General features: G+C 40.5%; 2 protein-coding genes across 3 annotated transcripts; one reads left to right on the plus strand and one right to left on the minus strand.

Annotated features, from left to right (window-relative positions):
- The first annotated feature begins 1262 nt into the window (after positions 1–1262).
- Positions 1263–14943, plus strand: LOC135932475 (tropomyosin alpha-3 chain-like). The gene is made up of 9 exons (XM_065469962.1): positions 1263–1376; positions 1650–1775; positions 8631–8764; positions 10997–11114; positions 11294–11364; positions 11543–11618; positions 11840–11902; positions 12103–12172; positions 14861–14943. Exons 1-9 carry the CDS (start codon positions 1263–1265, stop codon positions 14941–14943), a joined length of 855 nt encoding a protein of 284 aa, XP_065326034.1.
- Positions 14944–30264: 15321 nt separating this feature from the next.
- lrrc3b (leucine rich repeat containing 3B) lies at positions 30265–47767 on the minus strand. 2 transcript variants are annotated; one of them, XM_065469969.1, is made up of 3 exons: positions 47680–47740; positions 42742–42830; positions 30265–31424 (listed from the first exon to the last, which is right to left on the minus strand). In XM_065469969.1, the coding sequence occupies exon 3, from the start codon at positions 31276–31278 to the stop codon at positions 30496–30498; it is 783 nt and encodes a 260-aa protein (XP_065326041.1). In that variant the 5' UTR covers positions 31279–31424; positions 42742–42830; positions 47680–47740; the 3' UTR covers positions 30265–30495. The 2 variants fall into 2 exon arrangements, with proteins under 2 accessions (XP_065326041.1, XP_065326039.1); XM_065469967.1 differs by lacking the exon at positions 42742–42830 and having other exon boundaries at positions 47680–47767.
- Positions 47768–65529: the final 17762 nt, after the last annotated feature.

The raw sequence follows: 65529 nt of genomic DNA on the forward strand, positions 1-65529 counted from the left end.
TGGAATACTGTTTGGGCCTTTTGCTTTTGCTTTCTGGGGGTTGATGCACGGCAGTGTGCTCGCCACATCTTCACCAGACATACTGATTGGTTAACTCAGCTGGTGAGACAGCGATTCTGGAGCTGGAGGAGGAGATTCATAGAAGGCAAAGGAGCCAGTAGGCTCTGTGAAGGGTAACTGAGGGACACTCAGCATCTCACTTACTATAGTCAGTGATGCACTGAAGAATGGCAATAGAGTGGTTGTTGACTTTGCATTTAAGGACTTCATATATTCAACATGACTAATTAAAAGTTCTCATCTAAATATAATTTAGACTTGCAGTTTTTATATATCCTTAAGGATATTCAGTCTATTAGCATGAATCACATTGAAATGAAAGCAAGTATTCATGTTTTCTCCCGGAGAGCCACCTGGAAAGGTTTTTGGTAGGGAAAAGTTAGTTTTGTCTTTCATTTTCTCTTTTGGAAACTTTAATGTTTCTACACTGAAGGAAAAAAATACAAAATGAAATGAATAAGCTCCAAACTAGCTCCATTTTAGCCATGAACAGGCCAGCTCGGGGCTATAACAACACACCTCCTTTTATTTTGGTGAACAGTAAACAGCATGCACTCGGATGATGGAGGATGTAAAGTGGTGAGCTGTGGGAGTGAGATATGGAAAGGAGTGGTCATGTTGTTCGTAGTGTCATTGTGTCTACTGACCTGAAGGATCCCACGTCTTCAGCTGTTTCAGGTCTTACACTATGAAGGATACTTCAGCCTGTATACAGCAGCTGTTTCCTGTGCCTGCTGCTTTGCAAAACAACCTCAACCCCAGTTCTACCATTTCAAGCTGTTCGTGTCATTTCTTAAACATGAACATTTCTGTTGTCAGTGATGCTTTGCTGTGTTTCATGACGGTGTCTTGGTACTACTCTTTCTCCCTCTATGCTTTACATGTGTGTGCATGGAAGGACAGACAACAGTCCTGAAAACACATTTCATTTCTGTTTTTTTCCTTCCTTCTTCACAGCTACATGATAAGCTGAAAGAGCAGATCAAAGATATTCTGAGGTGCTTGTGTGTAATATGGAGGTTCACTTTCCAGCTAATCTGTAGAGTACAGTTGTGTGTGATTTTGGGGGAGTGTCTCCTTGTCTGTCATATAAATAGTCTGCTGCTTTGTTAGAGTTGGTCTCTCTTCCAGTTTGCCAGTCTCAGGTCCTGACCAATTAGTTTCGATTTTTTACAGGAAAACGCTATTACACATCAACAAAAATGGAGGCCATCAAGAAGAAAATGCTTATGCTGAAGTTGGACAAGGAAAATGCGCTGGATCAGGCGGAACAGGCTGAAACAGACAGAAAAGCAGCTGAAGACAGAAGCAAGCAGGTAGGTGACACAGTGCAAATCACATGAAGTGGACTCATCAGTCTGGTGGTTTATATGAGCTTAGTGTGTGGTGTAGTTTAGCATCTTGTACCAATGAGAACGATGAATGAAAACAGGAAAGAGTTCTTCACTGGGTTACAGCTGAAAGACCCAGTTATGTTTTATCTGTGGTTTTGGTGGATGGTAGTCGAACAAGGACCTGAGTCTGCTGCTGAGGAAAGTCTGTCCAAAAATGTAAAATCTAACTCTGTGTTTCGTGTCCCACGCTATCAGCATGAAGACGAGCTTCTACAAATGCAAAAGAAGCTGAAAGCAACAGAAGATGAGCTTGATAAATACTCCGAGGCCTTAAAAGATGCTCAGGAGAAGCTTGAAGTTGCTGATAAGAAAGCTGCTGATGTGAGTAAAACAAATTCACAGTGGTGTGTTTGGTGCATTTCATAATTCCACATTATTGATAACTGACCAACCATTACATTCTGAAAATACAGAAGAAATATCAACGCGTCTCTTCCACAAAACAAACAGATTAGCAGGGTGCTGACGTGGATGTGACTCTTTGGGAGATGATGATTTTTTTTCCCTATTTTATGACTGGGAAGGCCAAGACACTGTAATACATAATACAGTGCTCTCTCAGTGGTGGCATTGTGTCTCACACAGCATGAACTGATGGTCAGTGTAAACCAAGCCAGTTTGAGTTCCTGTTTCAGCCTTGCATTCCATTCTCATCATGCCCTGTGCTTACTTCTCACAGCTGTTGGGGGGATTCAGAGCCCTTTTTAACTCTGATGTCAACCACCCAACCTTGGCAGTGAGATTAACAATTGTTCAAGTCCATTTTAGGTACCCATGCCTCCCAGATCACAGTAACTGACGACCTTTATTTAATGGATGTAGCCTAATTTAGGCTCATTCACTGTGGCTCACAGCACAATAAGAACTAGACTATCATAAACCAATGGGCTATTGTACTCACCTTTTTCCATCTGTTTTACTTTAATACTTCAGCTCGTGCTACTCCTACAATGTTTAGTTCTCAAAGGTGTCCAAATGGTTCTCTTTCACACACTGACTTTGAGAATTTAAACTAGCGTCAGATTCACAGGACAGGCTCTCTGTCAGACATCGCTGGACAGTGAAATACAAATGCAGGCCATAAGAGGCTGAAAGGAGAGGGGAACAAATGGAAAACAAACAGATGATATGACAAAATAACTTTTTATACACACACTCAGGGGTGGTTAGAAATGAGACACCACTGAGGAAAGTCAGACACGGATTAAACTACAGAAAAGAGGGTGGGGCAGATAATCATAGACAAGGAAAGACAAGACAAGAGTAGAAGGTCAGACATGAGGAAAGTAATGTTCAAAGGGAGGAAGCAGAATTAACCAAAAACCCATAAATAACACAGAAACTGACTAAATATAAACAGAGACAGAAGAGGAAATGGGGGGATTTCTTCTGAGAGAAGCGATAGTTATTTCTATTTCTCCGTATTTTTGTTTATTTGTTTTATGTTATCCATACAAATAAGTGTTCAAACCCTCTTTTGGACAGATGTCTAATGTTATGATCAGAAAGTCATTGGTGCCCACAGGTGAGGCGGTGGAGTCCTTTTGTTTAATGGCTGACCCCGGGGGATTTCTGAAAGAGTAGACCAGAAATCCAGTCCAGCCAGCTGAGCCAGTTGAGCCAGTCGAGCCATGCCATTAATTACAGAAACTCAGTCCATTAATTTAGCTCATAGGTAGAGTCCGTATGTTTCTGGACAGTGGCACACTTTTTGTAATTTTGCCTGCATACAGCACCACACTGGATTTTAAATCAAGCGATCAAAGTCATTTTCAAAAATCCTTTCTTCAAAAAATATCGCAGTTACATCGGATGAGAATCGTACAAAAACATAGATATATTTATACATATATTTAAAATATTCCAGGAAAAAGGGAATATTATTTATCTGTCCAATGGATAGTACTAATGTCTTTAAAGACAATATCACTATTAATCATTCTTTAGCTCTCATTTTCCAGAGTGTTGATTATGGACATGATTTACCAAAATAAATCTCTTTTCCTATCCATCAGCACTCCTTCAAATAAACCATAGCTTAAAGATTTTAGTTTGCTGTCAATGATAAAACCTGTTGTTCTGTAGCAGTCTAACAATAAATGTTCAAAGGCTCCACCTTCATCGTGGTTCAGCATAGGACCTTTTCTTATAGTAATTTAATCTTTCTATATTCTCTTGATTCATAATTATCACCATGACCTCATCAGCACAAGCCATGGCTGCCATTCTGTATGAATCACAGATATTATTACAGACCACTGGACACGCTCAACCTGAGGATCTATCTCGTTTTGCTGTGCGGCACAGACCAGAGACTCGATCTTCCAGGTGATAGATCCAACGATGAGGCTGGGAGGATTGGTTCACTCTCTTTGGGGGGAGAGACCATCTGCATTGGTGCTCCACGAGTCTGGGAGGTAGAAGTTTGTATAGTTAAACTGGGCAACCAAAAAAAGACCACCTGGCTTGGAGTGAGTTTGATCATTTTGCTGGTTCTTGTGGTCATCCAAACAACAAAGAGATGTTCAGCTTCCTCTTCAAGTGCCTCCATTCTTCCAGCGCCAGCTTCACCACCAGCAGTTCTCACCTCCCCATGTTGTAATTGTGCTTTGTGGGTGACAGCTGATGAGCAAAGAAAGCCAAGGGGTGCATTTTATCAGCAACTCTCTGGGATAACACTGCATCTACCCCAGAATCCAAAGTGTCAACCTCCTCAATGAAATAGAGTGTGTTGAGCAAGAATAGGCGCAGAGGCGAGCAGATGCTTAAGATGGTCGAAGGTTTCCCAGGCTGTGACATTCCACTAGAAAGGTGTCTTAAGTCAGACTTTGCTATTGTTCCCGATAAACCAGTGACAGAAGTTGGAAAAACCTAAAAAGTAGACACTGTAGATGTTTCCTGGATATGGGAACTACCACTGCTTGCACTTTCACCGCATTCAACTATCTTTTGGAGCAGAATGTCCTGATCTGAAGTGAGGCCACAAAGAACTCACTCATGTTCTCCCCACTGTTGTCATTGGATGGTGATTGCATCCTGGTGCCAATCAGTGTCTGAGCCCATTGTGGTCAGATTGTTATGTCATAAAACCAGCAGAAAGACGGACCCACTCACAGATCACTGAGAAAACATCATGACTCAGTGTTTCTGTGTTTCTGAGTTCTCATTTGGTATTGTTTAGTTTCCTTGTTCTTCCCAGTTTAATCATTTGTATTTCTAGTTCTGAATTTTTAGTTCCCCTTCGTGCCCTGGTTGTCTTGGTCTCGTCTGTGTTCTCCCCAGCCTGTCATGTCTGTCGCCCTCTCCATCTTCTCAGTCTGTCTTGTTCCCATGTCTGTTTCGTCCTCTGTCCCAGTGTTTGTATATCTTAGTCTGCGTCTTAGTATGTTTCCTGTTTTATTTTGGCAGTCTCTCATCCTGTGTTCAGTGTGTTCAGTTTTGCTTCCTCCCTTCCCGTTAGTCTGATTATTTCCTGCTGTGTTCCCTCCTGTTTCCCATCCTCTCATTATCCTGTGTGTATTTAAGGCCTCAGTCTCCCTCTGCCCACTGGTGTGTCGTCCACTGGCTGTGTTTCTCAATGCTCCATGTTCTCCTCACTACTCGTTCCCAGTTTTCAGTGTTTAGTTTTTGTGTGTACAGAGATAAAGCTGCCTCTTCCAGTTTACCCTCTTCATGTTTGAGTCCTGTAACTGGGTCCCACCTCTGCCTGGGTCCCACTCTTGACAGACATAGCTAAGCATTTTGCAATCTGGCGCCATCTGTTACAGCTGAAATATCTTAGGTATCGAAAAGCAGAAATGAGGTTTTCTTGGCAGTGGTCATTTTTGCAAAACCAAAAAAACTCAAAAGTACACAATGCTGTACACAACAGTACTCCAGTGCATAATGTATCTGTGCGTGAACAAGTCAGTTAGGCAGAAAGTAGCGTTTCATGATGGAAACTGCCTTCAAGCTCTTGAGCTCTGCAGGAAATGTAGTTTTATCGAGGTGGATTTTTTGGTAGCAAGACAGAAAAGACAGAATTCCTGCTAATGTTGTTCAAATGTGAATCGTATTTCTGGTTCAGCAAATTTTGTTGTTGCATGATGAAACTGGCAGCTGTGGAATCTGTGAGATCTGTGCATTCAGCAGAGACACTGTTTGTGTACATGCCATCTTGTGAACGGGGGAATCTGCATTTTGTGTTTACATCTTTTCACTTATACCTGCTCTTTAATTGGTTAAAGAGTTATTCTAGCCATTTTATTTTGCCCTTTCAATGCTTGTAAACCTTGGTATATTTTAGAAATGGGTCTAATTCCTGAAATAGATTTTTATGCCATTAGGAAAACATTCAAAACACCCGACACAGCTCCTTCAAGATCTTTCTGTTAAATATACTTTCAATCTTATGTTTAATTTGTAAAAATCTACAGAAGTCTTTATTTGTCAGTCCTTTTTCTTTCAAATCTTCAAAACCTTTTTAATTGGTCCCATTAAGTAAATCAAAATATTTAACCAAACCCATATCTTTCCATTTCTTAAATCAAGTATTCGTGTGATATCCACTGTATGAGTCTATAGGGCTCCTGGTCTGGTTCTGTCTGACCACATTAAACGAAGTCCGAGGACATGTTTGTATGCAGGGACTGGATTCATTAAGGTGTGTGGAGAGGCTTCTATCGCCTATTATTGCCTGAAACCGAATATGACTTGATATTTGGCATTCCATTTCCTTCCACTGTGCCGTGCAGACCAGGTTACATGTGTCCACTACATTGCCAGTTTCCTCCACCTTAACATGCCACCCTGTGTTCCTTCCTCTTCTTGAAGCATGTGTTGACCAGTCATTTCCATCCTTGTGCTGAAATCACTTCCTCATCACCCGTGTTCCCATGTCTGTTAAAGTTGACACCAGTTACCACTCATTACCACTATATTCAACTTTTCTGACTGTGGAGCACACACATTAACATTCACCTATTTGATGTACAGCTTTGAACTAATGCTCCGGTCTGACAGACTCTTCACCTGAACAGAACTATTCATATACACTTCCTTCAAAATGACCCATAATCGAGTTCTCTCTCTAGAACAGTTTGAATCCACCTCCAATGCTACTGGCCTCATCACTTCGACCTGGTCTCTTGTACACACAATATATCTGTTTTCCTTTTCTTCATAATATCTCCCTTTATGAGCCATAGTCCATACGGACTCCTTACTCTCCTCCACGTTCCTGCATTTCTGTCTTTCTCGATGCCTCCTAACTCACCTTCCCTTCTGAGTCTTCCTTTGTCTACGGCCAACAGTAGCACCCTGTTTTTGCCCTAACACCTCAACCATTTCTGCAGCATTCCAGCAATCAAGTATGTATCATAGATAGGGCTGCCACAAACGATTATTTTGATAGTCGACTAGTCACCGATTATTTTTGTGATTAGTCGACTAATCAGATCATCATCCATTGACCGTAAAACGTACAGCTTATTGCACCAGCAGCATCTGCTCTTATATAACTATCATTAGCTTACAGCTTTAAGTGTTTAAGGTATGTGCTAACTAAAAATAAAGACAAGATGATAGTTTATTACATTTTAATGAAATTTGCAGATTGTTTCGGTAAAGTTTAATAAACTCCTTGTTATCTAAAATACAACGGGACACCGGAGTAAATTCTCGAGCATCTCACACTTCTGATAATCAGTTGTCTGCTTGACGTTTATTCAGCTGTGTAAAAACTATAACTTTAATCTCAGCCAAACCGATTTACTCAGGAACAAATAAAACACTGAAAAAAGCCAAACAATAACATTTTTAAGTTATCTAAGTGACTCATATATCATGTTTAACCTGAGTAGCGAAAGACAGCGGTGGGTTTGAAAACAATTTGCCGGGAGTCCGGTGTTCTCAGCGGCTCTAGTGAGCCTTGAACCCCGGCTCGCTATCGAGCTGGTGGCTAACAGACGTCTCCGAAAACGTCGGAGCGCTTTTGAAAATATGTGGTGTCTTGATAAACTGAGCAGATATTTGAAGTTTACACAGCTACATTCTCGCCTGAAAATATGTTAAACGTTTATTTTGTGACCCAGAAAGAATAATAAGATATTAAAACTAACTAGCTGCCGCCATTGTTGGAAACAAGGCCGCGCTATGAATTCTGGGACACAGTTTCTTCTTCTTCTGGGTTTAACGGCAGCTGGCATCCTTGTACATGCAGTGCTGCCATCTTCGGTTTCATTCCGTTATTACACTCTTAAATCCTACTACTTATTCCTGCGTCTTTTGGGATCTTACAAAGCTTCAAACGAGGCGTCGACTATTAAATTAGTCGTCGACGACTTTGATAGTCGACGTAATCGTGACTAGTCGACCAATCGTGGCAGCCCTAATCATAGAGTGGCCAGACCAGAGCCACTCCTCAGTAAAAGTAAGTTGGAGTTTTCCAAAAGGCATCCGAAGCACTCTCAGACCATGAGAAACAAAATTCCCTGCTCTGATGAAACAAAGACTTAGCTCTTTGGCCTGAATGCCAAGCATGATGTCTGGAGGACATCAGGCACCGCTCATCACCTGGCCAATGCCATCGCCAGGTGAAGCATGATGGTGGCAACCTGCTCCAAACTGCTCTGGACCTCGGAGGTCATCTTTCAACAGGACAAAGACCCTAAGCACACAGTCAAGATAACAAAGGAGTCACTTTAGGATTACTCTGTGAATGTCCTTATGTGACCTAGCCAGAGCCAAGACTTGATTTAAGACCTGTTAAATCTAATATTTGTTAATATATGTTTAAAGAAAAAAAAGAAAAGAAAAGAATTTCAAGCAAAGGGTTTTTCATGTTGTCATTATGGAACACTGTATGTGGAATTTTGAAAATGAATTTAATCCATTTTGGAATAATGGTGTAATATGACAAAATGTGGGAAAAGAGAGAATACATGCACCGTATCATGATAAGTTTCTGGCTGAGTACATCATCCTAACTCACTGAAAACCAAAAGTGAATTTTTAAAAAAAAAGGATATTTGAAGAGATTCTTTGGAACAGCTTTGTCCACATCCACATTATATTATCCATTTCTTTGGAATAACATGCAATACGCTGCTATCAGGAAATGCTGCTTTTACTGTGTTAGACATGTGCAGCATATGTAACAGACTGTTTTTCTAATTAATCTGCTCCTCGTATTCTCAGGCAGAAGCAGAAGTGGCTTCCCTCAACAGACGTATCCAGCTCGTAGAGGAGGAGTTGGACCGCGCTCAAGAGAGGCTGGCAACAGCTCTGCAAAAACTGGAAGAAGCTGAGAAGGCTGCTGATGAGAGCGAGAGGTGACTCTGCTGTGACCTATTATTTTTATTGTTCTTCTACGATGAGTCAAGCGTTATAGGAACAGCTTGAATGTCAGTGACCACACTTTTCCCGTTGGACGGTTCATGAACATACTGTGCTAGAACCACACGAAAAAGACCCAGAATTGAAAATGTATCTTAATATATCGGTAAAAAACTCCACAGATGTTGAATAGCTACTTAGTGCAGATATGGAAGCAGATGGAAAATTAAACTGCAAGCGAGCTCTTTGTACTGGCTGATCAGACTTTATACAAAACAGGCGCAAGGAACTAAACAGGAAACCTAAACTGGGGGTACACTAGAAACCAGGAACACTTGGAGGTCATCAGACCCATGACTGGAACAACAGGAACATAAGAGACACTGACAGAGTGTATACATAAGAGAAGTGGAGATGCATAGAAACACAGCTGGAGCAAACTAGACAAACGTTACAGGGGAAACAAAAGTGAACACAATGCACATGAGACAAGGACTACCAAAATAAAACAGGAAACACCACACCGAGCGAGAGAGCGAGGGACATGACGGGCTGGGGAGAACACACAGACGAGACCAAGACAACAAAATGGAACAAGTAACTAGAAATGCAAATGATTAAACTAGGAAGGAAAAGGAAAAGCTACATACATGTGACTAGAAAGAAGTTACATAACAAACTTAGAAATAGCGTGAGGACCCACATCACAAAGACCAAACAAACAAATATCAACCTTGACGAGTCCAACAGAAAACAGGGATCCTTACAATTGGACAATCTGTGTAACCTCTGTAAGGTCAAGGTATCGCCTCGTGCTACTGGTACTTACACCAACACCAGCCAAATGCAAAACTATCTGAAAGTTTAATTGAGTTGGTGCTATACTCAGTTTTTTTTAATTGTGTATTATTGCACAGTCTATTATTAGCTTCCTCCCAGTCATATGTAAGGCAGCAGCGAAGCAGGGAGCCAAGTTACAACCTAAACATCTAAACAGAGGTTATTAATACCACGTTCTTTTATTTAGCTGACAAATTTTCAAAATTAACTGTTCTATGCATTAAATCCTATCTGCCCCATAGAAAACACTGTGTAGCTACTGGTGACAGGTCACTGTGTGGCAGCACCATGGCAGGTCCATGTATCCTAAGTGAGGCTCTTGATTACATATTTGATCATCACTCTGGTGAGGAGGAGAGGCCAGGAAACTGACAGTGAGGATGGATCAGAGGAGGAAGCGTCAGAAGCTGAAGATGGCACGGAATATAATCCAGATAAAGAGGAATGATGATGACGATGATGGCCATCGAATCCTGCTTTGAACTGTTCCTGATTAATCAAACATGACCAATGTGTAGCGGCACCAGTTTTACAAAGACAACTGGTAGAAAGGCATCACAGCATACATGGGTCTTCTGATTTTCATCGGAGTGAACAGATCCAGAAGCAGATCTACCAGCAGTTTGAGGGATGCAGAGTGTGGTTGGACAATTTTTCCAGGCCACAGTGTAACTCTGGAAATTTTACATGTTGTTATGGGCGATTCGCTTTGACAGCCACAATACTATTCAGAGTCATCATCAGCAAGACAAACTGGCAGTGATTAGAGGTTTGTGACGAGTGTGTGGAATAGCAGCCGCTCATCACTCATGTCCAAGTCCAAACATCACAGTGTCTGGTCACTGGTAGGGGACGCTGCCCTTTCAAAAAGTATATGCCAAGCAAGCAGTCCAAACATGGCATAAAGATATGTCAGAAGTGCAGTTTTGGGATAATTTCCTAGTCACACAAATAAAACATTCCCCGTCACTTTTGGCCAGGACCACAACAGGTGTTGCTTTATGTGACTATAAAAGATTTTAAATGGTTTAAAAACAAATGTTCTTAATGTTGTAACTCATCCAAAGTAGCCTGCGATAAACAGTAGACTGTGTTTCATCTGATCATTTCTTATAGTCAAAATAATCCAGAAGTATTGTTTTTTCAGATTAATGACACATACAAAAACTGTAATGCTCACAAGAACGTGAGCTGATTACAAAAATCCAACACAACAAATAGTGATAATATATCTATTATTATAGTTTCTATAAAGAGTGCTAATGGAACAGCCACTTTTGATCGGGAACACAGAATTGTTTTACATGAAATGAACGAAGCATGAGGGTTAAAAATGTTTAGCAGTGTATTTGTATTGTCAGAAAGTAAGGAATGGTTTGTCTGCACAGAGGTATGAAGGTCATTGAGAACAGAGCTCTGAAAGATGAAGAGAAGATGGAGCTCCAGGAGATTCAGCTAAAGGAAGCTAAACACATCGCAGAGGAGGCTGACCGCAAATACGAGGAGGTGAGTTTTTTTGTTCTTGTCTATTGCAGTCCGCTGTAGTGATGCACTTTCTTTAGGAACCAAAGACATTTGAAAGGAGCTGGTAACTGTATGTACCTCTGTGTTGTTGTTATTACAATAATACTGAAAAATAGCAAATCCACGATGCAGGATCTTAAACTCTCACACTTTCTACTCAGGTTGCTCGTAAACTGGTGATTGTAGAAGGAGAGTTAGAGCGTACAGAGGAGAGGGCAGAGCTGGCTGAGGCGTGAGTACATATATGGTGTTATCTACCCCATGTTTTAGGTTTTTTTTGAAGGACAGAAGCAATTATTTCCTAGGAGCACTGCTTCAAGTGTTTACACGTTTTTTTACATATCATGGCAAACGTTTAAACTGTGAGTTTTCCGCACCAACCTGTTTTTGTCTTCTAAAAACTCTAAAAGTAAATGTGCTGAGCTGGAGGATGAACTGAAGAATGTCACCAATAACCTAAAGTCCCTGGAGGCCCAGGCTGAGAAGGTAAGGAAAGGCCAGAGACACTGAAAGTAAACATATAATCAAAACGTGACTCAGACAAATTCCTGGAACGTTCCTTTTTACATATAACAATAAAGAAGCTGACACAGTACACTCGGGAGGTTTAGACTCAAACCAAGTATCTCCTTGCCCCGCTGTGACACTTCACCATCCTGCAGACATAGCAGACATCTCCCTCTGAATAATCTTCTGCTTCAACACAGTACTCGCAAAAGGAGGACAAGTATGAGGAAGAAATTAAGATCCTAACTGACAAACTGAAAGAGGTGAGCAAGAAAGAAAAATGACCTGTAGATATTCTAAATGCTGGATTTATTAATCATTTTATTTATCTATTTAAAATATTTTCTACATTTAAATGAGTGCTGCGCTCTAAATGTTTTGATGCTTTGAGAGGTCAACATACTGCTGCATTTCTGTTACTTCTTCAACTTCGTTGTCTGATCAAAAGTTGTTGCTTTAACAGGCCGAGACGCGAGCTGAGTTTGCTGAGAGATCTGTGGCCAAGCTGGAGAAGACAATTGATGATCTGGAAGGTAAAACACTCATTTCTCAACAAAATTCACCCTTTAATTACCGTATTTTTCAGACCATAAGGTGCACCGGATTATAACGCGCACTAAGCGAAACAAAACAGTCAAATAAGTCACACTTTACTCAACTTATTCTTCTTGCTTCCTCTGCTTCCGTACCATTGATTCATTAATGTGAATTCTCTGCAGCTGCTCTATTCCCATGTTGTTGCAGTATATTAATGACTAACCTCGTATTGTGGATGGATTATCTCAGTTGTTCTCCTGACTGAAGTTTGGTCCGTTTACAGCATCCTGCCATGCGATTGCATTTGTCCCTGACCATCGGGAACCCTCACATTAACTTTTATCGAGTGGAAAAAAGTTAGCGTTCATCCTCCAGCTTCACTGTGTTTATGTTATGCTAACATAGCTGTGTTGCTAGCCAACACATAGCACATCATTATATACCAGCTAGCCCAACTTCAGTAACCCTACAAACGTCACTGCTGTTTAGTTTTCTGTCTTCATTTATGTTGGAAGTGATAGCAGAGCTGTACGTTTGAATTTTTCAGAAATCTCTCAGTCAGAACATGCTATATCATGTTTAGGTGTAAACTAGCAAGCTAACTTCCTGCTAACTTCTAACTCCGTTAAATGTAATAGATTCTGTTTTCATGGATGCCTGGATGTTAAACTTAATTGTTACACCTGGTAAAGCAGCAACACTGATCATTTTATTAAAGATGAAAGAATTTAGACAGTTTTTAACTCTCAGTGATGCCGCAGTGTTCGTTTGACTTTGGGACCTGAAGCTTACCAAAGTCGTACTAAAATATTTTTTGACAGATTTTTGCGCGCCGTGTACCACATAAAATCGGTTCGAGGTCAGTAAACACAACCAGAATTCATACATAAGGCGCACCGGATTGTAAGGCACACTGTTGATTTTTGAGAAAATTAAAGGTTTTTAAGTGCGCCTTAGAGTGTGGAAAATACGGTATACAGAAAATTCAGAAATTGTCCCCCCAAAACACAGATTTATGCATTTTTTGTGCCTAATGTTGTTTTCACATTCACATAAACTATAAATTTGGGGATGTTTGACATGGTAAAGTGTAATGTCAAAACATCTACCAACATAACAGTGGTTGCAGCAGGCCAGTTCTTTGAGACGCAAAGTTCAGCAGAGGAATTGAGCTTTACATCATTGTTCCTGATGTCAGTCTGAACTGTTACTCTCTTAGCTGAATGGCTCCCTTTAGTTACTGTTTCATGTTTGACTTCCACAGAAACAAATAAGGGAAAATGTTATTTACACAGTAGCAAAATAAAGACAAAAATAAAACAGAGTGTAAACTTGAAGGGAGAAGAAAAAGGAAAAGTGGATGAAGCAAAACAGATAGAGAGCCAGAAAACAAGACTCAGTACACACATATATATACACTGTTGGGAAGGTTACTTTTAAAATGTATTCCATTACAGAATACCGAATACATGCCCCAAAATGTATTCTGTAACGTATTCCGTTACGTTACTCAATGAGAGTAACGTATTCTGAATACTTTGGATTACTTAATATATTATCATGCTGTTTACAACTACATGAATGTACTATTGCTGTGATTTATTACTATTACTGAAGGTCCGCGGCTCCGAACCGTAGTAAAGGGACCTCTGGCTAATACGTCGGGTCCGTGTCGGGCTCGTAGCTGAAAACTAGCTTTACTTTGTTGTCTGGATCAACTTTGCTAGCAGAGACAGAGAGAGGCGTTGAAAGGCTGCTCCAACGGAACTTATTGTTTCGGAGGAAAACACGAACACAGTGTACAGTCGAGTCTTAATAGCTTACTTACAAATGGGCTCGTCAGGCACTCTTCTTGGCTGCAGTGGTTATTATTATATTTACATGCTTCCAGCTCCCGTTTTTGCTCCGTGACAGCTCGGACTTTTCCTTTCTCTCCCTCTCTCGCTCACAGACACATAACGTGTATGGCAGTCCATTCTCCCTGCAGCACGGACTACACTGCCCATGAGGCTACATGCTTTAGGGCTATGCCTGTAGCATTCTGCCTATTAGCTTAGCACAACAACAACAGCAATAAAGCGCTCTCTCACCCAGGAAACACGCAGAGAGAGAGCGCGTCGCCCTGTAACCATGGCAACCGTAACGCTGCCGCCTGGAACAACAGAGCGTAGCTGTCAAACAAACCCAAACAGTCCTGACCCGCGACAATATGAAACAGGAAAGTACCGCCGTGTAATCCATTTATTTCAACAAAGTAACTGTATTCTGAATACCACCTTTTTAAACGGTAACTGTAACGGAATACAGTTACTCATATTTTGTATTCTAAATACGTAACGGCGGTACATGTATTCCGTTACTCCCCAACACTGTGTATATATATATATATATATATATATATATATATATATATATATATATATATATATATATATATATATGGGAGGATGTCTCCAGTAAGTTCGGTTGTGATGAAGAGTCCAAGACAGTGAGCAGCACTAACACAGAAAACAATGCTACTCTTATTAACTGGACTCTTCTATTTAAGAAAGAACTGCTTAGTTAATTTTTTTATAACTCAGTATTTCACTGTGAATGTTTCTGCAGATCAGTTTCAGCCTCTTTGTTCAAACTGTCTGTTTTCTTTCTTCATTTTTGTCTCTTGTCTGTGTTTATACCCACAGATGAACTTTATGCACAAAAGCTCAAGTACAAAGCCATCAGTGAGGAACTGGACCATGCCCTTAATGACATGACCTCTATGTAAGTGTGACAGCACATGGATGACCAAGAGAGTCTTGCACATTGAAATCAACCACTTTGTGATTTAATAATGAATTGTGCCATAAAATATGCATTAGTAAATTGATTTCAGAGCATCAGGCTGTCCATTTTACTGCATTAATTTAAAAAAAAATGCTTTAGAAAATAACAAAAATCTTAATTTTTGTTAAATTGGGTTTTTAATTGAGTGTTTAATCTTTTTTTTTTCTAAATAAACAACTAAACATTAAAGAGTTTGATAGTGTTTTGCCACCCAGAATAAGTGCACTGTAAGCTTTAAGGTCATTGAGATACTGATGTTCTTCTTACTGTTGATAGACAAACAGTGGGTACAGAATTCAGACACTATTGAAGGCTGATGCTGATATGCTTGTTTTGGGACCTCAAAGATGATGCTGAAAACACACTAAAGGTTTAAACCAGGGGTCAGCAACCTTTAAGACCCAAAGAGCCATTTGGAGCCGGTTTCCATGCAAAAGAAAACACTGGGAGCCACAAATACTTTCTGACATCTAAAATGAAGATAACACTGTATATATTGTTTTTTACCTTTATGCTTTGTGTGAACAACTGAGGTGTGTTGCTTATGAAATCCATGAAGTGCTACAGAGAAAATTACATTTTATTTATGTAATTAACACATTTTGAACTCTTAAAGAAATATAACCAAAGGAAAGACACCCAGCTGAACTAAAATGATCCATGTAGCAAACAAAAACTGTTGTGAGCTCCACCCTTATATCGCCTTTGGGCTTTTGGAGCTTTGACCTGACTTTTAAAAAATAATTGGAAAAAAAAGCACTATGCTGCTGAAAAATGAAAAATAGATATTTGCAAAATTCTGCCTAAATATGTATTTTACCTGGTTAATGTGTGGGGCGGGGCGTGGTCTGCAGCGCCGCTGCAGGGGAGGCGGACGCACCTGAGCGGCACCCGCAATCACGCCTCGCCGCCTTAACGTCTGTGCCATCTATGCTGTTGTGTTGGTGTGTGTCGGGCTGTGAGCTGAAAAGCTACAGCCGGCTGTATGCGTACAGCAACCGTGTGTGAAAAGTGGTCAATAAGGAGATGCTGAAAAGCGTGTTCATGCAAACATCGTCGGGTCTGCCGTGGTACAATGGGACTTCTGCTCCTGAACCTCTGAACCCCCTGAACAGCAGGACTGTAAGCTGCTGTCTGTGAGGCGTGAGCAGTGTTTGTTTTTAACATAGTTCACGGTGGAGCTGCTGACATAATGTGGATCCGAGGATCCATAACTGGCCTACCTGGGGTTGAAAGTCTCGATAAATGCACGGCGTTTCGGCGGGTACATCGGCTTCCGCGAGTGTGACGCTTATTTTGAGCGATGAAAAAATAATAAAATATAATTTTATTTTTATATTTCAATATCACAATAATCTTCCAATTTAGAAGTACAAGTTATAAAGAACTAACATAAATAAAATACACTTCAGCTAAATACTTCTTTATTACTAATTTATTTTCCCAAACCACGCGGAGCCGCACTATAAGGACTAAAGAGCCGCAGGCTGCCGACCCCTGGTTTAAACTGACTACAATACTTGCTGACGCTGTAACGAGGGGCATTGTACTCATTGTATAAGAAACGAGTGTCTGAATCTAGACTTTAGATAGGTGTTGCTATGGATTTGCAAAGGCCATAAAGGAAACATTAAACATGAGGATTTGTTTGTAGTCTTTCCGTACGGAGTCAAATATCTTGTCAGCAAATTGAGCACCGCTGTTAAAGCTGACGCTGACGGATTCATCAGTGAGCTCTTTTGTCGTGGCCACCATGTTATCTGTAAATAGACCTGCTTGTAAAACATATTGAATGGCCTGTCTATGTTGCACTTGTGTTGCCTGCATTACTAAGATGTTATTTCAGATATAAATGCACTTACTGTCTTTTGCTTCTGTTGTTTTCAGCTAAATGTTCAGAATCTCCACCATCCTTCCAGGTTGTGACCTTTTCTCCTGCTGACCATTACTCTCAACTCTGCGTCTGTGATCGCCTACCTGTATTTACAGTATTCCCACTAAATCCTCGAAATTTGCTCCTGTGCAGTTAGCCTCTTATGATTCAGTTGTCCATGGATAATTGTTTGTGCTCTTAAATGTTGTCTTGTTTTGCTCTTCATTGTGCTTCTGTATCAATTCTGTGCTGTATCCCTGTTTAAGGAAACATCTCTGGGTTACGTCATCTGTATTCATGGTTTATTTTCTTAGTTTGAAGTTATTAATATTTGTCTTGCAATTTCGATGGGAGTACTGCAGTGTTCAGTCCCTAATGAATGCTTTCAGGATTTTCTTGTCTCAGGAATTCAGGGAAATTTGGTGATGAAAACCACATCTGGATAGAAATATCACCCACCTATATATATAAACATATATATATACTTATAGATTTTCCTGAATTGTGAATTACAAAGTATTATGATTGTAAAGCCTTGGTGAAAGTATGTCTCATGTTCATTTGTCTGTCAGCAAAGTAATTTGAACAGTTTTGGAATTTGGTGGAGACGTGGAGCACAGGCAAAAAAATAAAACCATTTACATTTTGTTGCAAATCTGGATCTCTTTGTTGGAAATTACATGAAAGCAGAGATTTGCTGGACTGGTGTTTTAAACTTTTTGAAAATATAAATGAGTAGGGGTATCTAGAGCATTCTGCAGTCGCTGGTCTGTGCATTAAATATCTAATTTCTGGAACAACAGAACAAACAAACAAAAGCTGTTGAAGACACCGAAAACATGACTTGTCATTAAATCATATGGTTAAATATTAAAGGTGAAATGCTGTCGATGCTGTGTTCTGCCCTGGTGCTTAACATGGAAAATTTACATTAATTTTACTCTCCGTTTGTGCACACTGCACATCGATGATACCCTGCAAAGCATTGTGAGATGTAAGAGCTACAGACTTTTCTAAAGAAATGTACCTGTTGCCAATTTTTGGAGCTAAATGTGAAAAGCAGCACTGCCTCATTGTGCCTGTTGACACTTTTACTGGAAACATGGACTTACCTGGGATCCCCCTGCCTGCCCACTCTCCTCCTCCAAGAGACACCATGATGTTCAACAGCTGTAATCAACCCTTAACGATTGCTGCCTTTAACCACCTCTCTCCCTACCCACAGATCCCAAAGCCCCCAGGCCTGGTACAGTAATCTGTCACACTGGGCCAATGCATTTGTGGGCTGACGGGTCAATATTATTATGTTTTTCTTTGTCAATATAATTCGACAGGCTGAAAGCGAGCTTAAAGGGCTGCTGCACACCGTCCCTACCAGCACTGAGAGCAGCATATTCATCCATTTTCATTACCGACTATTTGAGCGCCTTGAGACAACTGCTGTTAGGATTTGGTGCTATGTAAATAAAATTGAATTTAATGTAATTGAACTGACACTGGATTGCACAATCAAATTTACTAATGCAACAGGCCCCTTCCCTTAGCTTTCCTTTGAACTCACACACCTTATAGAAGAGTTTTATGTGGATGGAGTGGATAAAACTGAACAAACAAAAGTAAAAAGATAGAAAAGCTAAGAGAGATATATTAAGAAATAGTTCTTTTTATATATGTGTCGAATTAACTGGCATGTTAAGAGCTGCACTGTCAACTAGTAACGAGCTCTCACAGTCACAAGAGGCTGCTCTTTCTAACATTAGCTGTGCAGAATTGCAGGAGGAGGGACAGCAACAGAGTGAGGAATAGAGAACAGAGACTGTGATTCCAAAATCAGATGTGGGGGTAGAAGTACGAAGGTAGATTCAAATAAAAGGAATAGCTACTCTGACCATGAACCACTCTAAAGTGAACCACTCACGCTAAAGTGGAGCCTTTAATTGGCACTCATGCTGATCTGCCTGAGGTATTGCCCCCCCTCTTTCCAGTGTTCATAGAGCCTCAGGATGAGTGTAGGTGAAGACCTGCGTGCATTGTAAGGAGAAATAGGAAGACATGATGGACACAGTGAGGAAAGACTGTGACCCTTCAAACACATGAAACAGGTTTTTGAGTTTTCTAACTATGCTGAGCAAGGGTAAGAATCTGACTTTTAAATTAAATTAAATGAAAACTTTGTCTGGGTTTATGGTTGATAAACAAGCTGGAGTGGAAGATTGCTGCTAATCCTCCTCAGAATGTGCGTCAAAAAATAAATAAATTTAAACTTAAGTCAGTTTTATTTTATTTAGGGACTGTAAAATGATCATGTAGTGGTTTGCATAAGAAAGAAGAAAACAAATGGATCAAGATCAGCATCGGAATCTTCTTTATTTGGCCACGTTTGTGCACACAAACAAGGAATTTCACTCCTGATGGAATGAGATGAAGATTAAGATGAAATAAATAGGTCCGGGGAAATAAAAATGGGGGAAATGCAAAAGAAAAATAATAAAAAAATAAATAAATACAAACAAATATTTAGGATTTAACAGTTAGTAAGGTGATAAATGTAAAAAGTAAAAAGATAATGGGGAAAGTTCCTTTAAAAGTGCCCACCAGCAAAGGACAGCTTAAAGACCTTTTAATAATGGCCCTATAATAACGACTCAGTAAACACAAATTCAATAACCATTCTAAATTTCCCTGCTTGCAACAGAAGTGAATCAAATGTTTCTTTTAAACATTGTGGCACAATTGTGGCCAGAGGTGGGAAGCAGTGTTGGTCAAGTTACTTGAAAAAAGTAATCAGTAACTAATTACTGATTACTTCCCCAAAAAAGTAATCCCGTTACTTTACTGATTACTTGTTTTCAAAAGTAATTAATTACTTAGTTACTTTTTAAAAACACGATTTACAACCTGAATAGGTGATAAAGCGATAGATCTTTCAGACCAATTCTACTTTTTCTGCATAATCCATCATACAAAATGTAATCAAATGGAAACGTCTCTTTTTAAAACTTTAAACTTTAAATCTTTTAACTTTATGCATCAAGCAAAAACTTAATTATATGCAACATTCTCTGACTGGAAGAAATTTGTTTAACATTTAAACCTATTTCCAGCACATAAAATAAAATAGGTTTTTGTGTTTACACTCACTCTTTCAAATAGATGCAAGTAAAACAATAAATAAAATCAAAGACTAGCGGTCCTGTTGCTCTGTTTTCACCTATAAAGCAGGAGTGGGGTAGGCGGAGGTTTGCCCTGGTGCAGGTGTGCCGCAGCGGTCAGTTGAAGAATCCGCGAGTTTCTCTGGGAATTTCCCATTACGTCGTAGCGCACTCGGTGCTTGCTTCGAAGTTTAGGGGGTTTTTTCACTGTAAAAAGAAGTTTTCTTCCCACGCACAACGGACGCTAATGTTTTTGTCACTTTTTATGGAATCAAACTCAAAATAAGGTCAGTACTTCCACGCTTTAAATGCTGCACGCTCATACTCTCTCCCAGGGCTGGACTGGGACAAAAAATGGGCCCGGGCATTTTGACTAGAGACCGGCCCACCAGGTATTAAAACCATAAAGCCTTTGAATGAAAACACAAGCTGTTGTGACAGTGATGTACACTGTCTTGTTGGTATATGTATGATTTCTATACATTTTACGTCAGATAAAAACTTTGTTCGCAAGATTCAGATAATTATTTAATAAAAGCTAGATATTTTAAATGAGAATAAGAAAGAAAAGTATTTCTTTGTGCCCCCTTTCCCTGTTAATGCCCTACCTGGCCCCCTGGCAAAACTTTGCTAGACCCGCCCCTGCACAGTTACCAGCTGTCAGCTACTTAGAAAAGGATCCTGGTGTTATTTGTCTCTCAGAAACAGTTCATAACTTCCCTTCAACTCATTCATGTCACCTAAAAGGTAAACCTGTTTCTCCATCACCTGTTCAGCTCTGATGATTCAGTAAGGACATCTCCTGGTTTCATCTTCATGTTTCCCTCTCACCACATATCCAAACCATCATCATGACCAGCAGCTTTACAGCTGTGGCTCCAGCAAACATCAGCTACTAGAAATTAATATTAAATAAATTCTAACAACAGCTGATCAAGCTTAAACGTGCTGCTGTTGTTTAGCACCACATCCGCTGGTTTCCTCTTTCTGGAGCAAAGTGGGCGATAAACAAACAAGAGAGAAAAGCCGATCAGCTGATCATTGATCAGTTTCATGATTGAAGTAGAAACAGGAGAGAGAGGGGAGAGAATGAGGGGAGAAGAAACAGCTGCAGCGTAAAGACAGAATAAATCCAGCTTTGTGTCTTTTTCCATTCTAGCTGAAGTCCGGGACAAACTGTGTTCCTTTTCACCTCAACACGAAACACGTAATATTTTCTCTGAATACGAGACGATTCCGTTTTTAAAGGAGCCGTTGGCAACTCTACTAACTAACCTTATGAATAAAATAAAGTTCACTATCAGTAACATCACAGCACCCACCCAGCTGTATAGAAACTCCGTCATGCTAGCTAGTACGCAGTACGAGTTATTGTTACTGACTGTAAAAAGTCAGCACAATGAAAATAAACTGCACCTAAACTTGGATTATTTCTGACCCAGATAGACTGCAGGTCATAACTTCTTACCTGAAGCTCAGTTCACACTCGGACCGGCGGCTGCCTCGGGTCTCTCCTCCTCCTGCCTCCCCTTTCCTTCATCCACCTGCTGGCCTCTGTGGAAGCTCCGCCACAGCCACCACCAAACAACTGAGTTATTTTTACACATCGGCCAAAAAAAATAAAATAAGTCATCAGCCCACTGGGCAAATGCCCGGTATGCCCGATGGCCAGTCCAGCTATGCTCTCTCCCGCACTCGATATATTGTCCATCGTTGATCTGCACACAGCTGTTGTCACGAACGTCGCACTCGCTTACGTCACTGTCATGAGACATTCTCGCAAAAAATCACGGTTTCAGACAAAGAAGTTGAATTACTACTTCAAATCTTACTGGAGTATATTTTTAAACATAAGAATCTGTACTTCTGCTTAAGTCAATAATATCTGTATTTTTGCCAACTCTGATTGTGGCAATCCTTTAATTTATATGCTATGTTCAGAAGCCTTTGTAAGAATCTGGTCTTGGTTTTTACATGTGAAATAAATTAATAATTATGTTGCAAAACTAACATATTTTGTCACAATTTGCAATTAAAAAGTAATCTGAGCACAATAACACTTTTATATCCAATACTCCTAAAATACACTTTTAGGAATGTTGAATTTCAAATATTAATATTTAATCCACTTTCTTCAAAGAAAAACTTTAGCATTCCCTTTTTCCTCGTTTTTGGCCTACAAATTTTTCCTAATTCCAAACATTGCCGTTTTATTTTTCAAGTGTTGGCTATCTAATGCTTGATTTAAGCTTCTGCAGACATCGATGCTGGCTATTTTCAACTTGTTCTCACTCTCAAAGCGTAACATTTTACGCTAGGTGACGAATCGTCGGTATATTACGCTTCCGGGAACCCAACACGTCCCTATGCAGCGATCCCTCGTTTATTGCAGGAGTTACGTTCTAAAAATAACCCGCGATAGGTGAAATCTGCGAAGTAGCCAACTTTATTTTTTACAATTATTATAGATATTTTAAGGTGGTAAAACCCCTCACTACACACGTTATACACTTTTCTCAGACAGACATGAACATTTTCACATGTTTCTCTCTTGTTTAAACTCTCTTAAAGTTCAAACCTTCGTAGAAAAATAAGGCCAGTATTATAGAATGAAACCAAAGATCAAACCCTGTTTTCAGGTCCAGAACCTGGGAATAGAGCAGCTGCCAGAGAATTCAACATTACTGAATCAATGGTACAGAAGTAGAGGAAGCAAGATGTTTGAGTTATCTGACTGCTTTTATTTTCGCTTAATGTGCCTTATAATCCGAAAAATACTATACTATACTATAGGGCTTTGGAGTTGGCGTAACGCCGCAATGTATTGTGGGAGCGCGGCGCCATATATCCGGGCCACGAATCAAAATAAACACACTGTGTTGGAAGGACGGTTGCTAGAAACATGCTTAAAAGCAGTTTAAAAGAAAAAGGACGTTATAGAGACAGATTGCGTCCGGATGAAAAGAGACGGTACTTGCAGAAAATAGCATGCATTAGAAATGTGGACCCGTATGAAATAACGGCAGTGGAGTAGAAACCCCGGAGACCAACCGCTATTGACGTAGCCTGACATATTTTCGTATATAAACATTCAGATTAGTGCAGTAGAAATTCATGAGGGGAAATTACAGTGAGAACATGTGGAGGCTGTTAGATGGATAACATAGTGAGTTCAGTGCATTGATGTGACATTGTCCTGAATGATTTAGTTATTCTGTATGGTTAAAGAAATTGCAATGATTTATTGTTTATTATAAATAATCCTAATTATACATCTTGCTTCCGTGTTTATGTCCTGTGTTACTAAAAATACATTTTATTGTAGTTTTATACATTGATTAATGACCTGCAGAATCTCCTTATCATATTAAGTGATTCATAATTGTCACTTAAAGGCAAACTTTATGCTTTCTCCATCTTGATAGTGATTACATCCTTGCATTACATACTTTAGGTTCATTTTTTGCTGGCAGATTAAAAAACAAACAGGCAGATTTAGAATATAACATGCAGCGTTTTATAGATAAATACATAAAAAGATAGAAAATTACATGTATGTGCTAACTTTCTAAACACTTTGTTACATTTATGATAAATGGATTTGAAAGTAGATAAAACACATTTATGTCGGCCTTGGCTCATTAAAGTTCTTGTCTTTAAATGAACTTTGTCTGTGTGTGTTTCAGGTACTGCACTCTCAAAGACTGAATGAACCAGCATTGCAGCCATGGGTCACTGTGAGCATCACAGGGAAGGTTGAAGCCGCCCACTGCACCTGTATGGCCGGAGTCGTGGAGACCTGCAGGCATGTCGCTGATCTTCTGTTTAATGTAGAAGCAACAGTGTTGATCTGTGGCACAAGGACTGTTACAGATGAACCTGCATACTGGGTTTTGCTGGGTAATATGACCAAGATACAGCCAGAGGTTGGCTATAAGATAGACTTCTACTCTTCAGCTGCCCAAAAAAGGCTCTTGATCAAAACATAAACAGACCATCCTTAGTGACAGGTAAAAGAAGCCGTCCTCAAAAAAGAAAAATCCCTCCCTCTACTGTGGAGGAGTTGTCACCGTTACTGGATACACTGCTGGAACACAGTAAAGCTGTGGGTTGTGGGAATGAACCATCATTTTTTTTTATCTAGGGGTCTAAATTTATGCCTGTAGTGCACTGCCATGTAAATAATTTGCATTTCCTGAATATGTACTGACTGAGTACCACTGTTCAAAAGTTGAATAAAGAAACAAACTAATTTTTGCCTTTTTTTTTAAAAAAAATTAAAACCACTTTAAAGAAAGTGACATCAGTTACAGTGTAGAATCCATGTCATTTATAGTTTACAAATGACAAAATGTTTACACAAAATCATGACAGCGTTTACATGATATCACCCACTACTAACACTACTTAATTTACTGTGTCTTTTGAAAAATTACTGCTACATATACAGCACAAGACCTTTAAGAATATTTAACAGGAGCAAGTTTCATTTTTCCTGGTTTTACTACCACACTGTTCACCAAACGCAGCAAACCTTCACCATCTTATCCAGAAGGGTCACCTCTTCATCCTCACATGGAAGAAGTAATCTGATTGGCATGCTGGTATGTAGCATGTAGTTTGAAGCAGGGATTTCGGAGTGCCCCCTGTGTAGCGTTGGAACTCAGTCACGATGTGTTTCATCCATTTCATAGGCTGGTTTGCTGCAATAATACCAAATAATTAGCGACTCTATAAATAGAAGGTAGTTCTGCAAAATCACTCAGTAGGATGTTTGTTCTAATTTGCTATGACCTCAGAGCGCATTGAAAATAAAACTAATAGGCTATAAAGAGTAATATGAACTTATTTAGAACTTACCGGAATGAAAATGTCTGGAGCACACTAACAGATATCTGTGGATGGTAGAGAACTGGATATCAGCTCATCTCACAGCTGCTATCCAGGCTAGGCGCCTTCTTTTGGTAACATCCGCTACGTGAGCTGCCTCATGTTGCTTCCAGGTGGGGAAAGAATGAAAAGATAAACCATTTTCAAGCTTATTCCCTTGCCGGTCGTGCGATCTAACATTACAACCGACCACGCAGCAAGTACTAACTGGTGTTATCCGTGTGCTTTCGCTCCTCTTTCGCTAGCGCTTTGTTCGGCCCAGAACTGGGCCAGAACTGTGTTAATTCTACCTCCGTGTGCCCAGGTTACTATCCGGGGTTTGTGTCTGCCACCTGCCTGTCCTCTTGCCTGCTCGGATCTCTAAGTGCACCATCTGTCCTCATCCCTGCCTCCACGGACTCGCTCCCCCTCTTCTGAGCCCCACGGTCCGGCTCTGATCGTAAGCCAAATTACTATAGCCCTGTTTAGTAATGTCCCTCAATCCAACTGCTCACTAGTCATTTTCTCCCCTTTCTGTTGCAGCCTCCCACGGTCCTGATTACGGCTTCCCTGTGTAATTTGTCTTCCCGGTTTCCTTCAGTTCTGCGATTTTGCTTCCTTGGTTGTTCCAGGTCACCTTTTGTTAAAACAATAAAATCTGCACATGCTCGCATTAAGCGTATTGAGTCTGCTTTTGGATCCTGCTTGTGTGCATGAACAGCGGTTCATGACAATAGGAGGTTAGGATTAGGGGACCGTCGTTCTACTGGATTTCATCCATAACCCGGCACGTAGCATAGGAACACTGAAAGTCACCCTTCGCGTTCCTATGGAACACCTTGGGACGTGACAAATTGTCGGTATATTACGCCTCAAGAGTGAGAACGGTCTGCTATTTTAACTGAAACATGCAACCTAAAGTCTCTCTCAATCTTTCTTAGAATGTTATATATTTGCTGCAGATTACCATTTGAGAAAAATTGTCTCTTTGACATAATGATAATCATTATCATACACCTACAGTTTACTACCCTACTAACTTTGAACTTGTTGGCTAAACAGACAAGAGTTATCTGTTTAGCCAAAGGTAATCCATCACTCACTGGCAAATGCTGCGAAAAAAAACATACCATGAACCATTACATACCTTTTTTATTTTATTTTCTGTATTTCATGCCACAACTATGAAAGTCAATGCTAACATGGTGTGTTAGTCTATTACACACTGCTCTTGTTGTGCAAGATCTGCAATATGGTATACTATATTTCATATATCGTATGGTTGATTCTGCTTTTTCTAGCTAGCACAAATCCACTAAACAGTAATAATCCTAAACTCTGAAAGTCCAAGCAAAGAGATGGAAAAAGAAGACATAAAAAGAAAAGAACTGTAAGAGAAATATTCAGGCACTTAGAAAAACTCTCAAATCCTTGGCTACACTTTGCTTCATGACATTGTACATGTATTTCACAGACTGATCCTGATCCCATCTTGTGGAGTAGGATATTGTCTTTTGAAGACAAGACCAACAAATTAAAGGGTTTTCAGGTATTTCACAAAACATCCACATTGCTATTTACATGTGATCCTAGCACTCAATAGCTACATATTCTCACGTCGTATTCCCTAAGTCAATTTTATAACCGCTACTGTACAACATGAATTGAACATTCAGATTCAGAGAAAATACATCACTTGTTTGCAGGACAACTTAAAAGTATTGTTTTGTGGAGAGAATATAATTTCTTGTACTTGTACTCCATATGTATCTTTTTTATCAGTACTGGTTTTCCATCTGGTTTCCATTAGCCTTCAATGCTAATGTGTTTCAATTAGCACAAAGTTATAAAACAAAAACAGAATCATCAGAATAATTTTTCTCCTCAGCCACTGATGGGAACGTTATCGTATACTGTTACAGAAGAACAGTGATTAAGGTCAATTGTGTGTGTGTGTGTGTGTGTGTGTGTGTGTGGCCTATTACAAAGGAATGCAATGCAGAGATAATTCTGAGACTGAAGGAAAGTAACACCACCAACAATTAGAGTCAACTGCAACTGACATTTAGTATTGTGCCTCCCTTTGCTCAGTACAGACATACAAAGATTTACTCTGATTGACAACAGCTAGGTATAACAACAGCAATAAACAAAGATGCCACAAACTGAAGGAACAAATGCACAGTACAATATAGCAACCTGTAGTCATAGCATGTTTTTGACTTTCTAGGGAAAGAAGAAGCAGGAATTTGCCAATGGATAGTCTAGTTGTTATCATTTGATCAACGTATGATCAGTAATATTCTGGAGGGAAACCTGGAACTCTTGTCTGATCTCTTCATGGCACCTTTGGCATGATTATAACCTGGAAAATGTAAAAACTTGAAGGACTTGAAGGACTGCATCCTCTAGAAAGGCCAAAGCCAGAGTTTATGTTCATGATTAGAGTAATAAAAAACAGAAATAATGATTTATAGAGGGCTTGGGATAGGAGTGAAGAGTAGAGTCAGTTAACCTTCCGCTAACCCAGCTGCTTTCTATACTGAAGCTGAATGCAAGCAAACGTAGATCTTCCACGTCTTTTTTTGTGTAGAGATCTTGGTTTGGTACAAATTCCTTCCGAGTTCCTTACAGTTCCTGGATAAAATGACGGGATTGTTCCATCAGGATGTACTGGAAGAAATCCTAAGCTGTTAATTTGGTTGACTTCTGACTCTATGACTCAAACTTTGTCTCATGATTGAGTACTTCCACGAATAAAAGAAACTTCTACAGGGTCCATGGCCAAAGTCCCTCATATGTTGGTGTTACTTATCATATCCTACCCCTCAACATTAAGGGTTTTCAATTAAACTGCATTACCAAGCACATTACGTTTCCTGCTGTGGTAGCACTGAAGGCAAGAGTTCATATTCAAAACCAAATCCTACACTGGATGTTATTACTTCCAGCCAACTATGCCAAGTTTGTTGATATTTTAAGATCTACTTCTAACCATTATTATGCTAAAATATGAATCAAACGTCTTGAAACATTTGTTTAAAATCAGAAATATGTGTATAAATTCATAATGAACAACTCCAAAACTGAGAGAGATTATTATGAATCCTGTTCTTAACAAGACCTCGAGCCCACTGATTGTGTCCTCCAGATTGTATAAAAAACAAGAAAGCTCTTTGAAAGTTGCAATATGATGTCAGGACACATTTAAATTTCACACATTTCACATTTTCAGACAGCCTCTGTAGGAGGACATTCAAACATACATATGTTTCTGCCAAGCATAGCGTGATGTGGATGTGATGGTCAATTTTCAACTTTGGGAAGTTCAATTATTGGCTGGATACAACCACACTCTGCAGCTTTCAAAGCCCCTGAAAATGCTTTTATTTCAAACAACCACTTACTTAAAAGGTATCAAGCTAAGAAAAACGTCAGTCATGATTTAACAGTGTAAGAACCTAATGACGTTTGCTGGGATGTTTGATCACTCAAATCTAATCAGACCTTGATGAAGCAGATTAACAGCATTCCACTTTAAATATTCAAAATATTTAAATGAAACACTGACATCATTATAGATTGATTATTTACATATTTGAAGTTTTCAGTGGTTTTACTCTTTAATCAATAAATTTGCAATTTGTGAAAACACACACACACACACGGACATACCACAGATAGCTCCATCCTGTACAGGAGCTTAGTTTGTGCATTTTAAGCTGAAGTGATTTAGTTTAGTTTAGTGATTTAGAATGTTTGATAAAAGACAATGAAGTTTTTAATGTTGCCATACACAGAAACACCATGGAATATCTAATTGCTGCAGTGATAGTACAGACTGACACGAACACATTCGATCCAACACAAACACATTTGGAAAAAAAGTAAATTCAAGACTTTGGACATATTTGCAGAAATGGATCATATTCATATTCCAAATTATCTTACTTTGGACTTTGACGTTTCTATGATAGCTTACCAAACAAACAAATGGACCTTCCCATTATCTGCAACCAGATAATGCCTAAATCAACAAGCACATTGCAAATGCAAAACATCAGATTTAGTGGTATTAAGCATGGTGTCTGACTATATGTTGGACAAGTCAGTGTTTGGTGGTTTTTATTATTGTAGGGTCTTTACCTTACAATATAAAGCGCATTGTGGCAACTGTTATTGTGGTTTGGTGCAATATAAGGAAAACTGAACTGAACTGGCTGCCAGGAGAACGGTGCTTGTCTGACTGCATTGTGCCAAGTGTAAAGTTTAGTGGAGGGGGGACTATGGTGTGCTATTGTTTTTCAGGAGCTGGGCTCTGCCCCTTAGCCCCAGTGAAACGAACTCTTAATGTTTCTGCATAACAAGATGTTTAGGATAGATTCTTGCTCACTTTGTGGTAACAGTTTGGGGATGTTCCCTACATTTTCCAACATGTCTGTGCATCAATGCACAAAGCAAGCTCCCTAAAAACATGGATGAGAGCATTTGGTGTGGAAGAACTTGACTGGTCTGCACAGAATCCTGACCTCAACTCAACAGAACACCTTTGGGATGAAACAGAACAGAGACTGTGAGCTAGGCCCTCTCGTCCAGCATCACTGTATGAGCTAACCAAAGCACTTTTTGAAAAATCTGAAAAAATTCTCATAAACACACTCCCAAACCTCGTGGAAAGCCTTCCCAGAAGAGTTGAAGCTGTTATAGCTGCAACATGTGGGCCGACATCACATTAAACTCTATGGAATAAAAATGGGATGTCACTCAAGTTCATGTGCTTGTGAAAGTGAACCAGTAATTTTAGCAATATGGTGTATTTTAATAGCACTTTCTGGCTTTTAAACGCCTTGTTTTTTTTAGATTATTTGATTTTTAGCTATGTTGTTATGGTACCACATATGACTTTACAGGCTTTTAATGTAATGCCTCAATGCCTGACCTGTGCAGTTTATCATGGCAGCACATCGCTAAAACCATAATAAAATAGCTTGTTATAACAAGATACTTTTATGACATAAAAACGTATTATTTGTGCAATTACTTTGTCTACACAAAGGGGGTAGTTTTAAAAATGGTTAGTAAGCTTTTCATAATAAACTTGTAAATAAAATTAAAAAGCCACATTATTGGCTACATTTAATGCAATATCCCAATTATAACCCTACATTTGAAAAGACCTTGTTGTATTGTAGCTACAAAAACCTAAAATTTAAGATTGTCAGCGATCTAGACAGATAGATATATCAACAGATAGACGCCAAATTAAATAGACAAATGGGAAAAACAGTGTGTCATGTTTTACAAATAATTTAGCTTTTTTCAGATGTTCCACTGCTTCTACAAAAGTCATTACCATTTAAATATTTAAACCTGAGATTCTAATTTTTCAAGACTTTCTTTGTACTGTAAAAACCAAAATGTTGGTGCGGCCTTCCTCCTGTCTTCTTAGTCATGAGCAAACCCTATCAAAGACAGACAATCAAAATACATTTTGATGCTCATATTACATAAAAGTTTGGTATAGTAAATGCTATAAATGTAAATAAACATTTTGGTGTTCACCGGGTTTCTGCTGAACACAGTCACGGGGCCACTGCTGTCAGACAACAGTGCTTATGTCATCAGTCTCGTCTGCTTTTTTCGGCTTACTGGGGAGAGACTTGAGGTACTCCAGATGGCGTCGCGCGTCCTCCTGGTTCTGACGTACATAATACACCACATATGATATGACCATAGCAAACCAGCCGAACATGGTTACGAGCATAGCATAATCTGTGGTCCTTTTTGCCAAGTTACAGAGATCTATGTCAACCGCCAAGAACGGCTGTCCCTCCTGGTCGTGGAGCTCTGAGCTTCTGCAGAGAACCCGGGCAGCAGCCTCATGGTTATGGGCCATTCCTCCAATAGCCTGCTGAAGGGCACAGTCACAATGCCAGGGGTTATCGTTCACAATAATCCGGGCCTTCAGTCGAGCAAAGGCATCCTTGTGTACGCTAGTGATGCGATTGTGGGAAAGGTCCAGCACCTGTAAAGTTGCCTCTATGCCAGTGAAGGCACCTTCCCCTAAAGTCTCCACTGCATTGTAAGAAAGGTTTAGCTCCCTCAAAAACCTAAGTCCATGGAAGGCGAGATCGGGCACGCTGCCGATCTGGTTGTGGTCCAGCCTCAGCAAGACAGTGTCAACTGGTAGACTGGGAGGAATCTCTTTGAGGCGGGACTGACTGCAGGTAACATTGAAGCCATGGAGGTGGGAATCGCGTTGGCATATGCAGCCCTTTGGACACATGCTGGCCGAGGGAAAGCACAAGGCCATTAGGACAAGGCTCTGAAGGAGCAGGCACATGGGGATGGAGCGCGACAGCCACAAGTCCAGCAGAGTCATGCTGACCGACTGTCAGCAGCATCCCGCCTCGGGCCACAGCACCACCACTGGTCGCTTACACACATTGCATAGTAGCGACTGGCTTTCGCATTTTACCCACTGAAGATATGGAAGCGTGAACAGATGTTATCATACTGCGTTGTGGCCTGGAATGAGATAAGAGAGAGTCAGTTAAACATATCAGCTAAATGGTAAATGGTAAATGGCCTGTATTTATATAGCGCTTTACTAGTCCCTAAGGACCCCAAAGCGCTTTACATATCCAGTCATTCACCCATTCACACACACATTCACACACTGGTGATGGCAAGCTAAAAATATAGTATAGTCAAAGGTTCATCATTTAAATGATCTTAAACATGAAATTTCATGAAAGTAGAATTCATGATAGATGATCAAATATAATCAATAATCAAAATCATACAATTGAATCCAAATAAGTTTTCTACCAGTGAAAGCTGCTAAAGAGAATGAATATCCAGAGCCTGACTTTACCAACAGCATCATCAGAATAAAAGTGCTTCTGAAAGACTAAACGTAAAACTTTTTATACTGGATTAGTGCATAATCATAAAATGTATGATTGATCTGTTTAGTAGTAATATGATGAAATAATAGTGCAAGCATTATCTTACTCTTGTAAATATAATCAAAATTTAACACAAGTAGAGATAAAAAGATGAATGCTGAATAATTCTGAGGCTTATCATACCATCTGTTAAGTATAACACAATGCTGGATACCCAAACAGGATACGCAAAAGTGGGTGTGCATATGGGCAATGCTTTACTTTAGTGATGCTCCACACAATTTCAGTCTCAGGAGATGAGACAATGGAAGCCACAGGGCGTGAAGGTGAATGTCAGACAAGATCAGACTGTCGGTGTGCATGACCCACAGGTTGAATGTTAGTTAGAAGACAAAGAGGAATTCTGGAGGAAGTTCGATGAATCGGTAGAGAGTGTCTCCAGGGCGGAGAGGCTGGTAACTGGAGGTGACTTCAGTGGACATGTAGGTCGAGTGAACAGAGGTGACAAGTATATATGTATTAAGGAGAGGCATGCAGAAGGACAGATGGTGGCCAAAAGGACAGAAACAGCTGTGGTGACCATGTAGCCTACTTCAAGAAGAAGCAACATAGAGTGAGGTATAAGGGTAGAAGAAGGTAGACTATATCTTATGCAGAAGGTGCAATCTGAAAAGGACAGGAGATTATAAAATGTAGAATGGATTGTAGATTGTAGGATGACTCTGGAAATCAAAATGTGGAAGCAAGTGGAGGCAGAGCAACGATGAAATGGTGAAAGCTGGAGTTGAGACAGGTTCTGTGTGGTAGAGAAGAATTACCAGGTGACTGTGAAAATACAGCTGCAGTAGTGAGGGAGACTGCCAAGAAGGTGTTTGGTGTATCCACTGGAAAATATTCAAAGAGTTTAGTAATGAACACATTTGATAGCCAGGGAGACGAAGAAAACACCAGCAAACTTTATGGGAAACTATGCATAACGCAAAGAGAGAGCTGGCAAAGCAAAAGGCTCAAAGCGAGTTATATCTGAGGCTGGACAATAAAGAAGAAGAAAAGCATTTGTACCAATTAGCAGAGAGAAAGACGGCAAGACTGAGCTGTGAAAAGATGTGCAACAGGTTAGTGTGATTAAGGAGATTGGTGAAATGTGTTCACAAATGAAGACTGTCTTCCTTCTCTCACCCCAATCGGTCGCAGCAGATGGCCCCGCCCCTCCCTGAGCCTCGTTCTGCTGGAGGTTTCTTCCTGTTAAAAGGGAGTTTTTCCTTCCCACTGTCGCCAAAGTGCTTGCTCATAGGGGGTCATATGATTGTTGGGTTTTTCTCTGTATGTATTATTGTAGGGTCTACATTACAATATAAAGCACCTTGAGGCGACTGTTGTTGTGATTTGGCGCTGTATCAATAAAACTGAACTGAATTGAACTGAATTGAAAGACTGATGCAGTACTTTGAGGAGCCGCTGCATAAAGAATATTAGAGAGAGGAACGGTAGTGAATCAGGAAACACATCACTAAAAAGCAGGAAATAAAGAAAGCTACGAAGATGATGAAGATAGAAAAGGTTTGGTCCAGATGACATTCACTATACTGCCAAAAGTACTTACTCACTCATCAGGTGTTCCAGTCAATTCCATTCAAATCAGTTCAATTCAATTTTATTTATACAGCACCAAATCACAACAACGGTTACCTAAAGGTGCTTATTTTAAAGTAAAACCCCTACAATAATACAAAGAAAACAAAGAAAAACCAAACAATCATATGACCCCCTATGAGCAAGCACTTTGGCGACAGTGGGAAGGAAAAACTCCCTTTTAACAGGAAGAAACCTCCGACAGAACCAGGCTCAGGGAGGGGCGGGGCCATCGGCTGTGATTGGTTGGGGTAAGTTGAGCAAAACAGAACAAGGACATGCTGTAGAAGAGAGCCAGATATTAATAACAACTAATAATTACAGGCAGAGTGGTCTACAAACACTGTAAGTGAAAAAGGTGAGTGAAGAAGAAACACCCAGTGCATCATGGGAATCCCCGGCAGCCTACATCTATTGCAGCATAACTAAGGGAGGATTCAGGGTCACCTGGTCCAGCCCTAACTATATGCTTTAGCAAAAAGGAAAGTTTGAAGCCTAATCTTGAAAGTAGAGATAGTGTCTGTCTCCTGAATCCAAACTGGAAGCTGGTTCCACAGAAGAGGGGCCTGAAAACTGAAGGCTCTGCCTCCCATTCTACTTTTAAATACTCTAGGAACAACAAGTAAGCCTGCGGTGTGAGAGCGAAGTGCTCTAATAGGGTGATATGATATGGCATATATGGTATCATAATATTTAGCCTTTCTATAAAATACTGATATGTGCTTGCAGCACACAGAATAGAGATTTTGCTCACCAAACAAGCAAGACAGAAGACAGAAAGTGATCTAAGTGATCCATAGTGTTATAATTGATTACTTATGTTTTGGAAATCAAAGCATGAAACAATTACTTACCGCACTGCTAATGTTCTGTTATAAAATGCAAAATCTCAATTTATACATTAATTAAGTGTTGTTTCCTGCAAAATCCAGCAATTACTGCAATACAAATAGGCAGGAAGAAAGCACTCAACAACAATATGTATGTAAATGACACATGGACTGATTCTTATTTAGAGCTTTTCTGCTCTCCCGAAGCACTTAAGGCGCTTTATACAACATGCCTCATTCACACAAACACTTTCTTCTTTCTATCTACTGATTATGCATATTCATAGAGCAACTTGGGCTTAGCATCCTGTCCAAGGATAGTTGACATGCAGGGATTTAACCATATATTTCTGCCTGAAATATGTTCTGCAAGTCACTATTTTGACCTGAGCTACACACATGTGAATGTGTATTTCTGCTGAAAATATGTGGTGCATTGTTGCTTTACGAGACCCGAAGCTTTGGCACTATTAGTAATCCTCACATTTACTCTTTCCAAATAAATTAACAGTCACAATGATCACAGTCGTGCAGAATTTATGCTCGAACAGAGCGAGCGTGTTCACCGTCTGCACTACTGCAGAGCCAGTCCGTCTGCCTGCAGTGAGCTCTGCTGTCAGATGAAGTATGTGCTACAACTGGTGTGTGGGCCTCTGTCACTCGTGTTGTTGTTGTTGGTCTGTGAGCCGCGAAGAAGAGCAAAGACAGCGAGTGTTAAACACAGTGAAAAGTGTCACTGCAGCCACTGTCTGTGCTTTTCATGCTTTATTTTTTGATCACTGAAGTTGTTTTGCAGGTCTCTGGTGGTCTCCCTGCTTTATTCTGGCCCACTTATCACCAAAACAGGTAGGAGATTATTAACACGTCATTAGCATTCAACCCAGTCTTAATGAGGACTATACAAACAGCGCTTGCTGCCTCCACAGACTACGTTGTAGTCTGTGTTATTAACAACTCATATCTATTTTGTAACATTTTCCTATATCTTTTCTTGGGACTGTCCAATTAAAAACACCATCATCATTATCTGACCCCTCAACCTGAATGTAGGGAATAAAGCACACAAAGTTTATGGGAAACTGCAGAAACTGGCATCCTCACAATAAACGCTTTGCTGTTATTCAGCTGCAGTGCATCGTATGTACTGCACTGAAACTATTGTTGCCTCTTAATGATGTTGAAATATGAGCCTTCTCCCCCCATCTCTGCTTGTCTGTAAAACGTTCTTACTGAACGCCACTGATGTGCTTTGTACTAAATGTATTTTCCCATTTTTATGCAGTTCAGAGTATGTTACCAAAACTGACGTTAAGACATCTGCAAATTTTGTGAGATCATGTTGAATTTATGATAATATGTAACTTTAAAAATATGTAAAGGTGATTTCTACATGATGGAACAACTTGACAAGTCAGAATGTGCCTTTTTATTTTTACTGTGCATAACTGCATTCTTAAAACTTTGCCATCATTGGTGATGGGAACAACAGCATTAAAAGTAACAGCGTTACTAACGGCGTTACTTTTTTCAGTAAAGAGTAATCTAACTAATTACTATTTCTATCGTTACAACGCCGTTACAGTTACTAACAAGAAAATGCGGTCCGTTACTATTTTTCCACAAACAGACGGTTGAAGCTGTGTTCAGCTTACCGCATCTTATATCAGCTGCAGGAAGTAGCTGTAAGTAATCTGGGCGCTACAGCTTTAAGCAGCTGCGCGCTCCCGCGGACGGTAATCACTTTCTGCCAGACGATCACTTTTTTGCACAACACCTGGAGCTGGGGGGGCAAAACAATCGCATGAGTGCTGCAGTTTGACTGAGGAAGAATAAAGTAGTCGTGGTAAGCCAATCACATGACCACTTCGAGATGACAAAGCAACAAGGTGACATATACCAGTTTATAAATTATGTTGATAGGCCACGTAAAACCAGAGTCATGATAAACAATATATACGCAGCGTTTTTTCCTCAATAGTTTCGTCACGTTTACTGTCTAAGGACAGCGCTAGCAAGAACTCTCTGCTCATGAGCAAAAAATAAAAAAACAGCCCGTCCGTGTTGGTGGAAAAATGTACCATGTCGACCAATCAAAAAATGATATGGCAACATGAGATTTGGTTGTTCAGGAAGAGGGGGAAGTTTTAGGAGTGACGGCGAGAGAGAGAGAGAGAAAAAGAGAGAGAGAGCGAGTTTTGAGATGTGAGAGATTTGTGACGTTTAGCGTGTTTGGAGTGTGTAGTTCATGTGTTGTCTTGTGTAGTTAGTTAGTGGTGTTGTGGATAGTTTTGTGTTGTGTGTCAGAACAATGAGGCGACTGCTGAATGTTACAGGTGTTACCAAAAAGCCACCAAAGGCAGATTACAGTGTAAACACTGTCTCCAGGTAGAAACAGGAGTGATACACCTGCTGCTGTCAGACCTGCAGGTATCAGGCTGTGATGTCCTCCTTTATAGTGGACAGAAGTATTTGGAGTGGCACAAATAATTTGTGTGGCATCTTACTGAATGCAGAACAGCTGATTGTTCTGTAAATAGTTTGAAATGGTTATAAAAAAAAAGGGTAAAAGGTAAATGGCTGCAAGTAACTTTGTTGTTTTGATTTTATGGGGTTTTTTTCTGATTTTAGATCATTGTGTTAGTACAGTATGCCAAAATGGAAACATAACTGTAAAATTACAGTTATGTATCCCAATTGTGTCTGTGCACTGTTCAGAACTCGTGGAGGTCTTAGCAGTCAGATGCAGGCCGTTTTATATCCCAAGAGAGTTTACTGTGGTGATCATCGTTGCTGTTTACATCCCACCCAGTGCTAGCACTAATGCTAAAGCTAGTGGAACACTCAGTGAACTCTACAAGATTATCAAATCTGCAAACAGCCCACCCTGACAGCTTCTTCATCGTCGCTGGGGATTTAACAATGCCACACTTAAATCAGTTCTACCCAAATTTCATCAGAACATTGACTTTGCAAGAAGAGGGGACAACATGTTAGACCTTGTTTACACAAACATCCAGCATGCATACAAGGCTTCACCCCTCCCCTACATTGGACAATCAGACCACATCTCCATACTTCTCACCCCAGTCTACAGACCCATAAACAAACGGATCAGACCAACCTTCAGAGGGGTGAGAACATGGCCAGAGGGGGCCATACCAGTTCTGCAAGATTGCTTTGAATGTGCAGACTGGGATATGTTTAGAGAAGCTCCTACATACACAGACACCGTGGACCCGGAGCAGTACATAACCTCAGCGACCAGCTACATCAGCAAATCAGCATTGAGGATGTCACTGTCTCCAAGACCATCATCACCTAGGCCAGTGGTTCCCAAACTTTGTTTGCTAGGCCCCCCTTTGTTTTACAAGAAAAATCTTCGTCAAAAACCTGTCCATTATGCTAGCAGTGTCCAAGCGTTTGTTTTTTTTCTCTTCATGAAAACTCATCTTCCACTGAATCTGGACCTGTTACAGTTTGCTTACCGCCCAAACCGCTCCACAGATGATGCCATCTCGTCTGCTCTTCACCTTTCTCTCTCCCATCTCGACAAAAAGGACACGTATGTCAGAATGCTGTTTATTGACTTCAGCTCAGCATTCATCACAGTCATTCCCCAGGAGCTGGTAAAGAAGTTGGACCTATTAGGAATAAACACCACTCTCTGCAATTGGATCTTGGACTTCCTAACTGACAGGCCCCAGTCTGTCTCCATAGGAAATAAAACCTCCAAAGTCCTCAGACTGATTACAGGATCGCTGCAGGGCTGTGTGCTTATTCCACTGCTGTTCACCCTGCTAACACATGACTGTACTGCACAGTATAGCTCAAACCACATCATCAAGTTTGCAGATGACACAACAGTGATGGGTCTCATCACCAGAGAGGAGGTACAACACCTGGTGGACTGGAGTCAGAATAACAACCTGTCTCTAAATGTTCAGAAGACTAAAGAGATGGTTGGTAACTTCAGGAAGAGCTCAACGACCCACAGCCCACTGCACATCAACAGATCTGCTGTTGAGATGGTCATCAGTGTGAAGTTCCTGGGTGTGCACCTATCAGATGACCTCTCCTGAACACCACCACCATCATGAAGACTGCCCAACAACGTCTTCTCTTTCTTAGGAAACTGAAGAAGGCCAGTCTCCCTCCTCCCATCCTTACATCATTTTACCAGTTAACCATTGAGAGCGTCCTCTGCTGCTACATCACTATCTGGTACGGGAACTGCACCCTCGCTGAAAAGAAGTCTCTGCAGCGGATAGTGAGGACAGCAGAGAGGATCATTGGAGGCCCTCTCCCACCCATCTCCATCGCAGTCAAAGCCCTCAACTCACTACCACCAAAGGACTGATATACACAAACACCTTTACAAACACCTTACAGTATTCACCAAAGGACTCAAAAACAACAAAAACTTCCACAAATCCACAACAAACTGGACCTGGGAACAACATGCTTATTTGCACACTCAGTCACATAGTTACTGAACACATCTAAATTATATTATATTTGCACATTTTGCATCTTGCACATGTCTTCGTCCTGTCTTTACAATATCCTGACCATAACTCAACCTGGTATTCAACACCTACTGCACAATCCACTTTGTATTGTCTCTGTCCTGTCTTTGTGTATCATACATAGATGTAGTTAGTAATAGTACCTTTTTAGCTCTTAATTTACCTAAATTTAGCAAGTTATTATTTATTTGTAATTTCTAGTTTGATATCTCTTGGAGATATATTTCTTATATACCTATAATGCACCATGGGGGGCTTGGGGTGAAATGGCCTCTCGGTACACTGTACACTGTGTATATTGTTGTACTGACGATAAAGACCATGAATCTTGAATCTGAATCTTGAGTCTTTATAAAGTATTTGTCTTTCTGGCAAGTTTTCATATTTTTACCCAAATATCTGTACTTTCTACTCCATTTTCACAAACAGGCTTGTTACGTTTGGTTTAAGAAATTTGAGGGGAGTTATTTTTTGATATCTTTGTGCCCCTTCAAACACCCCCCAAAATCTGAGCCCAAATGGTAATATATGAAAGGCAATCCTATTGGTGTATAAGATATAGCAGGGCTCTAGACTACTTTTTGCCACGGTTGCATTAACTCTTTTTCTTAGGCGCACCAGCACAAAAGTTAGGTGCACCCACATTTTTCAACTGCATCGCTTAACACCGCAGGCTTACATGTGCACTTTCTGGGGGGAAATTGCTGTCCATACAGGCAACGTTGATTTGTAAATGATTAACAACAATCTTGTCAACACAAAGTTCTTTATTTGGAGCACAATTCTACAAGAAAGATAAGTTACTGAAAAAGTGCTTGTGCATAAAGTGCTTTGGCACTCTGGTAATATTGTAGACAATGTTAAACTTAACCATCACATCGGCTCCTCTGACGACCTGTGCGCTGCTGCCTGCCGCTGAAAGGCAGCGGGGAGAGGGGACACTTGGGCAGTGCATTTATCGCAGCATATAATTTGTGTTCTGGATACACTGTGCTTTATCAGCACCAGTCACAAATGCAGTACTGGCGGCCATGGTCTTTCCACACTCACGACTGTAAATGGAGTGCATCATGTTGTCAGCTTTACTCTATCTTAGCCAGGGAGACTGCTCAAGCCACTCTGTTCCAAATGTATACACTTTCCCTGTTTTACTTTCAGTGGGCTCTGGCTCGGAGTCGATCGTATGTGGCTCATTATGTGATGCCGTCTCTGGACCAGAGAAGTCGATGGCTCCATGTCAGAGCACTGACTTTGAATTTTAGATGGATCAGGGCTTAACTTCGCAAAAAAGTTACCAATCATTCTTTTCATCTTTTCTTATTACTCACAGCTGCATCCACTTCTGTCAGGCCTAGGCTGCTCATAGGGCTGGGTATCTTTCTATAATCCATTTGATTCACAAGGTCCTGATTCGATCCAATTTTGACTCAGACATTCAGAAATATAATTTTGATCATTTCTCAGTACTGGCACTTGTGAGACTTCATCAGAGGTGTGAGCATCACAGCAGATGCCTTTGTGTCAAAGTAACTGAGGATAAAACAGAAAAACATGAAGCAGATTTTCCTGGCCTGGCTTTTTGTAGCAGGTAACCTTAAAAATATTCTGCAGTAGAACAGAAACTGAACAAAACCATGAATCAACATGTGAATGCTGCTGAAGTGAAGTAAGTGTTACAGAGGTTTGATTAGAGACACGGCTAAGCGTTTTGCAATTTGGCATCATTTTAAAAAGTTTAAATTTCTTCAGTATTGAACAGCAGAAATGAGGCTTTCTTGTTGGAGGTCATTTTTGTGGAAAAGAAAAACAAACAGCGGCCGTCAGCTCTGTGCACAACGGCAGACCGGTGCGTGATAAGCAAACGAATAATGCAGAAAACAGAGATTTGAGATGGGAAACTGTTCTTGAAGTACATTTTGGTTTGAGCTGTCGGCTTTCAGCCCCGACACCGTGGTCCACACTTGGTGTTCACGTCTTTGTGTGGAATCTGTTTACCTGTTCTCATTTACTGTTTTAGCTGTTTGGTGGTTGTTTAAATAGTTTTGTGAGCTTCTGGCGTTTCTGGCAAAATACATTTAATACAATCGTTTCAGGATTTAATGAATCAATATCGTGTTATTCAAGCTAAAATCAATTTTAATCGGAAAATCGATTATTGAAACCCACCCCTACTACTCACCTCTGTCTATCCGCTTTCAAACATGCATACATGTAAGCTCACAGGAATATCTGGACCACGGCCAATCAGAGAGGTCCCACCCCTGACTATCTCTGATTGGTTTAGACCATGATATGGGCATAATGTGTGTTTGTCTGTTGTTGACCACACGGAGACTTTCAGAGTTGCGGACTCTTTTTTCTTTACTCAAACAGCTGGTCACACCGGTGCGACTTAGGACTTTTTTTAGTTGCACCATCGAGAAATTAGGTCACATTTGCGACCACACTGGTCGAACTCTGGAGCCTTGTATACGAAAACAGGAAAGAGGCCAAACCATCTAATTTATGCATCAGTCATGAAACTATGTGTTTGTTTTTCTGTCATTTTCAGCATGATTTAAAGGCACTATAGATTCTCTGTTAATGGGATACTTCAAAATTTGGTATCAATCTGATAGCAAGTAAATACAAGGACAGTATCACAGATAAAGATACTTTTAACATATAAGGGAAGCCTATGCACGGTCATGTTCGGGAGAGCAGTGAGTCATGATTTCTGTGGTGAATGCATCATCAGTACGCTAGATCTGAACATATTTTCATGACTATTAAAAGACTGGTTAATTAGCTGATTATGTTTATGTTAAAAACCAGGACTGATTCTAGTATTTATTTACCAGGTTTCTTGCCAAATATGTAGAAAAACAGAAATATGATTACTGTCACTAATGAATTTCTTGATTTCTTGGAATTGGCTTCTTCTCTGAACAGCAGTTCATTTTCGTTTCTGTGCCTGTGCCAGATCCAGGAGACAGGCCACCTGTCTGCTCTCGACTTTTAGGATTATGAGTTGAACTTTCTGTTTGATGAAACAGGCGACCCTGAACCCGGCCTTCTGTGGGCTTCCATGGGCCAGTGAGTGTTTCTTCTTTACTCTGCTCTTTTCACTCTCCATATATTCGTACACAACTTTGCATTGAATCATTAGTTATTATTCCTCTCTGGGTCTCTTCCACAGCGTCGCCCTCTTATCATCCCCAACCTGTCGTGACAGATGGTATCCCCTTACCCAGCCTGATTCCACCAGAGGTTTCTATCTGTTGCCAAGCGGTTGCTCACGGGGGTGTCCGACTGTTGGGGTTTTCTGTGTTATTGTAGAGTCTTTACCTTATAATACAGGGGTCGGCAACCTGCAGCTCTTTAGTCCTTATAGTGCGGCTCCGCGTGGTTTGGGAAAATAAATTAGTAATAAAGAAGTATTTAGCTGAAGTGTATTTTATTTATGTTAGTTCTTTTTTAACTTGTAGTTCTAAATTGGAAGATTATTGTGATATTGAAATATAAAAATAAAATTATATTTTATTATTTTTTCATCGCTCAAAATAAGCGTCACACTCGCGGAAGCCGATGTACCCGCCGAAACGCCGTGCTTTCACAGCTAACACAAAGTTATTACAATTATCTATTTTTATTTCAGGTTTGGGATATTTGTTTTTAGTTCCAATAAAATAATTCATTAAACAATTTTCAGCTGTATATATTTTTGAATGTCTGAATATAGTCTATAGGTAATCAGTCCAACTGCACTTTTAAAATGAACAATAGCTGATGATGGATTTTACACGTCAGTCATGGCTCCCGTAGACATGTGTTTTGGATCTGTGAAAAAATGAGATGTGTTGCCACGGTAGCAGATACTCTTTACACACATCACAGTTTGCAACCTTTCAAATTAAAGCAGTAAAAATAAGTTCACACGATGCTCTTTTCTCTGTGTGCCACTTACTGCAGTCTGTATGTGTCTGCACAATGCCTTCCGGTCTTGCCGCTTAGTCACATGACAAAGCAGAGCAGGGAGGGGGAAGAGCGGTGTGCCTGTATACGTGAGAAGAGAGGAGCTTTTACACAGGGAAGTCTGCTTTTTGATGGAACTGATGTTGGGCTTAACATAGAAAAGAAGAGATTTCTACCAAATCTGCAAAATTTAAGAATCACAGACTTTAGAGTTTGAATGTCACTGAGTAAATGTGTGCACAGCCTGTCGAAATGGGTTTAAATCACCACATGTGCCATCTTGGCAGTCTGTACTACGCTCGTTAGGCCTCATCTACAAAATGATTAAAAACATCAAATCCAGTTTGTAAAAGACTGATAACACAACAGGAGCATTGATGATGATGTTGTCTGTCTACACAACATCCGCGAAGAGCAAAGAAGCGGAGCAGTTACCAAGACGGTGACCTCAAGTGGAGCGAACGCTAGAGCTGGGCCATATCATACCGTTCACAGTAATACCAGTATAATGTTGGGCAACGATAAGAAAATGAAATATGGTGATAGAATATGGGTAAAACGCGCATGCGCAGTGCCTTTGTTTTCATACACACACGGTGGAAAAAGCATGGCGGCGACGGAGAATGAGAAGGGCGAAAGCGGATCGTTGAATGAAACGGATAAACCAGAACTGGTTTGTAAAAATGCTGCAACTTCAGTGGTGTGGAACTGGTTTAGCTTTCGTCCGTCAGATACACAACAAAGCACTATTTTTGGTAGAGCATGCTAGCGGGCCGTCGTTATTACCATGTTTTTTGGAAAATACGGCACACTTAAAATCAATCCTTTGATTTTTCTGAAAATCGACAGTGCCCCTTATAATCCCGTGTGCCTTATGTATGAATTCTGGTTGTGTTTACTGACCTCGAAACGATTTTATGTGCTACACGGCGCTCGAATGTCAAATGCTTTAGTACGACTTTGCTAAGCTACAACCCGCACCGCTTGATGGATTGTCGGAGCATTACGGCTATCGTAGGCAGGAGCCTCGCGGAGTGATACGTACTGTGCTTCAACATAATATTACCGTATTGTGTGTGTATAACCTCTTTTTAAGTTTTGTGGATATTATACATGGTTATGCTGAGGATATGTCGGCCAGTTTCCACTGGAAATGCCTTTTGGTTAAACTGTCAGTGAGGAATTTGCATTTGCACTGTTAAATTTTTATATAACTTTAATGCACATAAAAAACAGCTGCTTGTTTAAGTGAAAATACATTGATGTTTTTTTTTTTTTGCACTAATAAAGTTGTGGAGTTGTAAAGTATTTTGTCTAGTGTCAATTATATCGTCAGTTATATCGTTATCGCAAATTTTCAAATGTATATCGTGATAAATATTTTTGGCCATATTGCCCTGCCCTAACAAACGCCTGTTCCTGTAATCACCATTCGAACCTTGTGGCAAAAAGGTGGTTTGAGTCCTTCATCAAACCATCTGTTTAACAAGCTGCGACATGACGAAAAGAGAAGCTGCTCCATCCACAGTATCTACAGTAAGACTAAGACTACATTATTAATGACCAGATGAACTGTTGACATACCATGTTTAAATTAGGCAGCTTCCTGAGGACAGCTGGTCCACTTTTCTATCACATAATACCTGCAACAAGCAGGGGTTCATCTAAAGGGGGGCGTGGGGTGTCCTTGACTAGCATATGTAACATCATTTTTCAGATTTAAAGTAAAACAAAAAAAATCCACAGGCCAGTAAAACGGAGCTAAAGACCTGGGGCTGTTGGGTTTCACACTGAATTATTGCTACCTTTAATTATTAACATCTACAACATCACCATCATGTCTGTTTTCAGGAGCACAAAACTGCATCAAATCACAGGACAAACTGTTCTATTGTTCTATGTTCTGTGTCATTGCAGCCACCACATGCTCTTTTGAATACTTACACGTACAAATTCGCTCATTCACTAGTTTACCTGCACACCCAGGCACCCAGGCACACGTTGCCTCAGCTTGGAGATATAATATTGTCAGAACTCTTTTTGCCTCTTACTTTTAATACAAACCCCCACCGAAAAAAAAGACTGTGCAGATTATTTTATTTTATGCAAGTTTACCTCGTTTTATTTGACTTTACTGTATTTGAGATTTTTTTAAATGTATTTTTACATTTAAGGAAGTCTTTTCTTAAAACCTTTTAAAAATTTGCCAAATATTCTTAGCCAGTGCAAATAATTAGCAAAATGCAATAAATACATTATTGTAATTATGAAGTAGGATAGACTGGGCTTTGCTGTCACACTTTTTACTCTTGCATGAAACGCTGGTTTGAAACATTTTTTAATAACCATTAATTCATTCAATTGAAGCTTCAGGTGCTGATTAAATATTGGTATCATATTCATTTTTGCAATTAACTGTAACAAAAAAGTAATCAACCATCAACTACCCTCTGACAGTTTGGGACTACCCTATATGTCCCTATAGTTGTCAGCTGGATTTCAGTAAAAATTGTAAATTTTTTCACATCTTTATGTATAACTTTTTTAGTTCAGATACAGATATTAGTTTAGGCACCAGCTCTAAACTAAACTGTTGTATTTAAACCATGAATTTGAACCATTGATGATTATGGTGAATTATTCTATGTATGAGCAGTGAAATAAAGGAATCTGCAGTGCTTTTTAATGTAGCCCTTATAAAGGACAACTCAGTGACAATAATTTGAACTGATTTATCATTGATACGATTAAAAAGCCCAGACGCTCCGTATATATGCTAAAAGACAACAAGTCTTTTTGTGCAAGATTTTCCAACAGATATAACATCGGCAACAGTGAGCAAGTCAAGGAAAACACGTGAGAACAAAAATGAATTGCATTAATATCAAAGTTGACTCTGAACTGCTCTCCATCTCGATGCTTACTCGATCGTGCAGGTAAAGAAACCTTCTTTACATTTACAGGTTGCTAGTGTTGATCTAGCAACACAGAGAATCTGACCCAGAATCTCAGTTTCTTCCTTTTTTATTGTTCAGAAACATCCGGACCAGCTTTGGTGAGACAACCATCCCCAGATGACCTCTTGAAAAACCTAACCTAGCCACCACATGGCTTTAGCTTGCTAATGAAAAACTGATTCAAATCAAAACTATTACCTTCAGTTTTTTCAAGTTTTTTTTAATTACTAAGACTGGCTGAGCTTTTAATACTAAAACAACAATATGGAAAATTATTCTGACACATGAACATCATAAATTACCTCCTCCCCTCAACAGCCCATGGACCTTAGTGGGCGTTGACTGTTGGTTCTGAGTTTTTGTAGGTTCCTGTTTGATTTTGGGTTTGCGAAGCAAATTAATTTCTAGTCCTTCAGTATAACTAACTTTGTTTCTAGTTCTTAGCTCTTAATTAAATTTAGTTTAGTTCCCTTTTGTGTCAGCTTCCTCCCTGTCTCTGTGCTTCTTTACTCTAGTCTCTGCCTAGCATAGAGGTTTTTATCAAGCCTGTGGGTCTTACTCTCAATTTTCTGATTTTCATTTGGTTAACCCTTTTTCTCATGTGAGCTGTGTTTAGGTTTGCTTACACCTGTCTCATCAGTTACATTCTGTTCATCTGTGTCTCATTTTGTTGCCAGGCGTTTCCTCTCTGCCCTGATTTCCCTCCTGTCTATTTAAAGTGATATCCTGCCGTTGTCAGAGTGAGATGTTATTGCCGTACTGTCTCTGTCATACAGCCCAATAAAGGGTTCCCCTGTTCAACTCCACCTGCCTCTCTGTGTACGTATTTTGGGTCATCCTTCACTGCACTAACATTTCCATATATTGACCAAAGCTAAACGAACAGCTCAGATGTTTAATATCAACAAAATTCCTCACTGCACTGTAATGATTCATTAACAACCCACGTGATAACCAACCCAGTGTGCCCCACAGAGGCAATGCAAAAGTGACTACTTTAAAGTTACTCAAGTCACATGTCTAAAGCTTGCAGCCGACATTACGATATGAGATTGTGTCTCTATTAATGAGAAGTGGACTACCCAGATATGAGTAATACACACACACACACACACACACACATATATATATATATATATATATATATATATATATATATATATACCTGCAGTCTGAGATACACTATCCCAGGAAGATCCAGCTGTTGCCATGCGCGTAAAAACGCTTGAACTGCTGCATACATTGAAAGCTCTCAGCTTGTCGTTTCTCCCATTTCATTTAATTGAATATTCCCAACCCATCTTTACCCAACTTTACGCTGCCTGGTTTTTGCAAACGAATAACCGTGCAATAAATCCACCCGCGAGATATTAGCATAAGTCGACGCGCAGAAACCAGACTCAGCGGTTATTTACTAATTATCTGAACTTTAATATTGATAGACGCCAGCTACCGCCATCCGAGGTGCGTGTACCCAGAAAGGATCGCAGCAAATTGCGGGTTTATCCGGAATAAAGTTGAAATTATGCAAAAAATAAACAGCTTCTCGCTATTTTCTCGAAAGCCGAATTAATGCGTGGTGTCGCTGCTCTTGAATGGCGTGCGAATGAACTTTAATGCGCAAAGCTGCCCAGATAATTACAAGAATAAACATTAAAGTCTATTTTTTTTAATGGCGTCTGGCACGACGTTCCTTGTGAAAATATCACGCATCACCCTACCTGAACTGCCTACACCAATTCAAAGCTTTCATAATCGAATTGAAAGATGAGACTACAAGCAAAATAAAAAGTACAAGCACACAGGCAATTTTATATAACATCACACCAGTAATCATACAAAAAAAAAAAAAAGAAACATTTCTTTTCCATGCAAACATTCATGAAAGCAGCGGCCTTGACTGAGGACGGGTAGTCCGCACGTAACACAGCGGAGATGGACACAGGAGCAACAGGCGACACAAGTCTCCTCACCTGCAGTCAGTCATCCACTGTAGAAACTGCTGGAGCGGAAAGTCCGAATCGCACGAAGCTGATTAGAGGCTGAGAGCGCAGTCTCTGCTCTGCTGTCCGCTCACGCGTGGACAAATCGCTGTGTGAATTAGCATCTTATACCTTTCAGTATAAAACACTGCACAGGAATGAATGGGGTAAAGGGAGGGGCTCGCTGTGTGAAGTTACAGGGTGACAAAGGCAGTCCCACTACCGGTCTCACCTTTCAGTATAAAATGTTGATGACCAGGCACTTACACTGTACGAGACAGATGAACCATATATTAAAATCACCTTGTCTGTAACCCATTGAATGTTTTCATTGCCATATTTTTACATTCTTAAATGTTTTGTCTTAACAAAATTCATTCATTCGAGCAGGCTGCTATATTCAAGATTACTACTTGTTTCTCTCAACTTCTCTTGGGATTGGCAGTTCTTCATATGTGGACTGTGTCACATTTAGAGATTAAGTCCTATTTGTTATTTTGTTTGTTTTTCATTTTTATGTTCCAGTTGCACTTTTATCAGTAGCTTCAGTTCCAGAAAGTATTTCACAAGTACAGTAATCCCAGGTACTATGCCATGATTTTTCTGTCACGTCTTCACAGTAACAGTGAAACAATAGCACCATGAGGAAGTCAGAAAAAAACTGTATATAAAAGATGGACAGGCTCAGTCGGGTGATGCCAGTGGGGAAATGGGTGCGAGTCTGAAAGTCAGAAACTCAGTAGGAAAACAACCCTGTGATTAGTGAAAGCTTGTGTTCCTGCTTTTTCCTGGTTTTTCCTTCCCACTGTCGCCAAAGTGCTTGCTCATTGGGGGTTATTACATTGTTGGGTTTTTCTCTGAATTGAATATTGTCAGTCTAGAGGTCCACCTGTTGATCCAGACACTTTAATGACTATTAAACTGACTGCCAGGACTTCTCCAGGCATTAAAGGTTCCCAGGAGATAAGTGCTTATCAGCTGCCTTTGTCAAACACTTTAAGTATTGCAACAGCTAAGCTAACCTAAGTATTATAACATTGAACCATCGCAGCCATCGTCCTACAATTTCAGTCAGTTCACACCACTTCCAATAAATATAGAGAAATGAGAGTGAGAGGAAAAGTTTGACTTTCACATTTGACTTGAAAAAAAGGGACAAAAGCATTCCAACTGATTAAGGGGAAAGCATGAAGACAGAAAGGTTTCCTTAAACCTGAGAGGTTTGGGCTCACATATGTTTGATGTCTGAAGATGTTGAGCTATTATTTTGATGGCAGAAGTAGCTGCTTTCCTGGCACTGATATGGCTAACAGCAGCAACTTGATGCAGCTGAAATGTTCACCATGTAAAGGCCAAATGAAATGAACAGAAAGTCATGATTTTGCAGACAGGTAAAGGATCTTGCACAGACTACAGATATTTTTTCTATATCTGCATCTATGCAGTTAAACCATAGTCTGTATCAACACCAGGTACAGACTTCTTTTTGATTTATGGAATATGGTAAATATGTAGCACTGTTCTTCTAGAGCACTCGGTTTAACACTTTATACAACACGTCATTCATGCACACACTTTTACATGCAAGTGCTTTCTAACATTCACATTCCAATGAACACATCAGGAACAACTTGAGGTATCTCGCCCAAGGATAATTTGGCACAGACTGGAGCAGTCAAGGATTGAACCACAATCTTTTCCTCCTGAGCTACAGCCACCCCAGATATACTGTTTCAGTTTTGTTTATGTAGCTGTACATAAAGCTGTGGTGTGGAATATTAAATTTATTAGTGTGATTTGCTCATGAAGTTGTCCTGTAGGTCATGCTCAACCAAGAAAATCCAAGTCACACACATTCATAGAAATCTAGGCCTTGTCTGTGCATCCATCTGTTTGCCAAATACATGGAAAAGCCATCAGCCCAACTCAGCAAATCATCAGTTATTCATTTAAATGGGACTTTGCCATTGTTAGTTTAACATGCAAATTGGCTTGAAAATAATGGGAGTGCATGTGTACTGTAACTGTAAAGCCCTTGTTAGTGCATACTGAACTCTAGTAAGCTGGGTTGGCACAATAAAAAAGTGAACTGCACATTTTCTGTCCATTTGACTACATTCTTTTAAAATCAAGATGGTGACTTACAGAACTAAAGTTCCACTGATTATGTTAGTTTGTTGCATCTTTTGTGCCTTTCCTAGTTAGCTTGATTATCTTGAGATTTAAAAAAAATCTGATACTGCAAATATAGTGGGGAGAACCAAATTACCTTGGTGCACGTTCAATCATCCAGGTAAGTAAATCCCAGAAAGGTTGATTCTGTTCATCTGGACGTTTTCAGTGGGAGAAACATTTCATCACTCATCCAAGTGACTCCTTCAGTCTCAGCTGACTGCAGGTTTCCCCAATCTTATAAACAGGACATTTGCACAATGAGTTCAGCCATTGTCAGAAGGTGAATGGGCATCTCAGGAGGTAATAATGAAGAGAGTCAACCACCCACCACACGTTATCCAGAGTGTTGTAGCAGGCCTTACACTCTAATAGCTTCCTGTTAAGGCACACGACTGGGCAGTCGCCTGGCAGTACTCTGTCCAATGTACAAGATCTATCACCCTGTTATACAAAGCCCTGTACAAACCTCCAGCAGTTACCAGCCAGCCCCCAAAGGCATCTCTAGCAACCAGTTCCTTCTGAACCGTTTGCCTTTTATGTTCAGGTTATCTATGGGAACTCACTGTGATGCCTGGGCGCATTTCAACATGGTGATCTTCGAGTATGTACTGACCAGGCAGGGGAGAGAACACGTGTGCAAAACACATGTTGGAATGCAGCAACATCTGCTCACTGGGCTGGTGTGAGATGGTTATCCCAATGAAAGGAGGTGGGAATGGTTTGGCTTGGCACCTGCAGCCCCAGTTCCTCTCTAACCTTCGCCACACTCACCAGAGAAATGGATTCTGCTTTTCTCCATTTTTTAGGAGGTTGAGGTGTATCTGTGTGGCTCCACACCTGTCTAACGGTACCCCTCCCACTCACCGTGTAACCACAAAGGGTTCTTGTAATTTGGTCAGGAGGTCTGAGATGGACAAAGGAAGCAATGTAAATGCCTTATCCTTGTGTAAATTGTCTGAGTTTAGCCCTGCTGTTTTAAAGGCATTGCTGACATTCCTGGGCCTGGAATAAATTCTCTCGTGACAACCTCCCCAGCATGTATAGGTTTGCTGTCAGGTCCTGAAGTTCATGACTTCATATCCAGTCATTTGTACGGTTCTTTTAGTGTGTGAACGAGGTGCCTGGTCAGTAAGTCTCTCTTTGGGATACTGACTCGAGAGATGACTTAAAACAGCGCCTGCTCCACACTCTTGTTGGCATTTATCAGATGATGGTCCATTAGTTCACAGACTCAAATATAATCACTTCTTAAAAGCAAATCTGATGCAGTTTGAACAAAGCCTGAAGCCTGAATTATTCATGACTGCAATGACTTCCAAACATTTTAGATTTATCAGTTTGGAATCACTGATATACTAATCTGTAAGATAATGATGGTAACTGAGATCAGATACTAATAAAACACAGAGACAGTGCTGCGTATTGAGAGCAAACATGGTCTGCTTTAAATACACTGCACATGTGTTGGGGATTCTGGCTTGTGGCACTGTGCTTTGAGAAATATTTCCATCTGTGCTATGTGAGAAGCGTCTGTCGAATTTCTCACAGCTTGTAGAGGCTGTCAAAACACCACAATGGTGCTGTTCCAAAAGAACACAGCCTTATTAATATCAACACTTTTAAAAGCCTATTTCCATCCTAATTAGTTTACTTTTCATGTTGTGATAAAAACCTTCCTGAGAAAATAGAAATCTCGTGGGAACAAAATGAATAAGACAGCTGACATATAGCAAACATGATCTCATGAGGCCAGCTTCTTATCAGTCCTGCTACTCACTATAATCTGTTCTAGAAAGAAGAAGGTTAGGACATTTCATGGCAGACCAGAGTGGACCACACAAAATGTATTAACTTATCCAGATCTGTCAGATCCATCAGGAACATCTGGCCAATAAGGAAGATTCTCAAAGTCTTTTGCAGTTACAGCAGCATTATTCTCTCTCCAGCAGCATCATGTAAGCTCAAAGGTAGCCTTTTGTGCATGTACTTCAACACCACACATTTATCTGACATTCACACACAATTGCACTATGATGAGGATGAGGGTACAGTGTATTGCCCAAGAATACTTGATGCATCCGAGGATCGAACCACCGACCTTTCGATTAGCAGATAACAATTTCTGCTTTTTGTTGTTTGTTTGTTTTTAATTTATTGTTGAAAAACAAATTGTGCTTCGAAAGCAAAGTGATTTTATGAGATTTATTGAAGGAAAGTTAAAACCTTTGGAAAGGAATCAATATAGCATGAACAGGATTCGTACCGATTTCTAGCCGTAGCCAAGTGACTGAAGGCTTTCACTTGGGTGGTCTCAGAATCTCATCTCTGCTTTTCGCAGATGATGTGGTTCTGTGGGCTTCATCGGGTGATGGCCTCCAGCTCACACCGGAACGGTTCAAGGTCGAGTGTGAAGTGGTGGGAATGAGAATCGGCACCTCCAAATCTGAGGCCATGGGCCTCAGCCGGAAAAGGGTGGAGTGCCCACTTCAGGTCAGGGACAAGTTCCTTACCCAAGTGGAGGAGTTTAAGTATGTCAGGGTCTGTCACGAGTGACAGGAGAAGGGAGCGGGAGATTGACAGATGGATTGGTGCTGCGGCTGCAGGACGTTTTTACACTGAGAGACAGCTGAGTGTAAAAGTGAAGCTTCAATTTACCGGTCGATCTACGTCCCTACCCTCACCTATGGTCACAAGCTGTGGGTAGAGACTGAAGAACAAGATCACAGATACAAGCAGCGGAAATGAGCTTCCTCCAAAGGGTGGCTGGCCTCTCCCTCAGAGATAGGGTGAGAGGCTCAGCCATCCGGGAGGGGCTCAGAGTAGAGCCGCTGCTCCTCCACATCGAAAGGAGCCAGTTAAGGTAGTTCGGGCATCTGACAAGGATGCCTCCTGGGCGCCTCCTGGGTGAGGTAATTCGGGCATGTCCCATGAATAGAGGATTCGTACCAGCACTGACTAATAGGCAAAATAATAACAGTTCCTTTATACCCATTGTTTGAACACAATCTTCCTCTATTCAGCTGTAGAGAGGTCAATTCCCACAGTCATGTAGGCCCTGGGGTGATAGTGAAGACGCATAGAATGTGTCATGACCTTAAACACAGTTTACAATTAGTTGTTTTTAAATCTTCAAACTCTTTCTTTGTTTAAGAAAGTTATAGTTACATATCAATAGTGCACAGAGGTTAGATGAACCTCTCTTTTAACAGGATGAAACCTCTGGCAGAAACAGGCTCAAGGAGGGTCTGCCATCTGCCAGCGCTGGTTGGGGGTGACAGGAGGAAAAGTACAAAGACACAGTAGCCCCTTTTCCATTAGTACTTACTCGGATCAACTCGGCACAGTTCGCCACAGTTTCCAGGGTTTTCCATTAGGTCACAGTACCTGGTACCAGGTAGTTTTTTAGTACCTGCTCGCCCGGGGTTCCAAGCGATCCAAGCAGGTACTGCAATGTGACGTCGTCAGACTGCATGCCACCGATTGGCTGGTAAGTAGCGTCATTCAATGAGTCATGAGCATGTCTCGTTCATGAAAATTAAAACCGCCATTCCTGTCTGGCGATGTCTTGCTCAGGGAAATGGCTACAAAAAACAACGCTGTGATCCCAGAGTCTGCCGAAAAGCCACAGACCGAGGAGCAGGTATCGTCGCCTCGATGTCCACCTTTTTTAGCGTTCATGTCACTTTTTAATTATGTCGCGGAATGCTCGGTTGTGTTGCTATGACGACAACCACACACATTAGGTAGTACCCGATTGTAATGGAAAAGGGCACAGGCAGGGGAAACCCGGGGTTACCTTAGCTAGTTGATAACCAGCGTGTAACCATTTATCCTGACAGCCAATGCTGGGGTAAGTGAATCTAGATTGTTGTATTTCGTCCTCTTCTACACAAAATAAATACAGCACGGGGATTCTTATTCAAACAGGAGAATCGGTTATTAAACTTTGGCACACAATAGGCAATGGTCCCAAAGGTTTGAGTAATAGTCTCCAGTGATAAGATCATCTCTGTTGTCTGATTAAAACAAATCTGTTCCCACCTTGGCCACAGCCTGCTTGGCACTTCATGTCGGAGGAAGGTTGCTTTTGGTTGTTTGTTGTCTACTGCCCTGCAGATGTCACCCTTGGCTGTGTGTCTTGATCTGGACATTCCTGCCATACCAGTAGACACATCATCAGCCCTCTGAAAGCATCCTTCTACACCAAGATGTGGAAAGTGTAATGAGTGATCTTTCTCCTCAGATTATCAGGGATGACAGCACGTTCTCCCATGAATACTAATCCATCTTGATACCTTAACTCATCAGCCTGCATGATTCAAATGAGGATCTGCAGGGTGTTATCCTGTTTTGTAGCAGGGTGTATTGCACAGAGCCTGTCCTTGGAGATTAGCAGGTGTTGTAGCATGTTTAGAGTCTCTATATCAGCTTCGACAGAGCTGAAAGATGGACATTCAAGAAGTTCTGATCTGCTTAGAGTGTCTGTAAGCTACATGTCCCTTCCATGCACATACACCACATCCAGATCATACTTTTGAATGCGTAACATTATTCTCTGAAGTCGCTTAGGAGAACTCAACAGTGGTTTTCTCACTATGGTCTCCAGTGGTTCGTGGTCACTTTGCAGCCATATGTGTACTTATGGAACATTTCCATGCTGAATAGCCAAGAACTCTTTTTCTATTTTGAGCGTTTGTGTGAGTCCTCTGCTTGCAAAAGCAATGGGTCTACCTCCTGCAGAAGTGCTGCAGCCAAGCCTGTGTCTGAGGCATCACACTGCACTGTCAGTTCCTCCTCTGGGTTGTAATATTTAAGGACTGGAGCATTTGCAGTAGTCTCCTTTAGTTTGAGGAATGCGTCCTAATCTTGTGATGTCCATTTCATTCACAGTCTTTGTGTGTTAATTGCCTCAGTGCCTCACAGTGATCAGAGAGGTGTGGGCAAAATGTTAGGTAATTTTCATACCCAACAGCCGCTGAACCACTTTCACATCTGTTAGTTTCGGCATCTTTCTTATGGCACACACTTCAGATTCTATTTTTAGGCCATCTGCTGTTAGGAGGAGTCCTGTGTATGCAGCCTTCTTTTGCCTCAGATTAAACCTGTCTGCATTTAGTTTGATGTTCTTTTCGCTTCCTTGTGTGTGTCTCCTCGTCCCCTAATCAACACATCATCTGAAATAATTCTTGTGTTAGTTTGGTTGGTGATGGGAAGTGACCAATGTTCCCTCTAATTTTTCATGTGTCTGAGCGAACACACAAAGTCCCTGAGCGGTCCCTTGGACCACTGTGAGCAACAGCAGACGTGTGCACTGTGGTCACGCCAGCATCTAATCCATCCAAGTTACATGGTTTATTAAAATAATCAAATTACAGCATTTATGTTAGACTACTTTTAATTAACTGCTTTAGCCCATTTACAATGAAAATAAAAAAAAATCAGCTGTTCTGCATCAAATTTGATGCCACACAAATTATTTGTGCCACTCCAAAAGATAATTTGTGTCCACTATGAGATAAAGGAGAACAACAGCCTGATACCTGCAGGCCTGACAACAGGAGATGTATCACTGCTGTAACACCTGTAACATTCAGCAGTCGCCTCATTGTTCTGACACACACAACAAAACTATTGACTACACTACACACTAACTACACAAGATTTGTGCTAAACGTCGCAAATCTCTCACATCTCAAAACACCGCCGTCACTCCTAAAACTTCCCCCTTCCTAAACAACTAAATGCCATGTTGCCATATCATTTTTTGATTGGTCCACATGGTACATTTTTCCACCAATAGGAAAGGGTGGGTTTTTTTGGTTTTGTTTTTGCTCACAGGCTTTCGAGGGTTTTCCTTATAAAACACAGTTTTTACCGTTTCTTCCCGCAGTAAATATAAACAACGATAGTATTCAGGAAGAAAACCAAACATTGCAGATATTTTTATCATAACTCTGGTTTTACGTGGCCGATCAACACAATTTAAAAACTGGTATAAAGTCCACACTTTTCCCGTCAGTTGTTCCGTCTGTCCTGCTCACATCTCCAATGGTTGTACACGTTGTCATTAACGTGGCTTCACTCCACATCAGCCACGCCGCTTTGCTAGCTAAAACACCGGTGTCGGCACATAAGGACTGTGTCAGCTCCCAAACAGACAAAAAACAAACCAAAAACCAGCAATAAACAACTTAAACATAAAAAATCACAAAGAAAGAACAATACAGTATCCACATCTGAACCAAAGAGTAAAACAGTGAAATGTGGATTATTAAATATTAGGTCTCTCTCCTCCAAGTCTCTGTTAGTACATGACTTAATAATTGATCAATCGATTTACTCTGCCTTACAGAAACCTGGTTGCAGCCGGATGATTATGTTAGTTTAAATGAATCAACACCCCCGAGTCATTCTAACTACCAGAAACCTCGAAGCACAGGCCGAGGGGGCGGTGTGGCAGCAATTTTTCACACCAGTCTATTAATCAACCAAAGACCAAGACAGACTTTTAATTCATTTGAAAGCCTGATGCTTAGCCTTGTCCACCCCAGCTGTAAAACTCAGAAACCAGTCTTACTTGTTATCATCTATCGTCCACCTGGGCCTTACACAGAGTTTCTCTCGGATTTCTCAGACTTTTTGTCTGATTTAGTGCTCAGCTCAGATAAAATAATTATTGTGGGTGATTTTAACATCCATGTAGATGCTAAAAATGACAGCCTCAACATGGCATTTAATCTGTTATTAGACTCAATTGGCTTCTCTCAAAATGTAAAAGAACCCACCCACCACTTTAATCACACTCTAGATCTTGTTTTAACATATGGCATAGAAACTGAACATTTAACAGTGTTTCCTGAAAACCCTCTGCTGTCTGATCATTTCCTGATAACATTTACATTTACAATAATTGATTACACAGCAGTGGGGAGTAGACTTTATCACAGTAGATGTCTTTCTGAAAGTGCTGTAACTAAGTTTAAGAATATAATCCACCCACTGTTATCATCTTCAATGCCCTGTACCAACACAGAGCAGAGCAGCTATCTGAACGCTACTCCAACAGAGGTCGATCATCTTGTTAATAATTTTACCTCCTCACTACGTACGACTCTAGATACTGTAGCTCCTGTGAAAACTAAGGCCTCAAATCAGAAGTACCTGACTCCGTGGTATAATTCTCAAACACGTAGCCTAAAGCAGATAACTCGTAAGCTGGAGAGGAAATGGCGTGTCACAAATTTAGAGGATCATCATTTAGCCTGGAGAAATAGTTTGTTGCTTTATAAGAAAGCCCTCAAGAGTCAAAAAGCATATTAACAGACCAGCACATCAGCATCAGTCGTTTGAGAGTTAAAAGTTCCAAAATGTGAGCTTCCAACTTTATCAAATCAGAAATTGTTAAAATTCAGTCATTTTACAGTCAGCCAAAAATGCTCATGGTAGAGAAATGGTGAACATCCAGCATGTGCCACAGAGTGAGAGACTTCTAATTTTAGAAACTAGTGATGAGCTGTGCTCGCCGTTAGACACGGTGATATCAAAAGGAATGCATGCTAACTGTTTCCATGGCAACCACAATTGGATGTCTTCTAATTAGGAGAGCATGGATGGTAAAGAAATAGAAGACATATGAGGAGCTAAAGTCATCATCATCACAGTCTGCCCTGCTGACACACTGCTGATATAGAGAGGTAGAACGGGGACACATGGTTCCTGAAGGAAAAGGCAAGAACTTAATTAATTCATTAAAAACCACGGTGTTTGAAATGGTAGAATAGCACTTCTCACTATTGAGGATTTTTGTTTGTTTGTTTTGGGTTTTTTGGTTTGACAGAAAACTTTGCAAAGGGAGCAATACAGCAATCAAAAATCAGTCACACACCAAAAGCACAGAACGTTTAAATGATGTGAAATACAAATTCTCCACTACAGTCCTTTTAATTATATGTAATCACTCATAACATCAAATTTGAATCTAAAACGTAGTAGTAGTAATTAAAAAAAAGTGTTTTACACATCTGATGTTTAAGTGAACACATGAAGTAGCCATAGCTGATTAGTAGAACATGCTAGTGGTTACAAATTATAAAGAGATTTGAAGGTTTATAAAACATTGTTATTATTTTTAACTAATTGAAATCAGGTTGTTTTTTTTCATCAGAAGTTATTGTTCAGTTAAAGAAGTTGTTTCCTGTGAGCTAGATTTATCAAATGTTATAACAATGAGGCATCTAACAGAGAGGATAACACAGCATCCACACAGTGTTAGGAGGGCCAAAGCTACAAAGAATCCCTTTATAAGGGAGAATAGTGAAGTTTTATTTTTTAAACCGTTATCACTTCCTGTTTCTGTGACCATGATGAGAACACTATGGATGGCTGTTTTCCTTTAAAACCTCTCTGTTCTTGTGTTGTTAGGAATCATGTGAGTGTTTATCACACCAATAGCTACTGTAACTACAAAACAACATGCTGAACGGGCACACTGTACACTTGTTGTCTTCCTCAGCATCAATGTGGAAATCTGTTTAACCCTTTGGATTATTATTGTGGTTCTGGAATCGTCTTGCAATGGCTGGCATGAACTGAAGTTGTGCAACCTTTGACCTTAACCGTTGTCTGAGGTGTCAGTTGTACCCGAGAGGTGGGAGAAGAAGGCACTAGGATGTATTTTACCTTCTCTTTGCTGTGACTCCCACAATTCAAAAAAAGTATTTATATAGCGCCAAATCAAAATGACAGTCGCCTCAAGGCACAACAATAAACCACTGTGATGGATCAGGTTGAATTTGGGTTCTGAAGCTTTGGAGAAGTGAGAGTGGTTAATTACAAGGCTGTAGCACTGATTACTGTCTCTCCACAGACTCCCTGTCCCAGTGCACTACTGCATCAACAACTAAAGAGATCTGATTAGTTTACTCGCTGTCAGCTGTGCCACCCAGACACTCCTAGCACTGCCCTCTGAACCCGCTGCACCACCCCTGATCTGCAACTGAGCCACAAGGAGCAGTAAAAGTTAGCACAGCCAAGGAAATGCTGGAGGTGCTTCAGGGTTGTTTGTTTGGACTAATCCAATACTACCTGGACTCTTGCTGCTTCAGCCTTTCTGTGTGATAAAGCCAACATGAAATTCACATTTCTCACCTTTGACATAGCCCATATGGAAAAGAAATAGCAAAAATTTATAAAAGACTTGCATAAGATGTGGCCTACTTCATATAGTGAAGGCTTATATGATTTACTCATGAAAGTGGCCACTTTCTCATTACTTTCATATTGTTTTAGGAAGTATCCAAAACATACAAGTTTAATTTTTATGATTTTTCAAGGGATCTTATATCTGTTTTCACTCTTGTATGCTTTTCATACAAGTTTCACACAAGACAGATACAAACTTATAAGATTTATGTATATCTTTTCCATATGGGAGAGTTTGTTTTTTCACAGGTTTTTTCACAGCACATGGTGGCTGTGGGTCTGGTGTTCAGATAAGTTCCTGGAAAAAATTAGGCTATCATCAAAAACCAAATGGTTCAGGTAATCATGGAGGACATCATTATCTAAAGCCTGAAAAACAGCAAGTACAAAAGGCATAACCAAATATTCTAAGTGGCTCAGATGGATTTTGAAGGTCATTTATAACAAATTAAGTGCATCTGATGGCACAGGGGAAGAGACTGAAACAGATCTTAGACAGTGCTGATGACAACAACTCCAATGAGAAATAATCTTATCAGTCCACATACGGTGATTGTGCTTACATAACCAGGGATGACCTAGGAGTTTCAACAGGTACAACTGAATTTGCTCAGAGTGGGTGGTTACCATATAGGGAGAGAGTGGCAGGCTGGCTTCTTTGGGTGATGTCCGGAGGATGACTCCCGTCCAAAGCTGACACCTGCAAAGGTTTGGGTAACTCTGCGATGTCCAGTTTTACAGCCAGGCCGTGATCCGAGTCGAGAGTTCGGAGAGAATGGGTTACAGATAGACATGTTGTCTTGGGTGGAAGCAAAAATCTTGGTAGGGAATTACTGTAATATTTATTTTGCCTGCCAATATCCCAACCTATACTGTTGGGCATCATTTCTTGGCAGCTTTGGGCAGGTTTCAATTTTCCCTTCTGTCCACAGTATAAACACTCACCCACAGCAATTCTTTGGCATCTCTCTAGTGGAGATGGACACGCTTAGCTAAGTTGCAATGGCTTACCTTCATTTGCATCACACTTTTTCTCCAACATACATCTTCTTCGGGGACAGCTGCGTTTCGAGGACCATGGGAATTGTTCTGAATGTGGCAATAAAGTCAGCAAGTCACTGATCTTTGGCCTGATTTTTCTGTCATAATTGGTGGTGCAGATAAGAAAAGTTAACATGTTTATTTACAAAAAAGTCAAGGGGAAGGTTAAGGAAAAAAGTTTCCAGTTAAGAAGACCCAAAGCTCAAACACAGACACACAGAATCAGCTCTCTGCAGGGATCTCCCTCTTGATTGTTCATCCAGGTCCTTGCGTAGAGGCATTTTTCCTCCTGTGGAGGAAGGATAGTCTCTAATTAATGGCATGAATTGTCTTGAACATTTATTCTTAGTTATGACTCTGAAACAAAGCTGACAGAGGTAGTTTCACATTTTTTTCTTTAAACACAAGAAAAAAACTTGCTCGAGCTCATTGAGAAAGAGGAGATGTAGGTTAGTCCAGGTGAGGCTGCCAAAGGTAATTTCACAATGTAATGCAAACAAAGGGCTCTCACAGATGAACGCCTCAGTTTCCAGCTGTGGGACAGTCTAAGCCAGTGTACTCTGAACGTATTCCATCAGGTGGTTTAAATAGTACACGGGCAGATTTGGAGGACGATGAATTCCACTAACACAACTCGTCTCTGGTTTATTTTTCTCACATCAAATGATTTGTCCTTATGCTCACGTTGGTCTCACCCGCTCAGCTATTTTATCTTTTTTATCCACCGAGATTTCAGTGTGACTGTCTCCTCTCGGTTGCCAGGTGCTCATGTCCTGAATTATTTGTTGGAGGTATGCACAGTGTCGGTCTTTCTCCTCTCAAACTGTGCGCACAGGCATGCGTCACAGTGAGTAACCATGGTAACAAGGGATTGTTCTGTGCTTATCACTTTGAGAACAATAAAAGCTCTCAGGTTAAACCAAGAACGCACTACAGTCCTAAAACCTGGTAAAATGTACTGTGTATGTAGATAGTGTTTATTTCTGTTGTAGCAATAATAATACTGACTTCTTCTTTTTAACAAAGTCATTCAGTCCACTGTAAAGGAAACTGTGGATGTCTGTGATGCGAGTTCATCTTGTGTAATTTCCCCTATTTACATTTTATTGTTCATTTTAAAGATATGCAAATCTGCTTATTCAAAATGTAACATAAAGATGATAGATAGACGTTAATGTAAAATATTATGTTCCATGTTCACTGAGGATAAACTAGTGGACATTTAAAGACAATACAGAGAATTGTTTGCATGAAATGACACAAATGGTGACAAATATAGTGCAAAACAAACAATGGAAGGAAAATCCATCCATCCATCCATTCACATCCGCTTATCCTTTTCAGGGTCGCAGGGGGTGGGGGATGGGGGGGCTGGAGCCTATCCCAGCTGTCATAGGGCGAGAGGCGGGGTACACCCTGGACAGGTCGCCAGTCTGTCGCAGGGCTAGCACACAGGGACAGACAACCATTCGCGCTCACATTCACTCCCGCATTCACACCTATGGGCAATTTGGATTAATCAATTAACCTATTCCCACAAAGTGCATGCCTTTGGACTGTGGGAGGAAGCTGGAAGGAAAATGATTATTAAAAAAACTTAAAACTAGAAAACTGCAAAGGAAAACAATAATAAAAGAGGAAGTGATGTAGCTGTGATGACAGAATGCAGGAGGACTAAACAGCAGTTTAATGCTGATTGATGTACTGCAGATGAATATTGGCCTGTAACAGACATTCAGTTGTGACTATTTAGATCTCATAGCGTGAAATCTCCATCCATCCAGCCGCTTCTGTTAGAGGGCTTGAGCCTATACTAGCTACCATAGGCCAGGCACAGCATTAAATTGTCCAATAATAATATTAATAGTTAGCTTTTCTGCAATCTGATATTTTTGTAACTGTATAAAATAAGTTGATATCAAGGTTTTTTTCCCGCTCTCTCAAAGTTACAAAGCTGCACAAAATAATCAAATCCAAATGTAGCTAATGTTTTTTTCATAAAACATTAAAATGTCTCAGTTTCAACATTTCATGTGTCTTCTGTGTTCCACTGTGAATAAAATATGGGTTTATGAGAAATCATTGCATCCCAGTATTTTAAGAACTGGGTTTGTATATGTAACTTAGTTATGTAGTGTAAGGTCTGTGGGTTTGTGCTTCCTGCATTCTTAAAACATATGTGTTCATTTCCAGCACATCAATGTGTCAATATACAGGCATACAAATTGTGTTATTAATACAGTTAAGTTAAATATCTAAACACAGTGACTGTATAAACTAATTCAGTAAGTGTGGTCCTCATATTGACACTCGGCCCCAGGATGCCTGGGCTCGGCAGGGCCTGCAGGCAGCAACTTGGGCAGGGTAGGACCAGACAAGAGTCTTCGGGTTGACCAGGACACTGGTCTGACAGAAAGGACCAATCACATCAGATGGGTAAGATTCGCAGGATACTTGGGCTGGGACTATGCATGGCTCACAGCCTCTGAGGATGACAGTGGGTTCTCATGGTTGCTCAACAGCTGACTTGGGTTGGGATGTAGGCACAGGCTGCAGTGAATCCCTGACTGGTGGTGACTTGGGTGAATGGGGCTCAAGTGCAGAACTGTAGCGCTGACGAGCCGGTGAATGAAAAGCCATTAGGCTGCAGTGGCGAGGATGACAAACTGGAGGAAACAAGCGAGACAGACTGCCTGCTATTTTAAAACCACTGTGTAGCAGGCAGAGCGTGGACCCAACATGGAAAAAACTGACATGATACTGACAAGGGACCAAACTCAAAACACTGGATCTCAGACCAAGTGTAATTGTACTGGTTTATCTGGACCAATGGGGACTTAGTGGTAAACACACGCTGAAAAAATACTAAACAACAAAGTCATTTGAAAGAAAGAATTTTTTCCACGTTTAGTTTGTTTCTGTCTGGAAAACCACAAACAACCTGAGGTCTGATCGTTTAGCCAGCACTTTGTGCTTTATAGTGCAAATACAGTCACGACAATAAAAGAATATGACTTTAAGGACTTAAGGAGTTATAGTACACCAACATCTCTGATACATTAGCACTAAGGGAACACTGAATGACCTGGTGGTTTTTGTCCATAAAACTACTCATCTAAGATTACCACAAAGTAAAAGATCTCTCAGTAAAATTATGCAACATTTTAGGCACTATTGCCCCGATCAACTCAGTGAGCTGGGATGTTTTATTCTAAACATGAGCTACTGTTACAGCAACAGACATGGACTACTGGTGCTCCACACAACAACTCAATGTCCACTATGTGAAGGAGCCAAACACATGCCGTCTCCTCTAGCATAGCCTGTAACGTTATTATGACGGACACATTTTATGAGTGAACTTGGCTTTAAGTGACTGACAGGTTTCTTTGAAAAATACTTTCTTATATCCAGGTTCTTCCTTTTTGCTGCCATCCTCCTCTCCTCCTTGCAGGTCCTTGCAGCGCAGGCTTGCCGCTGCTAAAACTAAACAGAGCTCCCTGAAAGGCACAGCCAATCACATTGGCCATATTTGTCACATGAGGAAGGACTCCAGAAGAGAACGTAATTTAACTCTTTCTGCACCGCTGGGTGAATGAGACGTTGACAGATTGTTTTTTTTCTTTCTATCGGGTTTGTTTTTCTTTACTCGAAGAGTTCAAATTATTGGAGGGGACAATTCAATAATCGCTGGATATTGGTGGGGACATGTCCCTTCCGTCCATGCCAAATCTACGCCCTTGGTATGAATTACTGAGTACTAAATCTGTTTTACCACCCTTCGATCCAAGTGAATAAGACTTGAAAGTTTAGGTGGAAGGACGCAGTAGGGATCAGACCCTCTGTTGTTTGCAGTGTGGGAAGTGACCCCAGCCTCTACGGACATTTTCTCCTTTGAATTACTGTTTGGCCCGACGCAACAGGGGTGTTGAACCTGATTAAAGAAAACTGGGAGGAAAGTCCAGCTTTTTTCGCCATGTGACCCATCGTGGTCACATGGCGAATGTCACTCATGACTATGAGTTGGTGCAATCAGACAGGGGAGGAGCCACATGTATAACACTTTAACTTTCTCAGCACATGGTGAGAGGCTAGAACCATTTCTCTGGTGAGCCTGGTGAAGGAAAGAGATGATTTGGGGCTGCAGGTGCCAAATTCCACCATTCTTGCCTCCCTCCATTGTGCCAACCATCTCACACAGACCCAGAGAGCAGAGTGTTTTGCAGATGTGTTCTCTTCTCTGCCCAATCATACCACTCTCAAAGAGCTCTAGTTCAAAACATGCCCTGGTGTGACGGTGCACTCACGGCTACCTGAACACAAAGACAAATTATTTAATGGGAACTGATGGAAATGCTGAAGATGGGTGTAATAGAGTCACACAGTGCGTGGTGTAGCCCCGTAGTTCTTGTGGTGAAGAAGGATGGGTCTATACAGTTCTATGTTGAACATAGACCCACAATTTGACGCTTATCCCAGGCCATCCTGGACCAGTTAGGCACTGCTTGTTTTTTCCCTATGCTGGATTTAACCAAGGGCTAATGGTAGATTCCATTGTCTCCAGAGTCTAAAAGAAAAGTTCTTCTCCATCCCAACCACTAAGAAGTGTGTGTGCTTGTCCAAAGGGCTTTCAGCCTCAGTATTTACACTCTGAGAGTGCTCCTGTTTACAGAGTCCTGTTAGGTAACGTGTGTCAGTCACTGGTCAGTGCATGTAGCCCCGCTCTTTGAAGATCATCTTAGCTTATAAAAATGTTACGTCCCAGCAGTACTAACTAGCTCCTGTTTTTAATATGCTAACGTGCTCTTTGAAGCACCTCAGACTGTAATTGGGTCCTTTTACATTTACACACAGTGTTATAACAATGACTGCACCCTATACCCATTAAAATCAAGATTAAACTGCTGTCTGTAAACACACCAGTGCAAATGTTACCACATAACTTTCTGATACGTAGAACAGAGAATAGAAAGAACAGAATAACTACTTTTTGTCATTCAGAACAGCAGAACAAAATTTTAGGGGATTTTACTCATCATTGGACTGTACATTTAAATAAATCTAAATCTGAATATAAAAGGATGTGTACCCATAAGAATATAAGGGAAATTTGTCTACAGAATTTTAGGAAATCTAAATATGCTGCACAGTAGAAATAGCAGCAGAAGAATAGTGCACAATCACCATTCCATGTATAAAACTTCACTGCCCTACATATACAGTCATAATGTGCCGTGTGCATATTTATGGAGTTGGGGGCTGCAGTTTGGAGAAGACGCTGTTTTATTAATATACAAGAGTCTAATTGGATGGGAAACTAAACTGTTGCAGAACCTGGCAATCCTGGACCTGGCAGCAGGAGAACAGCTCATGGTGGAGATGGGTGGAGTCTGTGATGATGATGCTGGCTCTGCTGTGACAGCG

This window comes from Pelmatolapia mariae, linkage group LG22 (genome assembly GCF_036321145.2).
Source record: "Pelmatolapia mariae isolate MD_Pm_ZW linkage group LG22, Pm_UMD_F_2, whole genome shotgun sequence".
NCBI classification, from domain to species: domain Eukaryota; kingdom Metazoa; phylum Chordata; class Actinopteri; order Cichliformes; family Cichlidae; genus Pelmatolapia; species Pelmatolapia mariae.

Bases quoted from the DNA above. Each gene is read 5' to 3' on its own strand.
- LOC135932475 (XM_065469962.1), top strand. From the start codon at position 1,263: ATGGAGGCCATCAAGAAGAAAATGCTTATGCTGAAGTTGGACAAGGAA. The intron at 1,377-1,649 runs GTAGGTGACACA...CCACGCTATCAG, and splicing joins CTGAAGACAGAAGCAAGCAG to CATGAAGACGAGCTTCTACA. The intron at 8,765-10,996 runs GTGACTCTGCTG...TTGTCTGCACAG, and splicing joins GCTGCTGATGAGAGCGAGAG to AGGTATGAAGGTCATTGAGA.
- lrrc3b (XM_065469967.1), bottom strand. From the start codon at position 31,278: ATGACTCTGCTGGACTTGTGGCTGTCGCGCTCCATCCCCATGTGCCTG.